Raw genomic sequence first — 72,089 nt, forward strand, 5'->3', positions numbered from 1 at the left:
GGGCTCTTATCATTACTGTATATCTAATTCAGAACTAGGCTATAGAGGGTAGATCAAAATAGCCACACAATGGGGCCAGAAACAGACGAAAAAAATTTCTACAAGCCTGAGGGAAGCCCGGGGGGTTGTAGGAAAAAACCCCAAATCATTGAAGCAATGTCTGTTTATTCAATAAATATTGCAAGACTTCATTGTGATTTTTTGGCAGCCATCTGAGGATTCCATGCCTCAGTTGCCATGCAGGCAACACAAAAATGATAACATAGTAAGGTGTGTATATTCCATCAAATCACAGCTTACTTATGGCAACCCCATAGGATTTTCAAGGCAAGAGACATTCAGAGCTGGTTTACCATTGCCTGCCTCCACGTAGGCTGAGAAGGTTCTAAGAGAACTGTGACTGGCCCTAGGTCACCCAGCAGGCTTCATGTGGAGGAGTGGGGAATTGAACCCAGTACATCCAGATTAGAGTCCACCCCTTTTAACCACTACACGCCTTTTGTCTATGTTTTCCGGATGCTGTTTTAGCCAGAATCTGGAAAACGCAGGCAAAACATGTGGGGAGCGTGAGGTAACCTCTGACAGTCGGGAAAGGCATGCATAATCAAAAGGAAGCCCCAAAGCAGTTAGCAGGGGTGACCGTGGGGAAACAGCCCTGCATAAATGGCCTTATGGGGGAAAGAGGGAGTTGGGAAATGAGTTTCCCCACCCCTATGAGATCTTATTAATTGCCTATTTGTATGTTGAAGAAGAAGAAGAAAAAGAAGAGGAGGAGCAAGAGGAGGAGGAGGAAGAGGAGGAAGAGGAGTTGGTTTTTATATGCCGACTTTCTCTACCACTTAAGGCAGAATCAAACTGGCTTACAATCGCCTTCCCTTCCCCTCCCCACAATAGACACCCTGGGAGGTGGGTGAGGCTGAGAGAGCATGACTTGCCCAAGGTCACCCAGCTGGCTTCGTGTGTAGGAATGGGGAAATAAATCTAGTTCGCCAGATTAGCCTCCCTGCTCATGTGGAGGAGTGGAGAATCAAACCTGGTTCTCCAGATCAGATTCCACTGCTCCAAACCACCACTCTTAACCACTACACTACGCTGGCTATTGTTATGGTTATTGTTATTCAAGCCACGTACGGTTGCCAGGTCCCTCTTTACCTCTGGTGGGAGGTTTTGGGGCAGAACCTGAGAAGGGTGGGGGTTTGGGACGGGAGGGACTTTAATGCCATACAGTCCAACTGCCAAAGCGGCCATTTTCTCCAGGTGAACTGATTTTTATCAGCTGGAGATCAGTTGTACTAGCAGGAGACCTCCAGCTAGTACTAGCAGGAGACCTCCAGCTAGTGCCAGGAGGTTGGCAACCCTAAAGCCACTCATTGTGGAATCTGTGCATGAAGTATTCAGATTTGACACGCTGTCAACCCCTTAAAGATCCAGAGTGCCTTGTGTGCTCAAACTCTTTTTATACAAGCCAGTCTCATCCCAGTTTCACTGTGCAGTTAATTAAGCAACATCATCAACATTTGATTAGAATTACTGACAGTATTCAACTGACTGTACTCAAGGATCAAGTAAGATGTAATCTTGCAGTCACCTTACTTGTATCCCTATGAATGGGGATTGCTATTACAATCATAGCTCACTTTATAATTTTAAAATTCCAAAGACGACAACTCTCATGCTTGAAATGTCCTCCAGCTTGAAATTTACTGTGAAAATCACATTTTGTTTCAATTAAATTCAGGATGTCAGCAGACTCTGCTTTCTGAACATGAGAAACAGCACACATCAATTTCCCGGACTAAATGCTTATTTTTTTGCTATGGAAGTAAGAGACTTTAAAAAAAAATCAATTTCATTACATTTCCTGATTGATTCATTGCAGCCATATGCTGAAGCTTGTTGATATTCTAAGGCACAGCCTCAATTCATTTAAAGTTTTTTTTTTTTCAAACTAGCAGACAGTTCAAAAGGCTTTCCAGAAAATCAGTAGGAACGCAAAGTTACAAATGATGAGCCTATTCCTGTGGAAAATGGCCTTCTGGCACTGATAGGTGATTATTATTTATGATATCTCTGTCTTTCTCTGAAGAACTCAGAAACAACTTCTATATTGTTCACTGTTGGTCTTCCTCTCTTCTGCCCCCCATGCTATTCTTTCGCTGCAGAAGGTGGTTCCATCAGCCACATTTGGAAAAGAAAAAAGAAATTTACAAAAATATTCACAGAATTAAACATAACATGTAGTACTGTCCTTATTGAACTGGCCGTTTGTTTGTTGATCTTGTCCTGTTTGGGGGCTTCCTAGAGGCACCTGGTTGGCCACTGTGTGAACAGTCTGCTGGACTTGATGGACCTTGGTCTGATCCAGCATCATGGCCTTTCTTATGTTCTTATCTGGCTGCTGTTACTATAGAAAAGCTGAAAAGCAAACTTGAGTCTTTGGACTTCTTGTCCCCATAAAATTCACCGTACCCTTTCAGAGCTTGCATTTAGATGCCAGGTAAAGACATTTCATCTTGTGCCAGATTTTTTTTACAGAATACTTGAGCTTTCGAGGGCCAGATTAGACATGATGTCGGGACTTCCGTCAATCCTCCTCCCCCCAATTTAACAATTAGGTGCACAGGGCCCTGATTAAAATGGGGAATACAGCAGGGGGGAGATTAGACCTTCCCGACACTGTTTTCCCAAACTGAAACAGCTCCTATTAGCCCCACTGGGAAAAACACTAACTTATGTTTACCTCAGTGGGACACGTATCAAGCAGCTCCATGAGATTATTTCAGGTAAAGAAAACATCAACAGACTGTGAAGGAAACAGTAATGCCATGGTGTGGCTGGAATGACCTAAGGTTGGCTGGGCTGGTAGTGATCTGTGAAGCAAGGGAGGTGTCCTTATCAGTGGACATTGTGATGGCCATGAACACAGATGGCTTTAAAGGGGATCAGACAGATTCATGGAGGCGAGGTTCATCAATGGCTACTAGCTATGGTGACTAAGCAAACCTCCACATTCAGAAGCAGTAAACCTCGGAATACCAATGCTTGGAGGCAATATCAGGGGAAGGCCTTGGCCTCCATTCCCTGCTTCAACTAGTGTTGCCAAGTCTGGGTTGAGAACTTCCTGGGGATTTGGGGGTAGATCTTGGTGAGGGACCTCAGTGGAGTATAATGCCACGAAGCCCACCCTCCAAAGCGGCCCACTTTCTCCATGGGAACTGAGCTCTGCCATCTGGAGATCAGTTGTAATCCCAGGAGATCGCCAGGCCCCACTTTCAGGTGGGCAACCCTAACATATGAAGCGGCCTTATACTGAGTTAGCTTCATGGGCACATCTAGGTCTATATTGTCTACTCTACCTGGCAGAGTTTCTCCAGGGTCTTTCATATCTCCTACAAGGAGGTAGTTATGAACTTCCTGCCTTATGCAGGGTGTTGGACTAGATGACCCTGGTGGTCCCTCCCAACTCTATGATTCTGTGAACCTGATTCTTTTAATGGGAAATGCCAGTGATTGAACCTTGGGCCTTCTGCGTGCAAAGCAGATACTCTACAACTGTGCCATGGCCCTTCCTTTTGTTGGTCAACCAGGGGAACTGGTTGGTTTAAACTTGGATCATATAATTTATAAAATCCAATATCAGTGGTATTTGACACCATCTAAACTGGGACTTGTCTGCAATCCAGTCTTAGATTTCGAAGGCTTTCACGGTCAGAGTTCATTGGTTCTTGTAGGTTATCCGGGCTGTGTGACCGTGGTCTTGGTATTTTCTCTCCTGACGTTTCGCCAGCAGCTGTGGCAGGCATCTTCAGAGGAGTAACACTGAAGGAGCAGTGTTACTCCTCTGAAGATGCCTGCCACAGCTGCTGGCAAAACGTCAGGAGAGAAAATACCAAGACCACGGTCACACAGCCCGGATAACCTACAAGAACCAGTCTTAGATATTTGCCAGAATTCAGGGGCTGACCTGCTCCATATCTTTTGGTAATGCCCTGTTTTAAAATAATTCTAGAAATTCTTGCTACAATGTTAGATACACCAGGGTATAATTTACCGTTTGAGCCTAAGGAATTTCTATTGTCATGTCTTATACGCAGAAGTATGTACTGAATGGAATTTAAAGTTGTACGGGAATCTAATATTGCTGTAATTGTCCTCCTCTCGTAAAATTTAAATTGAATTTTGCAATTGTTTGTGAAATAGGAGCCAGAAGAACTTTCTTTATGGAAACAGAGATATGTTTGGGATAGTGATGATGAAACTTTCCCTCCTTTACTCTTTTCTTTTCCGTTTCTTTGAGAATTGTTTACTAAATTGCTGCTTATTCATGTGTCAAATATTTGTTAGTATGAATACGATTATAGCGATGTGTCTGATGTTTTGATTTATACAATAAAATGTTTTTTAAAACACCACATCCTGTTATGTTCTTATTTTGTTCAATTTTTTTTAAAAGGAAAATCACATTGTCTTTTAATGAAACCCGTGTGTATTTTGTTTCAGTTTAAGTGTCTATTTCATAGGAGGGGGGATATATCGGAATCCATGCAGTCAGTGCTAGAGATACATCATATTCCTAAAGCCTTTAGTGAATTGGCTATGGAATGAATCACGGCAAGCAGTGGAATCAATTAGCGGGGGAGAAGGGGGGACCTTTCCACAATATATGAAGCACAGAAATGAAAAGGTCTTCAGTTTGTTATCATTTAATTACATTATGGCTTTGGCAGCACATTGCCAAATCAAAGACAGCCTGGTTTTATTTCTGTTTGATGCATTCCAGTCGCTGAGACCATCTTAGCTAATGTCTTTCAATGGCAACCTTGTGTGTCTATGACCACTTTATCCCAAGGCTGTTAACAGAATACCTGAGATATATATTTTTACCATGGCATAGTTCACATGCCTGCAAGCATTTTGGATTGATCTGCTATATCTTTCAGAAATAGTTGGGAAAGACTGTTATCTTTTTGTCCCCATAAGCAGACAGGGTGCACCTTACAGCTTTGACTTCTCAGCAAGAATTTGATGTTCAAAATAATGTCTGCTGCCAAATGTCATCCTTACAATCCCGTCTTTTTTTAGGAGGTCTCTGACATAATGATGGTATTTTGTATACATGTGCAGAATTAATTCCATGTAGAGCTTGAACACAACATATAAAATTGAACCACAAACTGCAGAGGTTTGTGTAATGAAAAGCCTGGCAACAGCTTGCAAAATGCAAATGTCCTTAGAACAGGCTGACTGAATTCTTTCAAGGTCTGAATTCTTTCAAGAGCTAACTATCTTACCCTGGTCTTGTCCTTGAAGGGAGAAGAACAGAGTCACCCTTCACTATCTGCCAAGAAAGGTGTATCTGAAATTACCCTTTCTGAGTCAGCTGCCAGCTGTCAGCTGCTCATATCTCAAGAGCAGAAAAGTCCTGCTATTCTATATAAAGCTATAAGTGCAGCAAGCTTCTTGCTTTGTATAATCTTTCTGAGGGCTAAATTGTATAATCTTTCTGAGGGCTATATTGTATAATCTTTCTGAGGGCTATATTGTTTAATCTTGCTGAAAGCTATGTTTCCTACTGACCAGATGATTACATGTTACAATGTAAGCAATAATTGTGTTTTATGATTTATATAGTTATATATTGTATTATAGATTTCTAAATAGTCTCATTTAATGCGTATTGTACTGACGATGAGAATGGTATGAAAATTGAGTATATGGCGTGATCATGGAGCTCAGAAATGATTTTTATACTTTAAGCAAAATAGACTGAAAGGAAAGGAAGCCCATATTTGGTCATGGGGAGAAGCTAATAACCTGAACAGCTGCAACTAAGACATTATTGCACTGCTCATGTTATCTGAAAGTGGGGATAAAGATATCCCTCCTGATGGTAATATTAACACTCTTAATGAGTCTGAAACAGTATAAATACAGCCACAGTAAGCCCAGAGAATCAGAACCTTCCAAAGGCTCTCAAGAAAAGGCTGACTGGTATGTATGGCTTAAATACATTACTCTAGACTTTATGAATTAGATACTTTGAACTGAATCAGAATAATTTGACTGTTATATTTTAGAAGTTGGATTTTGAAACTGAATAGTATGTAAGACTTGCTTGCTTTTACTTCATACATTGTAAATACATACATTGTACTTTGACAAGAGTTTTTATAGAAGTATTAAAGACTTGATAATCTGCATTTACACATATTTTACTAGAAGTATATCAATAAAAAGACTTGCTTTTAAAAAGTAGGTAAAGTTGTTGAGTCCTGCTTACTCGATGACTGGCTGAATAAGATAACTTCACTTCTCAGTAAGTGATACATTCTAAGAGCCTGTCATCTGAACAGCACGACCTGCTTCAGGAGGTGTATGAATGGTTTAAAAGACAGGATTGCACAGAAGCCACTGTTAAGTTGTAAGAGGAAAATTTGTGCCTCATTTGTTAGAATGTGCAGAATAATTTTCAGTCTGCTTCCACCTGGGGTGTGTGAAAATACACTCTTCTGTTGCGGAAGCGGCAGCAAGCTTTGTGGAAGCAGGCTGAACCAGTGTCTGCTCCAAGGAGGGCTGCCAACCTCCAGGTACCAGCAGATCTCCAGCCGATAGAGATCAGTTTCCCTGGAGAAAATGGCCCCTTTGGCAATTGGACTCTATTGCATTGAAGTCCTTCCCTTCCCCAAACCCCGTCCTCCTCAGGCTCCACCCTAAAATCTCCTGCTGGTGGCGAAGAGGGACCTAGCAATCCTAGCTCCAAGCAACAGCAGGAGAAAAAAAGTTGGCACCTTGTGTATCATGACATCACTTCCGGGGAAATCCCAGAACTGATGTTGGGTAGCTCTACCTGATATCACTCTGGGTATTTCCAGAAGTGACAACATAGTGCTTACCTCACCAAGCACCCCTGCCATGTCCCTGCCCACACAAGCTCCCGCCTATGTAATGACTTTACTTCCTGGTCACACCAGAAATGATGTCACTCCATCACTTGTGACATCACAATGTAGCCAGCGATCCCCCGCCCAAGGTAAGTCTCCTGCCGGTTCCCAGCCTGGGTCTAAGTGGAAAAGATGCTTCCCTAAGTAGAAAAGATGTTCTTGGAATGTACCACTTCAAACTGCAGGCATGGGATCGCATCTGAGCCTTCCTCCATCTTAAAAAGAATTCATGCACTTCTATCTGACAGTCTGTCTTTCTGTGTACATTGATTTCCCTGCCCCCATTTGATGGGGGGCTCTTCTAATATGCTTCTCCCTTCTTCCCACTTTCACCTCCTGTCAGAAGTGGTATAGTCCAAGAATATTTTTACTGTTTGTGTAATCCAGGTCTCTCTAATAGTAACATTTTCCTCCTGGGCAGAGAAGAGAGGAGAAATCCAGATTAGAAGAAGAAGAAAAGTTGGTTTTTATATGCCAACTTTCTCTACCACTTAAGGCAGAATCAAACCGGCTTACAATCACCTTCCCTTCCCCTCCCCACAACAGACACCCTGTGAGGTAGGTGGGGCTGAGAGAGAGTGACTTGCCCAAGGTCACCCTGCTGGTGTAGTGGTTAAGAGCGGTGGTTTGGAGCGGTGGACTCTGATCTGGAGAACCGAGTTTGATTCCCCACTCCTCCACTTGATCAATGGACACTAATCTGGTGAACTGGATTTGTTTCCTACACGAAGCCAGCTGGGTGACCTTGGGCTAGTCACAGCTCTCTTAGAGCTCTCTCAGCCCCACCTACCTCCCAGGGTGTGTGTTGTGGGGAGGGGAAGGGAAGGTGATTGTAAGCCGGTTTGAGTCTGCCTTAAGTGGTAGAGAAAGTCAGCATATACAAACCAACCCTTCTTCTTCATGTGGAGGCGTGGGGAATCAAACCCGGTTCACCAGATCAGAGTCCACCGCTCTTAACCACTACACCACGCTGGCTCTCCAGAGCCACTTCTTGAAACGGGAGCTGAGTGAGACAAGGAGGACATCTCATGAAGAAGCAAGATGCCTGCAGAGGTTGCTGGAGAGAGAGAGAGAGAACTTGTGTTTTGGAGAGTCAACCCCCTCTCCTCCCTCACTGAGGCCTCTAGTAGTCGAGGGGAGTTGGAGGAGTAAGCAGCAGCCAGCGTTTCTTCCATATGCACATATGGTGTGCTCAGACCTGCTTTAAAACTATACATTGAATTCCCTTTCCCCCCCTTCTGTAATTACATAAGGTGTTACCTACCATCAAGGGCCTTGTAAACGAATATACCAATATGAAGTAAACTTCCCACGTTCCCCTCCTGGAGTCTGAAGAAATCTCCATTGCTTTGATACAGAAGTATTTAAGACTGTTTTCCCTCAGACATCTTTTTTTAAGTGCCTATTTGTACAGTGTCAATAGATTACACCCATTCATCACTTACTCCTTTTGCATTTGCATAACACTTTTTTTTTAACCTGAACAGAAAGCGCTAGTGTGACTGCCTTTACTTTGCTGGAAAGTGTCAGTTAGAGCTAAAGCTATAATATGTAATCTTCGTAATGTCAAGTGGAAATCAGCCGTTGAACTGAGAATGTTAATAGCAAGCTTGACAGCCATTAGCACAATCCAAAGCAATACACAGCGCACATTCAAAAGAAACAAAGCTAAATAAAAAAGGTACACCTATACAATATTGAACATGCAATTCTCAGAAGTCAGACAATGGAAGCTCTCAATTGGAAACAGCAGGAAAACTGAAAAGGCTACTGATATATACTAATGTGTGTTAGTCTTCAGCATAATTTCAGTAAGGTGCAGCTAATGGTATACTAGTTAAGAAAGTGAGCATGGTATACCTTGTTGAAAAGTTTGTGGTTTGGGACACAAAAGAAAAAGACAGAGATGTGTTGCTGCCATCTTTCCCACAGAAGAGGAAGAGAAGGAAGAAGAGTTGGTTTTTAGATAGATAGTTTATTTGCGGCCCTTGGCCAGATAAAACAAGATACATGGGCAAATATGGTCTTACCGACAAAGGTTTACAGTCCGAGCCTTAAAAAAATAAAAAGAAAATAAATAGCATCCAAGTTACATCTGCCATTTGGACTAAGAGACTACTCTGTGGCAACGAATTTTCATTGCAGCCGTACAAAATTTTGCTACCTGAGAGGTGATTGAGGGATTATCTCCTTGTAGGAGCTTTTCTATCTTTTCTCTTTCCCTTCCAGGTCCCATTCTCAGTATGAGGGGCTCAATAAACTTAGAACGGGGTATAATGTAAAAGTTACAGTTCAGGAGAACATGTTCAGTGGTTTCTAAATCCCCGGATTTGCAGGGGCATAGTCTCTCTGCCCTGGGTATCTTCTTGAATTTCCCCTCTAACATAGCAGAGGGTAAGGCTGCGCACATAGCCAAGGTAAAAGCCCTCTTATATTTGTTTATCTCTAAGTAACGGAGATAGGCTGCCGGTGCAAGGATAAATTTGGAGTGGGGGGGGGAGCCATAAATAGGGGCACTCTTGCTAGATCTACTTGTCACTCGGTATCTTTAACCCTTTGGTTTATAGTTGACTTAGCTTGATCCCACCCTAACTGAAGTAGTGCTAGGGGGGTAAAACCCAGGTTATTTAGTTTGTCTTCAACGGCTATTATCCATTTTGACCTAAAGGTATCACAAAGAATCAGTGGAAGAAGACCCTTAGGGCTGAAATTAATTTTCAGCCAGAGATAAAGCGAGGACAAGACGACCCTTGCCTCCACCTTCATCATGCCAGTTTCTAAACAGATCATAGCATTTGATACACATCTTGGCAATTGCAGGGCAGCTCAAAGAAACTCGGATTGCACTAGTTCCATGGGAATAAGACATGAGGGTGGAGAGTCAAGTTGTGTTCCATATAACATTTGTGCTAGAGTTTTTGCCTGAACAAGTTTAAGGGCGGCTGGAATATAGTGTGCCCGGACTACTTATGCTGCAGTGACCCCAAAGCCAGCAGGGAGGCCCAGATGCCAGTCTCTTGGTGCTGCCATGGCAGCGGCGCCCAGGGACACCGGCTGGGCCATCTGCTGGCGTCCCACCGGTGCAAAGCCCTGCACCAGCATCCCGGGGGGGGGCGTTCCCGGGGCGGAGCTGCCAGTAGGCAGCTTCCTGACCCCTTTCAGCCTGGCACGCCAGCGGGGAGAACAGCGTTGCTGCACCTGCTTTTTTGCAGGCTTTTAAAAACCTTTCGGCGACTGGGAAATGGCTTTGGAGGCGCCGCAGTGGTGCCTCGGCCATGCTGTCCCCGGCAGCCGAAAGGTCAGGAAGGGGTTGTAAAGCTTGCATTTACCTCCGGTCTTATCCCTTCTTTTTAAGTTCATGGGACTTTGAGGGATACAGCAGCACAATTGCCATGCACGTTTACAATGTGGAAATATCAGGAGACCAGGGAAAAAAAAGAAGTAGTTGCAAATGTTTTATAGGGAAAAACACTTTAAACGTGTGCTGGTAAATGCAACCTCCCAATTACGTGATACAGACAACTTTTGTTACATTAATATCCCACCCTTTCTCCAAGGAACTCAAAATTGCTTGCATGAACTTCTACAAACGGACCCAGCCCAAACAAGATTGACTGTACATACACAATTTCATCATTCTTTTTGTCAATATTATTTAAAAGCTACACTCTCCCCCTTTTCAAAGGTCTAGTGAAGATTATAAGTAAAAAAAATCAACCTGGAGGAAGCTGTCCTCATGACTCAAGAGGTTTTTGATACACTTCAAAATACAGTTTATACATCCAGAGACTAAACACAGAGGACAGCTCCAAGATAAATTTCTTCTGCCATAAATCCCTCTCGAATGGAAACGTGACGGAGACAAATTGCTTTGCCCTGAGTGAATAAACACTGCATTTGAAAGCGTGACAAAACTATGGCGTTTTCTGGTCTCCGCTGAAACCATGTTTCTCTCCCCGATGCTCAGAGAGGCCATAAGACCTGCAAAATCTCACAGAGCATTATGTATGTGTTTTCCAGACACCTTTGCTATGGCACATGCCTCTATAGCAGTGATTCCCAACAAGGGGCACACGCCCCACAGGGGGGCAATTTGATTTTTAAGGGGGGCAATTTGAGAATGAGTTACTAACAGTGAATTTTTTGCATTTCTTATGGTTCTAGGGGCCTCATATACAGTATATAAATATATATTGTGACACACGTTTTTAAAATTAAAATCAGACTGTACACGGTGGTCAGCTGGTGACAATGTCACGGGGGGAGGTGCATCAGGATTTTAGAGATGCTTAGGTGGGCCATGGTCAAAAAAAGGTTGGGAACCACTGCTCTAGAAGAAGGACTGCTCTGAATATTCTGCCACTTACAATCTTTGGCGAAGAAGATATTAAACTCTCCCTAATATCCTCCTTTTTTGGATCATATTCATTCCTATTATTTCCCCTTTCTGTTGCAGCTGGCTTTGATGCCTATTCTTCATTCCAACAATGTCTCCCACCTGTGTGCTTTTGCAGTCATAAGGATCGTGCCGCGAATGGAATGATTTTACGATGGTATGTAGCCAAGAATTTATTTATTCTATTAGATTTATATCCCGCCCTTTCCTGACTAAAGTCAGGCTCAGGGCGGCTACCAACAGGAATAACGAGTCAATTTAAAATACACATTAAAAAACTTAAAACCGTACACATTCTAAAATTCAAAGAGGCGCCCTAGCAATAATCAAACAGGAAGGAATAATCAACCAGAAGGGACAGATGAGAAGGCGAGGGAAACAACCAAAGCCTGCTAATAAAATAAGGAAAAGTCTAAAATGTTGAGTAACAGCTGATTTACACCAGTTGTGTCTATGAGACTGCAGCTAGGGATTTTCCAGCTATAGCAGTGTGCCATTTTTATTTATTTACTTCATTTATACCCCGCCATTCTCCCCAATGGGGACCCAAGGCGGCTTAAATCGTTCTCCTCTCCCTCCATTTTATTCTCACAACCACCCTGTGAGTTAAGCCAAGTGTGACTGGCCCATGGCTACCCTGCAATCTTCTATGGCCAAGTGGGGACTCGAACGTGGGTTTCTCTAGTTTGACACTCTTACCACTACACCACACTAGCTTCATGTCACTGAGGTAGGGTTGCCAGGTATGTCTTCACCACCAGCGGGAGGTTTTTGGGGTGGAGCCTGAGGAGGGTGGGTTTGGGGAGGGACTTCAATGCCATAGAGTCCAATGGCCAAAGCGGCCATTTTCCCCAGGTGAACTGATCTCTATCAGCTGGAGATCAGCTGTAATAGCAGATCTCCAGCTAGTACCTGGAGGTTGGCAACCCTACATTGAGGGCAAATGAAAGAAACTGAGTGGGACAGTTCCCTTCTACTAAGCAGTCCAACAGAAGGACTCTAGTGGAAGAAGTGTTTCTCCAATGGAAGATTGCTTACATAGTGGAAGGGAACCAACCCCATGCTTCCTGAATAGGAGCTTCAACTACGTTGGAAGCAGTTACTAAAATTTCACTTAAAAAAAAAACTTTTCAAGACCACTAAAAACATTTACAAAAAGCATCCCCCCTCCCACTTTGATTCAGCACATTCTATATGAACAGATGAAGCTGCCTTATACTGAATCAGACCCTTGGTCCATCAAAGTCAGCATTGTCTATTCAGACCGGCAGCGGCTCTCCAGGGTCTTAGGCAAAGGTCCTTCACATCACCTACCTGCCTAGTCCCTTTAACTGGAGATGTCGGGGATTGAACCTGGGACCTTCTGCATGCCAAACAGATGCTCTACCGCTGAGCCACAGCCCCTCCCACAGAACTAGTTCAAGGAATGTTCACAGTTGAACACTCTGGCTCCTTGTTCGCAGCAAACCACTCCAATATTGTTCGGAAAGGTGGTAGGCAAACAGCAGGCTCTATTTCTGGCAAGCCTTTATGTCTTCGTCGCGTTTAATCACATCCTTGCTTTACAGAGGTCAGAGCCTGCCACTGCTTAACTTCAGTAACACAGTGTAGATCCTTGTGCTGTGGTGGCCACGGCTGCCAAAGCAACATTTTAAAAAATCTGCACAGCCAATCAAATCTCCAATACTCAAATCAGAATCCTTGCTGGGCAAAGGCCCTACCTGGGCCCACCCACTTCCTACAAACAGGTGGCGGGTGCCAGACAAGATGTCAGCAGGTGCCATGGTGCCCAAAGACAGCACAGTGGGGACCCCTGCATTATATTTTCTTTCTTTGTCTTTGATTTTCTTTGATTGTCTCTTCCAGTGACTCTTGTCTTCTCTTAATGTGACCAAAGTACGACAGCCTCAGCTTAGTCATTTTAGCTCTAGGGTCAGTCCAGGCTTGATTTGATCTATAACCCCGATTTTTTGGGCAGTCCACGGTATCCGTAACACTCTCCTCCAACACCACATTTCAAAGGAATCTACTTTCTTCCTCCAAGCATTGTCCAGCTTTCACACCCATACATAGTAATAGAGCTGCTATGATGAGACAATCCAAAATGAAAAAAAGACTAGTTAGTGTTACCTTAGGAGCCCCGTGGCGCAGAGTGGTAAGCTGCACAACTGCAGTCCAAGCTCTGCTCACAACCTGAGCTCGATCCCAACGGAAGTCGGTTTCAGGTAGCCGGCTCAAGGTTGACTCAGCCTTCCATCCTTCCTAGGTCGGTCAAATGAGGACCCAGCTTGCTGGGGGTAAAGGGAAGATGACTGGGGAAGGCACTGGCAAACCACCCCGTAAACAAAAGTCTGCCTAGGAAACGTCGGGATGCGACGTCACCCCATGGGTCAGGAATGACCCGGTGCTTGCACAGGAGACCTTTACCTTTAAGTGTTACCTTATTACAAGGGGGGGAATGAAACCCACTTATCAATAAATATCCAATTCTTGTGCCTCTCAGATGCTTCTTCGTGAAAATGGGTTTCATTCTTTGTCGGAAAAGGCATGTGCGGAGCTCCCTCTTATGTCTCGCCCGTCAATATCTTGTAACATAGAAATCAACCCTCCCTATTTTCCCCAAGATGGTATCTCAAGGCCACTTTGCACGCTGTTTTCATAGACGCAGAGCAGCTTGCCGTGTTCTGTGGGGACGTGTCATTTGTTACAGCTGTTAACTACCTTAGCCTAACTTGGAGATCCTCACCCTTTACAGGTGTCAACCAGCTTAGCGTAGCTTGTGAACAGTCTTCTGTATTTTTTTCTTGATTTGAATTTGACATTACATTTTGCCCTGGATGCCCTGCATTTAATCACTCAACAGTATTTCTTCATGCCCCTACATCAGAGGGGGGGGGGAAGCAGACAAAGACAAAGAAGACACCGAAGACGAGAAGACGCCGACGTCGAAGATGATGGTGAAGAAGACGAAGAATGTATATGCCGACTTTCTCTCCCACTTAAGGAAGAATCAAACCGGCTTACAATCACCTTCCCTTCCCCTCCCCACAACAGACACCCTGTGAAGTAGGCAGGGCTGAGAAAGCTCTAAAAGAGTTGTGACTAGCCCAAGGTCACCCAGCTGGCTTTATGTGTGGGGAAACTGACTTGGTTCACAAGATTAGCGTCCGCTGCTCATGTGGAAGAGTGCAGAATCAAACCCGGTTCTCCAGATTGGAGTCCACCACTCCAAACCACCTTTCTTAACCACTAAGAGAGTGGTTCTCAGAGGAGGGGGAAAGCAGCTTCAGGTCCCCATTGTGAAGAAAAGCAGACTGTAACTATCTAAATAAATAAACCCCAAAGCTCTGCAGGCCTTTATCTCCTTCTTATATACAACATATCACACTTGAAGGAGGGGAAATGATGCATTATGAGCTCCTGCTGTTGTCATGGGTAAGGGGAAATTACTCCAATTTCAGACCGTATACCTGGAACGATATGTCTTTCTGTTTCCAGAGGAACAAAAATTTTATGAGCAGAAAAAAAGGATATTGCCGGTATTATGGATAGTAAAAATTGCTGCAGGCACAGCCAGATTTCTAAAACCCCAGCATCCCTTACCTGTATATTACCTTGGTAACCATTTTAAGGATAGCAAAAATGGAATAGGGTTTGTGCCACTGTTATGAACAACCAGAAACTGCTACAAGACGGCGACTGGAAGAACAGAATGATGGGCTGTGAAACTGCAGACTGCAGGCACTTTATTTTGCTGCTCCTACACATTAAAATTATGTAATTAACAAATTACAGGGAAAATTAGCATTGTAACCTCCCTTGCCTGCTACCCAGCTTTATATATGGGAGGGGAGTTCTCAAAGATCCCTCTCTCTCTCAATCACACACAAAATCTGAAGTTGCACAGTCCTTTGTGCTAGATTCTCAGCATATAAATTTCTTACTTGTGTTAGGCGAAGGGAAAACCATAGAAATGTTTAGAAAATAATTTTTCAAATTTTGGTTTTTCGTTTAATCAAAACACCGCCGTTTAACAAGACCATGAAGTTATTGGCTCTGTACATATTTTGTGTTTTGTGCAGGTGGCACATTGGACTAATTGGTTTGGGGTAGCTGGATGGCAACGATATCATACCATGTGTGGAAGGCTACCTTCTTCTGAGGTAGAATGCCACCTGGCAGCAGAGAAGCCTTCCCTGGCGGTTTTTAAGAAGAGGCTAGATGGCCATCTGACAGCAATGCTGATTCTATGAACTTGGGCGGTTCATGAGAGGGAGGGCATCTTGGCCATCTTCTGGGCATGGAGGGGGGTCACAGGGGGTGGGGGTGGCGGAGGTAGTTGTAAATTTCCTGCATTGTGCAGGGGGTTGGACGTGCTGACCCTGGTGGTCCCTTCCAACTCTATGATTCTATGCTCCAGCTGCTTTATTCTTGGTCAGGAAGTTTCTGCCCAAAGCGAGATGGGAAAACCACAGAAAGACATGGTGGTTATTCCCAGGCATTTTCCTGAGCCAAAGTGCCTTAAAGAAGAAGGGTTGGTTTTTATATGCTGACTTTCTCTACCACTTAAGGGAGAATCAAACCCTTCCCTCCCCCTCCCAACAACAGGCACCCTGTGAGGTAGGTGGGGCTGAGAGAGCTCTAAGAGAGCTGTGACTAGCCCAAGGTCACCCAGCTGGTGCGTAGGAGTGGGGAAACCAACCCGGTTCACCAGATTAGCATCCACCGCACATGTGGAGGATTGGGGGAATCAAACCCGGTTCTCCAGATTAGAGTCCACTGCTCCAAACCACCGCTCCTAACCACTACACCACGCTGCCTCTCAAGATTATGAGAAAGCCCGTGGAGGATTAAACCACTGTTGCCACCCTGACAAGTATCAAAAACGAGAGCCCTGTCGGATCTGACCAGTGATCCACCTAGTCCAGAATCCGGTTTCACACAGTTGCCATCTAGTTGTCCTGGAGGGCCAAAAGGGCATACAGGCTGAGGCCTTCCCTGATGCTCCCTTTTAGCACTGGTATTCAGGTTTACTGCCTCTGCATATGGAGGTTCTATTTAGTCACCATGGCTAAGCCATTGAGGAACTTCAGGAGTCTATCTAGTCTTCTTCATAAGTCAAATCCTTAGCCCGTTTTAATGTTCTCCCTTCTGCTATTCTGTATGGGAGATATAAGAAAATTCCATACTCTGCCAGGGTGTGTAAATGTGCCCTGGGGGAGATTGAAAGTACTGACCATATGCTCTTGTATTGTCCATTTTATTGTGAAATTCGTGCGGTCCTTTTAGATCCCTTTCTCTCAAATCATGTAGATCAAGCTGATGATAGTAAGATCAAATTGTTGTTATCCTCCCAAGATTCTGAGACTATTGAATCTGAGGCTAACAACTTTGATGAAGTTGTTAAGAGGCGGAGGTTAAATGATGTTTAGACGGTTGGTTTTATTTGATCGACTGCTTCATGGTATGCCAATAAAGGTATTAAAATTTGAAATTTGAAAAGTCAAATCCCTAAAGTTCTTGGGAGCAAACCCTGAGCAATTTCCCTGACCCACCTCAGGCAAAAGCTGTTTTTCGTATCAAATTCCCTCTGCAAAGCCAAATTCCAAGGCTCTAGGACAAGGACTTCAAACTGAAAATCCAGCGACCCCACCATCTTCGCTTCTAAAGGGGGGGATGTGATGAGGTGAGTGGGGTAGAACTGATCAAATCTGATAAAAAAAAAGATCTGCATCCTCCATCTCTCTCACAGTCCCTGAACTTGGCAGATTTTAGCTAGTAAATCATGGCTACATGTGTGTTTGAGAAAGACAGACAGATGCTGCCATCTCCCCAATCCACCATGGCCCTAAAAACAAACACAAGATGCACACACTTCAGAGAGAAAGATGCTCATGACGACTGGGATGGCTCCTTCCCAACAGAAGAATACATCGATTTTTCCAAGCTGAACGTACTGGGACTGAAGTTGAACACATGAAGCTGCCTTATACTGAACCAGACCCTTGATCTATCGAAGTCAGTATTGTCTACTCAGACCAGCAGTGGTTCTCTAGGGTCTCAAGCACAGGTCATTCACATCACCGACTTGCCTAGTCCCTTTAACTGGAGATGCCAGGGATTGAACCTGGGACCATCAGTATGCCAAGCAGATGCTCTACCACCGAGCCACAGCCCCTCGCCAAGTTGCTTTTACAAGTGATATTTAGGGGCAAGCTGCCCCTCTAGCAGAGAAACCAATGAATTCCGTTGTCTACAAGGCACTCCTTTTAGCCAGCATGCTGTAGTGGTTAAGAGCAGTGGTTTGGAGCGGTGGAGTCTGATCTGGAGAACCGGGTTCGGTTCCCCCGCTCCTCCACATGAACTGTGGAGGCAAATCTGGTGAACTGGATTTGTTTCCCTACTCCTACACACAAAGCCAGCTGGGTGACCTAGGGCTAGTCACAGCTCTCCCAGCCTCACCTACCTCACAGGGTGTCTGTTTTGGGGAGGGGAGGGGAAGGGAAGGCGACTGTGAGCTGGTTTGAGTCTCCCTTAAGTGGTAAAGTCAGCATATAAAAACCAACTCTTCTTCTTAGCAGTGTCCCCTGACACATTTAACAGCACGGTAATACAGATAAAGAAACATCCCTCCCGCAACGTTACTCAACCGCAGGGTCAGGCCCGTCTCCAAAGTTGCCACCACTCTGCACGTTTCTTTTTTAAAAAGTATTTTTAAATTAAAGATTTGCAAACAAAACAAAACACGCACATAACACACTCAATCGTGCACATGCACACAGTACAATCATATTCCAGGGAGTTCATTTTGAGTTAATCATTTACATATCATGCTGGATATTTGTTTAATTAATCATCTGATGAACGATTTTATTATTACTGCAATAGCCAGATAAGCTGCAAAAGATTAATCATCTATCTAATTTTTTTTCATTATTTCCACTGCTCTTCAAGCAATGCAATACTTAATACAATTCATATTACCCTTCCTATGCTTTAAATAAAATAAAGGAAGCCACAGCCCTCAATTTGCAAGATCTGAGCAAGGCTGTCAAAGATTATGTTGTGACCCAAAACTGTCTATAGAGTCCAATGAAAGGCAATTGAGAGGAGGTTGGATCAACTGCAGCTCTGCATGTCAATAGGACATTTTGGAGGACACTGATTCATAGGGTCGCCATGAGTCGTCGGTGGCACTTAACACACACGCATGCTTTACTTCTGTGACAGTACCCCAGAGATCTCCCAGTAATAATTGGCTTCCAGACTGCCAGGGAAGGAATTTCTGCCTAGCTACAAGCCTGCTCTGTGCACTGGGTCACTGGGCTAAGAGTTATGGAGTGTCAGAGTGAACGATAAACAATTGATAGGAAATATTGTCGAAGGCTTTCACGGTCAGAGTTCATTGGTTCTTGTAGGTTATCCGGGCTGTGTGACCGTGGTCTTGGTATTTTCTTTCCTGACGTTTCGCCAGCAGCTGTGGCAGGCATCTTCAGAGGAGTCACACTGAAGGACAGTGTCTCTCAGTGTCAAGTGTGTAGGAAGAGTAATATATAGTCAGAAAGGGGTTGGGTTTGAGCTGAATCATTGTCCTGCAAAAAGTAACAAAGGTAATGTGCTAACCATTGTCCTGTAAGTATCAAGATAATGTGCTGATGAGGGTGTGGTATGTTAATATGGAAGCATTGTATCCTGAAGTGATCTGTTAATGTGTGAAATCCAAAGCTAATCTGCATGGCTATTGTTGACTGTAGCCTTTGTTAGTCTGGAGGTTTTTCAGGGCAGGAAGCCAAGCCTTATTCATTCTTAAACTCTCTTCTTTTCTGTTAAAGTTGTGCTGATGTTTATGAATTTCAATGGCTTCTCTGTGCAATCTGACAAAATAGTTGGTAGAATTGTCCAGTCTTTCAGTGTCTTGGAATAAGACCCTGTGTCCTGTTTGGGTCAGTCCATGTTCAGCCACTGCTGATTTCTCAGGTTGGCCAAGTCTGCAGTATCTTTCATGATCTTTTATCCTTGTTTGTATGCTGCGTTTTGTGGTCCCGATGTAAACTTGTCCACAGCTGCAAGGTATACGATATACTCCTGCAGAGGTGAGGGGGTCTCTTTTGTCTTTGGCTGATCGTAGCATCTGTTGTATTTTCTTGGTGGGTTTAAACACTGTTTGCAGGTTATAACCTGCTGGCGAAACGTCAGGAAAGAAAATACCAAGACCACGGTTACACAACCCGGATAACCTACAAGAACTAATGATAGGAAAAACTGGATGAAAGTGCAACTGTATGTACTGAATGTACTGTCTGCAATACAATCAGATAGGCATAACTTGTTGATGTGTCGTCATAACTTGAATCTGGATCAATCTCTCTTCCCCAGTATAATGGGGACTCGGAGATTTCTGCCCGTTAGGCAGCCGCTGCAAAGAAACTGTTTTTCTCGATAACGACCTTGGGTCTCCCTCTCCCCCGTTTGACTGCAACAATATTGCAGAAAACCCCGTTTGACCGCAACAATGTTACTGTCCTTTGGTTTATCAACATGCCCCCACTTTTCTTTACTCCCCCCCCCCCGTTCCTCTGCACGCTCCCTTCCCCGCAGGGCCCTGCTGCCAAGCCAAGGCGGAGTGGCGCAGTGCGCCCTGGCGCCTGGGCAGGGCGCTTGGGCCAGGCGCGGAGGGGCTCCCCCGGGCAAGAGCCAGAGAAGCTGCAAAAAAAAAACAAAAAACATCTATCTAAAAAAACCCAAAATTTCATTATTCCCACTGCTCTTCAAGCACTGGGGCGGCCGGAGCGGCGGCCACGTCAGCCTTGGCCCCGCCCGCCTCCGGTCCGCACCCGGATCCGCGGCGCGCCTCTTCCCTTCGCCGCCAGCCCAGCTGGCTCCGCGCGCGCCCCGCCTCCCTCTCCGCCTCCCTCTCCTCCTCTTCCACCAGCGAAGCCGGCTCGGGGGCCGCCGGCAGGAGGGACCCCCGCCGGGTAAGAGGCCCTCGCCGCCCCTGCACCGACCAGCTGCTTGGCGGCGCGCTCCTTTGCGCCTTCGCCTCCTCCTCGCCCCTGTTGTGCATGTATATCGCTGGGGAGTGAGCAAGGGAGGCTTCGGAGCTGGAGTCCAGCGCGAAGGATCCTAAGCCCGGCTCCCCCTAGATGCACGCACAACGCCCCTCGCAATGGAAAGGGGCTGCTTCTCACCCCCCCACCACCCCTTTCCGCTGTTCCTCCCCGGCCGCCTTGGCAACTTGCGCATGGGAGGTTTCGCCTTGGGCTTGCCGCTCTCTGTGCAAAACTCTTCGTGGAAGGTTTTGCATTGGATTTGTCACTCTCTAGATGCACGTTTTCCCCATCGGAATCCTCAAAACTCTGCATGGCGGCTTATTGTTGAGTTTTGAGAATATGGGTGGGGGGAAAGTGCATCTCAAGAGTGGCAAAACCTTCCATGAATAAATGGCCTGTGTGTGTGTTAAGTGCGCCGTTAAGTCGCTTCCGGCTCATGGCGACCCTATGAATGAAAGTCCTCCCAAAGGTCCTGTCTTTGACTGCCTGGCTCAGATCTTGCAAATTGAAGGCCGGGGCTTCCTTTATGGAGTCAGATTAAAGTCCTCGAAACTCCAAAAATCAGCCCCCGGGCAGAGTTGGAAGAATCCAGATGGGGCAAATGTGCCTCTAGAGAACCTCCCGGGCATCAAGTGGCCAGGGACCACTTTCTCCATCCTTCCGGGGCATCTTATGGCGTTTCGGGTCGTTTATGCACGGGAGGTTTGGCCTTGGATTTGCCGCTCTCTAGATGCACATTTCCCCCCATCCAAAGTCTCAAATCTCTGCAGGGGGGCTTATTGTTGAGTCTTGAGAATCTGGATGGAGGGAATGTCCATCCCGCAGTGGTTCCCAACCTTTTTTTGACCAGGGACCACTAGGACTTTTTTGTTTGGTGCAGGGACCCCAAGGTTCAAAATAAAAATTCAGAGAATTTGAAAATAAACTTTAATCATAACTGTTAAACACTAAACTTAGACTAATATTTGAATATATATTTTTATAATAGAGAACTTTTAATTGAAAATATTAATTTATTATGGGTTTATAACTTTGTTTCGCGGACCTTAATTTAGTTCTCGCGGACCCCTGTGGGTCCACTGACCCCCGGTTGGGAACCAGTGCGAGAGTGGCAAATCCAAGGCAAAACCTCCTGTGCATAAACAGCCTCAGGCAGCCTGACCTGGGCAGCTTCCTTCCTTCCTTCCTTCCTTCCTTCCTTCCTTCCTTCCTTCCTTCCTTCCTTCCTTCCTTCCTTCCTTCCTTCCTTCCTTCCTTCCTTCCTTCCTTCCTTCCTATCTGTTGCTCCCTTCTTTCGCTGCTGCTCTTGGCTCCCTTGTTTTCTCCCTCTCTCTGCTGCTCTGAAAGTCTCAGATCTCTCACTGGTAAAGACACTGGTTGAATGTCGGTTGTTTCAGAAGGGGGCTTAGGTGGCACCCCGGCTTCTGCATCTGAAACACTTTATAATTCTTCTACATCATTTTGGCATCTCTTCAGGCCGTTGGTGCGTGGGAGGTTTTGCCTTGGATCAGCTGCCCTGTAGATGCAAGTTTTTCCCATCCGAATTGTCAAAACTCAAAAATAAACCCCCCCCCCCATGCAGAGTTTTGAGAATTCAGAATGGGGGGAATGTGCATATAGAAAGCGGCAAATCCAAGGCAAAACCTCCCATGCATTAGCAAACATGATTCTATAGCCAAACCATCTCTGCATTCCCTCCTAAAGCCTTCTCCTCTGCACTATGGGCAGTTTAAAAACATTGCTCTGCTCTTCCGTCTCTTGTTATTTCTTCTCACTTCGATGTTCATTTATGGTACCTGCCTTGTCCCTTCATTCTTCTGCTTCTTTACCCTCGATTGCTTTATTTCCTCTCCCCCCCCCATCTTAAACAACGCCTTCCTGCAGCCCCATGTCATCCAGGTCTCTTGTAGGACCACTGCTTTTTATCCCAGATGTGTGCATTTTTATAGCTTTGGAAAACGTAAAACTAGTTAGTGGTTGTTTTATGTCCCCGGTGTGTTGCTGTGTACATAAAGGATGCTGTTGAGTGGTCAAGGGCCGTACTTTGGGGGCACTGTTTAGTAACGTGCGGGAGATGCTGTCCTAAAAGGATTAAGGTTCTGGAGCCACTAATGTGTAGATCATAAGAACAAACTACTGCCCTGTCAGCCGCATCGATGCAGGCAGATTTCCTCCAGGCTTAGGCGCAAATAGTTTAGCAATTAGGGATTTCCAACCTCCCATTGGGGCCTGGAAATTTCCTGGAATTACAGTTGATCTCTAGACTACAGAGACCAGTTCCCTAGCTTTGGAGGATGGACTCTATGGTATTATAATCCGTTGAGAGCCCTCCCTGGGCACCATGCCCAGATCTCCAGGAATTTCCCAACCCAGAGTTAGCAGCCCTGTTTGCAGCTGATACATATAGTAAGAAAGTGGTTCTATGCATATTATGATTAACTACCTTATTCACATGCTATTAGTTCCTAACTTAATTATCAGCATGCTTCCCTCCACTACCACCACCCTGGTTTGGCCTGTTCCACACCTGCCTGCCATGTATTCCTTCCCCATTTTCTAAGGTTCTCATCACCATTTACGTCTTCTAAAGCAAGGCATCTTGGAAGATGCAAGTGTGCACTGTGTTAATGTTTAACTCCTCTGCCAGTGCTTATGGTCATACCATTCTTTTCCTTGACACAGTGGACATAGTGACCCAAGACAAACTACATATATTCCTGTTGCCTGTACTCAAGCAAAAGTATGAAAAGTATCTGACTGAAGTGAACATTTTTTTAAAAGACAGACCTTCTTAAGACACAAACTAGCACGTTGCATGTTTATCTGGAAATAAGTCTCAGTGACTTCAATGGGAGTTTTTCCTAAGGAAACATACCTTAGAATCAGCTTCCTTCTTGCCTGAATTCATGTACACATTCTTTTCCCGTGGATGGCAAGGGCCTTTGTTTTCATACCTGGGCTTGGATATCTACCTGCAGTGTAGTAGATGTATCGTATCAACTGGTGGGGTGTTTGAATGGCTGGTAACCACGTCCCAAATGTATTTGCTGGCACAGCGACTTTAATCAACACTTTACACCAATGTTATTTTTTTTACCCAGGACATTTGATACAAAAAGGTGCACCATTCACAGCTGAATCGCAGCACAAAATTCTTCATCTGATAGCTACATCTAGGAATCGAAAGGCTGTTTCTTCTCTAGCAAGTGAAATGTCACTCGAGGAATCCTATATTCACTAGAATATGAAGGCAGGCATGATACACTACTCTCTTCTCATGGGCAGAAAGGGAAAACCCATTTGCTGAGGGAAGGAATAATTATTTACATTAAACTCATGTAGGGAAATGAAAGCTTAGTGAGTTCCATTTTTTATTGCCTTCTGCTTAACAGCTAATGTTCATTTTTGAGAACAAGTTTGCTGGGTTACATATAGACAACATGAAATCTGTTTTTCTTACAGGTGGTGTTTCTTTGAGAAATAGCTGAACAACGTTGGATTATGACCGTGAGAAATCCTACAGAGAGGCTCTTCAGATACAGATTCGCTTTACTGAAACGCTCATAATGGAGCATTTCTTAACCAAAGGAAAACACATCAGAGACTCTAAAAGAATCTTCTTCTTTTTACTTTTACTGTGTCTAATTGCCGCTGTTTGCCCCGATCAAGATTACTACAGTTTACTTGGAATAACTAAAGCTGCAACAAGCAGAGAAATAAGACAGGCTTTCAAGAAGTTGGCACTAAAGTTGCATCCTGATAAGAATCAGGTGAGTTGCCTTGCTGTTGCTGCAGATGAAAAAGACAGTGGGATATCAAAATATCGAGATAACATGGGGTTGGAGCCAACCAGCTTTTCCACCGGTGAAAAATGGAGGAAGGCGGTCCTCTATGACTACCAAAAAGGCTATGTTTGGGATCATGGCGGCTACATGGCCAAAGACGTGTGGTACGGAGGCTGTAGTAAGAAAGGTTACTCAGTAAGATTGAATTTAAAAAAAGCTGGAAAGGTACCAACTGGATATTAGGAAAAAGTTTTTTACAGTAAGAGTTGTTCGACAGTGGAATCAGCTACCTAGGGAGGTGGTGAGCTCCCCCTCACTGGCAGTCTTTAAGCAGAGGCTGGACAATCATTTGCCTGGGATTCTCTAGGCTGATCCTGCATTGAGCAGGGAGTTAGACTAGATGGCCTGTATGGCCCCTTCCAACTCTATAATTCTATGCTTCATTTCATATTCATAATTTCCATCTCTTCTGTCGCATTTTAAGAACATAAGAAAGGCCCTGCTGGATCAGACCAAGGCCCATCAAGTCCAGCAGTCTGTTCACACAGTGGCCAACCAGGTGCCTTTAGGAAGCCACAAACAAGATGACTTCAGCAGCACCATCCTGCCTGTGTTCCACCGCATCCAAAATAATAGGCATGCTCCTCTGATACTAGAGAGAATAGGCATGCAGCATGACCAGTATCCATTCTAACTAATAGCCATGAATACCCCTCTCCTCCATGAATATGTCCACTCCCCTCTTAAAGCCCTCCAAGCTGGCAGCCATCACCACATACTGGGGCAGGGAGTTCCACAATGTAACTATGCGTTGTGTGAAAAAATATTTCCTTTTATCTGTTTTGAATTTCTCGCTCTCCAGCTTTAGCAGATGACCCCGTGTTCTAGTATTATGGGAGAGGGAGAAAAACTTCTCCCTGTCCACTCTCTCCAAACCATGCATAATTTTATAGACCTCTATCATGTCTCCCCTTAGCCGCCTTCTTTCCAAGCTAAACAGCCCTAAGCGTCCTAACCGCTCCCCATAGGACAGTTGCTCTAGTCCCCTAATCATTTTGGTTGCTCTTTTCTGCACCTTCTCAAGCTCTGTAATATCCTTTTTTAGGTGTGGTGACCAGAACTGTACACAGTATTCCAAGTGTGGTCTCACTATAGATTTGTACAAGGGCAGTATGATATCTGCAGTTTTATTCTCTATTCCTCGTCTAATTATGGCCAGCATGGAATTTGCCTTTTTTACAGCAGCCGCACACTGGGTTGACATCTTCATTGAGCTATCCACTCATTTCTTATGAGGAAGCACTGTGGTAATCAATGTCTTCAGAGCATATAATTTTGGAGGCACAACGCGGAATGCAGCCCACCAGTTTTCTATTGCGGCCTGACGGGTGTTTGGGAAACCCAGGCAGGCAGAAGAAATAGGGGCTTTACTGGCAGTCTAATGGGACACTCAAAGTGCAGATTTGCCTGCATTCAGTTGGGTGCATCACAGTTTGCCCAGGGTTTCTCTGTTCTACAAAACTCTTACTTTAACCATGTGTTTCAGTACCAGCATCTGACTCTGAGCCACACGAATGGGGCTATATGACACATGATCAAACATTTATTTAAATTGTGGAACTCCCTGCCTCAGGATGTGGTTATGGCTGCCAACTTAGAAGGCTTTAAGAGGGGAGTGGATGTGTTCATGGAGGAGAGGGTTATTCAGGGCTAATAGTCAAAATAGAAACCAGTCGTGATGCATACCTATTCTCTCCAGGATCAGAGGAGCATGACAGTTATATTAGGTGCTCTGGAACACAGGCAGGACAATGCTGCTGCAGTCGTCTTGTTTGGGGCTTCCTAGAGGCACCTGGTTGGCCACTGTGTGAACAGACTGCTGGACTTGATGGATCTTGGTCTGATCTAGCATGGCCTTCCTTATGTTCTTCCTTATGTCCTTCATAGTCATGAAGTCAATAAGATAATATGCGTTAAGTCTGATGGCTCCTTTTAACATGGATCCAGTGATGAAGAAATAAATTATGCAAACAATTAATAGGAACTTAATAGGATGGTAACCTCTTAAAATGGTAGGCTGCAATATTTTTACATGTCGGTGAAGACTTACTCTTTTATAGAATGACCCAGCGGCACATGAAAACTTCTTGAAAATTAACCGAGCTTATGAAGTGTTAAAAGATGAAGACCTGCGGAAGAAGTACGATAAATATGGCGAGAAAGGTCTAGAAGACCACCAGCAAGGAGGGGGCTACGAAAGCTGGCACTATTATCGCTACGATTTCGGTAAGAGGAGTGCTTGTACCTTGTAAGTGGGAACAGGCTTGTTACATCCTGCTTTCCTTGTAGAGGACTAATGCGACCTTCAAGGAAACACAGCAGGCATAATTCGACAGAAGACTTAACGTGGCTTTGGCTCACTGGCTTCAGCAAGCTTTAGTGCTCTTAACGTTGGGTTGGATTGTGACCAATGAACAGCACAGTACTCAGTGTGTACTTGGCTTTCTTAATTACTTTAGTTCTTGAGAACTCTTTGTTCCCAATATGTTTAAATGACTTCTGTTGGCTTTCGGCATTGCAGTTCTTGTATCTTTTTTATAGTCATTTCTTTCATTGCCTTGAGAAACCATTTTCTAAATTTTTACTTCTTCCTATTTTGGTGCACAGATAGCCAGCTGGTAAGCACCTTGACTGCAAGGTTATTTTGTCTGGCCATCATCATCATCCCTTTATTGGCATAAAAACATAATATAGAAGGGTACAAAAGGAATGGAGATATTAAAAAGTGCCCTTTATAGAAGACAGTTACATCGAATAGCGCTGTTTGTTGATACTGCCATCTAATTAACTGTTTGGCAGGGTTTTAAAACAAACTTTAAAAACTGTGCCACCGTCTCCAATATATGGGGCGAACAATTGTTCAATAAATAGGAAACATTAAAAGAATCTGAGACATTCTGTCTATTAACCAACAGGGGGCTTAAACATTCGTTACGAGATTCTGTGTAGAAGCTACAATAAAATAAGACATGATAAAATAAGACTTTTGTCTGGCCAATAAGAATACATCTTTCTTTATTCCATTTATGCTCTTGGACCAACAGGTCATGAGCAAAACAAATTCATTGCATTCCATAATACATAAATAAGCAAACATACAAAAATATAATATTTAAACAGTACATTTAAAAGTACAATGATAGTTTGTAGTATCATTAAAAACCATAGATAAGAATTTTGCCACGTTGAGGGTTACATTTGGATCAGTATCAGCCAATAACTGCAACTATATCTTGCTTTAGGGCAGGTCCCCACCTCTGAATGTGTATTGTGATCCATTTGTCTCTAGCGAGATGATGCTTTTTACAGTCTACAAAAAAATGCCTAACAGTGTCCACAGTCACAACATCGCTTGGAAAAGGGGACCCCTGAAAATCTGCCTGCTAACTTCATCACTTTGCTTATCTGTTTGAACTTCTGACCTCTCTCATAATCCATTATGTGTAACTGCTAATTTATGATGGGATTCACACCTAACCTTTCTACCTTTACTCTTATCCTTACATTGAAAATTTACACTTGAAAGATTCATGGCAGCATTCACACCAACCCCTCTCTGCCTCTACTCTACAATGTCGTGGTACAGGCGAGGAGCGAGGGCTGTAAGCGTAGTCTGGGGAACAGTCCAAGGTCATTCACAGTGAAGGCAGAGTCCGAGATATCAATACAGGCAAGGGAAGTCCAAAGCGTTAGTCAGAGTCAGTCCAAGAAGTCAGGATACCAGGAATCCAATGGATAGCAGGGAAACAAGGCAGGTAAACAAGGCAGGTACTCAAGGAGGTTGGTGACAAGTTGCTTGCACAACAGCCAAGCCTAACTGATGGCTTAAATCCCTTCCCCTGCTGCTGTAGCAGCCAGCTGATGCTGATGAGGCTGAGTTCACAGGTGGTGCTTCAGCCCTGATCTTCCTCATCACTGCTACTGGGGAGGTTCCTCTGTAAAGCCTTCAGCCTAGCACTCTGCCGTCTCTGCTGCATTGCCAGACGGACCTGTTTTCTTCTCTGCTCCAGTGGCCCTGGCGAGGCCTCTGGAGACACTGCATGTTGCAAGGTGTCAGGTCCAACTGGAGTCCTTGAGTTGGCAGGCTGCAGACATGGTGAGTCATCTCCTGACTTTGGCTGATCCTCTATTCTGGCCTCTACCTCCTCTTCATCAGAGGAGGTCTCTGCAGGCTGACTCTCTGCAGGCTGACTCATGACATACAAACACATACCATGCTTCCCCATAAGAGCAATTCCCAGTATGATTTTCCTATGCATATCTGTTTGAAAAAGTAAGCTGTGAGGTACAAAAGCTCATGTTGAAATAAATTTGGTTAGTTTGTAAGGTTACAAGCCAAAGAGGTTGAGCTGAAAAATGCTAAAATTACAAATATATAAATTTTAATAAGGTGCACTTATAAATTTGTAAGGTGCCACTGGACTTTTGTTCAATAAGAATAGAACAGAATCCACCTTTTCTGATGAACTAAACTTTACGAATTCTACTGTTCGAACACCTTGAGAAACATAAACTATGGGACAAATTTCCACCTGTCTCACTTCATCTGGGGTGGTTTAGCACAGAAGAAGCTGAATCAAATGTTTAGCCATTGAGACCAAAAGAGGAGATGTTCTCTGATGCTCAATGCATCAGCCAATAATGTTGTGCTGATATTTTACTTCCCACTGAAAGGAACTAATGATTTTGGGGAAGGGGGAACGGCTATGAAATATTGCAGAGCTGAAGTCGGAACCTTAACTTAAATCTGAGTTTAATTCTTACACACTATGAATAAACTGCTCCCAACCCCCACATTTTCCTGTTTAAAGATATGAAGAAGTTACTAACAGATTTTTTTTTTCCTACTGGGACCTTTTTTTCTTCTATCAATGTAACCATTGGATATATACTTGAAACTAACAAGCTGTAAATATCCATGTGAAAAAACACTGACAAGCCCTGTTCCTTCAGGGACCCGGGAGGTCAGAAATGCCCCACAGTTGTCCCAAGTTGTCCACTCGGTGACGCCATTCTTACTCGGGGGAGTAAGAATGCATAGTAACCACTGCCACCAGCAACTCTTGAAGTATCTCCTCTTAGATGGAGTTTCACACCCAGCACCCTAAATGTGTGTTACCGTTTAGAGGTTGCATCTGTTTGCCTCACCTCCTGCTTCACTACTACACACTAGTGTGGAGACAATCTATTGAAACTTTACAATTTCAAGCTTTCTGTCTCGCTCAAGGGATGGCAACCTTACGTGCTACATCTCCCAGCTACCACACTTTAGACAGCAAGACCAAATAGGCATACAGAGATCAGGCTTTGAGCAGTCAAAATACAAGAAGGTTTTAGAAACAAAAATAAAAAGAGTACACATGGTCTGTTCAAGGATCAAGCTGAGCAAGGACACAAAGAAAAGGTGAAAACACAAAATCCTGCCAGCCTACACTTGGTACTTATTGAAAACGATGGTTAATTAGGAAAGGGTAATGGTTCTTGAAGCGGCAATAATCTAAAAATCCAGCATTACCTTCAATCTCAGAGTGGGAACTTCTCCCCATTGTTCCTTTCCACGTGGACAAGTTGGAATCCCTAGGTAAATGTTTAGTTCTTCATGGTTTGTGCCTCCCTGACCCAAGCCACAAGAGAAGAGAGCTTGTTTTCCATGTCCTGGGAATTTACAATCTCCCCTTGGGAGCCCATTCCCCTGGGGTCATTCTGATCTTCCTGCTTCAAAAGGAAGAGAAAACTGTCTAGCCAATTGGCTATCCATGACTCTGACACTCTAACCATTACACAACACTGGTTCTGAATAATAAGGATGTTTCATCTTAATCTCATGCCATGAAGTAGCAATCAATTATTTGACTAAAATGTTACCTATGGAGTTTGTTTGTTTGCTTGTTTTAATGCTAATTTGAGGCATTTTGTTTTATTAGGGATTTACGATGATGATCCTGAAATCATAACACTGGACAGAGGAGAATTTGGTAAGTGACGGCAGTTATGTGTCTGAAACTTTACTTCAGGGTTTTTCAAGTAGAGTATTGTGCTTTCCAAGCTTGGTAGAAACTGTAAAATGTCAGTCAGAGCTAAGTACACATTTGGTGTTTAGAGATACTATCAGGCTGCCTTTGAGTCAATTTGACCATACACATTTGTAGAGCAAAGCAGCCATTTCAACCTGAACCAAAAACTATTCGCCATACCACCATGAAGAAAAGAGTTCTCTGCCTCGTAGTTCTTTGAATCTGCAATGCTGAGTCTTTGCCTGGTCACAAAAAAATCATCCCCTGTTAAAAGGATTCATTCTCCAATCAAAGAACTGTTATTATGCTTCAGTCAGAGGGTTTTCTCCTGGTTGGAGAAAACGTTGGGTGATGTGAGTTTGGGACCAAAATTGTGATCCTAAAGCCGTCTTTTGATTCTCTCTAAAAGTCAGACTTCTTACGGTGCAATCGTAAGAACGCTTTCCTGGGAGTAGGCCTCACTGAATAGACTGAGCAGCAGTCTGAGTAGACCTGCTTAGGATTGCAATGTTAGTTTTGCTCCTAGGGAAGCAACTTACAGATACTAAGTGCTGGTATTCTGTCTGCACATTCCCTTTCATGTTTGACCAGAGTATGTACAACCTTTAATGTGTGTACTTAGTAAGATAACAGTATACCTGTGCATATAGCAAAGGTTCTCCCATTGCTGGCATTTAGACCATTGGGAAGCTATATGCTTTTTTAACCATTATGGCATTTTATATTCATCCTATGCCACATCCAATCTTGCATAAATAACAATGTTCAAACAGTAGCAAAGAAAAGTAGTCATGGAACAGCCGCTTTGCTGTTGAAGGATTTGAGGGTGGTTTTTTTCAGTTGTTTGATCTTTTACCCATGAACACAGACCTGAATCTGGTCTTGCCTCTCCATCAAACCACAAAACACATATGTCAAAATAGCAGCATAATTCTGCATCTCTTTCCTCTCCCTTTCTCCACTTATTTCAAATATGATATAAAATTGCTTTAAGATATGCACACATACGCATTCAAAAGATCTGAGCAAATTGGTATGAAAATATGTGGGAGTTTAGATGCAGAACCGGTCTCTGTTGCTGGGCAACAAGAAACGAAGAAGGCGGTTTCGTTCCCTGTACACTCCTTAGGATAGTTTCTGCATCTATGAAATTATAGCTGTAAGGACCAAGGTACCTCATGCTTCCAAACTCTTCATTTTTCTGCAAAACTAGCCTTGTTAGTCTATTTATCGAATGAATTGGGAATCTCTTTTATAATGGCTTTTCATTGAAATATTGGATGCTGTTGCCATGTTTGAGATGCTGACTTCACTAACAGTACTTCGCCAGCATTGATAGTAGGGTTGCCAACTCCAGGTTGAGAAATTCCTGGAGATTTCGGGATGGTGCCCAGGGAGAGCAGGGTTTCAGGAGGAGAGGGACCTCAGAGGTGTATACTTTTGTACAGTCCACCCTCCAAAACAGCCATTTTCCCCGGGGGCAACTGATCTCTGTAGTCTGGAGACCAGCTGTAGTTCGGGGAGAGCTTTTTTATCTAGATCTTTAGTATCCACGAAACTCAGTAAACCAGCATCTGGGTCTAGCAGGTTGGCATGCAGTGTTGGTGGATTGGAAGAAGAGACAACGAGCCACGGAGACTGGATGAGTGAACCCATACTGGGGGGGGAGGGGCATTTGGGATACAAGGGGGCAGGGTTAGAGGGAGAAGAGGTGAGCCAGCAGCAGAGATAGTAAGCCATTGGAAGAGTGAAACTGCCCCGGAGGCGATTGGGACATGATGGGGAGACAGGCAGAAATGTAGCTGGGAAGAAGTCTCAAAACTCCTCCATTCTTTCCTTGAATTAAGGGACACCTGAGAAAGTCAAAGTCACAAGCCTTTTTCAAGGAGCAGGCCCAGTATCTGTCAGAATACTACAGGGACAAGAAACCTCTCTGTGCTGCCATTTATTTATGTAATTCACCACAAGATATGCTGATGGTCAACTAACTGTAGCTGGCTTTAAAAAATACTGGACAAAATTATTTTATCCAGAGTGGTAAGCTGCAGTACTGCAGTCAAAAGCTCTGCTCACAATCTGAGTTCGATCCCGAGGGAAGTCGGTTTCAGGTAGCCAGCTCAAGGTTGACTCAGCCTTTCATCCTTCCGAGGTCGGTCAAATGAGTACCCAGCTTGCTGGGGATAAAGGGAGGATGACTGGGGAAGGCACTGGCAAACCACCCCGCAAAAACAAAGTCTGCCTAGTAAATGTCGGGATGTGACGTCACCCCATGGGTCAGGAATGACCCCGTGCTTGCACAGGGGACCTTTACCTTTTTACCTCTATTTTATCCATAACATAACTTTGATCCTTCCTTTTCAATAGATGCCGCTGTTAATTCTGGAGAACTGTGGTTTATAAATTTCTATTCCCCTCGATGTTCACATTGCCACGATTTGGCACCAACGGTAGGTATAGCTCAATGCCATTGGAACATGTGATAGTTTCCTTTGGCATAGTAGAGAGTCCTATGGGAACTTTTTTTGAGTGGGAATGACTATCATAGGATGCCCTTCTTAAGAGACTTCTGAGAACAAAAGGGTATCCCATGCTGTAAATAGGCCTAACTAATTACCTTGGAAAATCTGCCACCTTGCCCTCTTCAATGAAATCTGCAAGAAGCTGAACCAGAGATCCAACCTGCATCCTCTTGAGAACTTGACGGCAGATAATATGGCCCTTCCCCCAGGGCATTGACAAATTTATAATTTTATAAATACAACATGAGATTTTTATCAGCTAGCTGTTCCTCTTCAACTCACAGTAAGAATGTTAATGTTTCTTTCCCTCCCCCTTTTTTTGGCAAGACACTTTGAGTTGGATTCATTGAAAGTTTCCACTAATGCTGGGGCGGGGGACATTTTCACTGTTTACCACCTCCTGCAGCAGACCTCCAACTCCCCCTCATGTTGTTGCGGGAGGATCCACTACACACACACCCCGAAGCAGCATTTTGAGGGGGGCATTTTGGGCTGCAGTGGGAGGGGGGAGTAGGGAAGACCTACAGAAATCCATTCCATCAGCAAAGATTTTGTGCAGGATCCAACTTTCTGAACGTTTTTGTTTTTGCATGCTGTAGGGAAACAGAATTGCATAATTCATAGAATCATAGAGTTGGAAGGGACCACCAGGGTCATCTAGTCCAACCCCTGCACAATGCAGGAAACCCCCAGTGACTCCTACTCTATGCCCAGGAGATGGCCAAAAATAGTCCAGGATCCCTGGCCAATTTGACCTGAAGGAAAATTGCTTCCTGACCCCATAGTAGCGATTGACATTTACCTGGGCATGTAAGAAAGGACCACGAGAGCCAAACACTGATGCAACCCTTCCTGCCCTCCCTCTCATGATCTGCCTAAGTTCACAGAATCAGCAATCACAGATGGCCATCTAGCCTCTGCTTAAAAATCTCCAAAGGAGAGCCCACCACCTTCAGAAGAAGCCTGTTCCACTGAGGGACCGCTCTAACTGTCAGAAAGTTCTTCTTAATGTTTAGCTGGAAACTCTTTTGGTTTAATATCAACCCGTTGGTTCTGGTCCGACCTTCTGGGGCAACAGAAAACAACTCCGCACCATCCTCCATATGACAGTCCTTCAAGTATTTGAAGATGGTTATCATATCACCTTTCAGCCCTCCTATTCTATACAAGATGTTCCAAAAAACAAAATCTTCCATTTCTCATTCTTTTTTCTTTCTTTTCTTTTTTTCTAGTGGAGAGAATTTGCTAAAGAAATGGACGGATTAATACGCATTGGAGCTGTGAACTGCGGCGATAACAGAATGCTTTGCCGACAGAAAGGGATCAATAGCTATCCAAGCCTGTATGTTTTTAAAACTGGAATGGTAAGTAAGCAAATGGTAGTCCTAGTCTAGCATCCCTTTGTATGGAAATCCTACCTGTATAGCCTTCTTATTCATTATTATTCATTTGGGGGACTGTGTTCTTCCTTCACGGATGCACAGTTGTACAGGAGGCTGCCCCGGGCAAAGTGACATAATTAGTAGCTGTTTTGTAGAGAACGTTAGTAATAAGATTGTTATGCAGAAATTGCTCTACAAATAGTATCATTTCTGAATCTTTTAAATTCCATTTAAATTCCTGATTTTCCCGTTGGAGAACAATGCTACATGGTTACGTTTGTAGCCGCTTAGGGACAGATTCCAGGATTTCTTGAAGTTTATTATGAAAGCTGTTTGTACTTAAAACTAACATTGTATATCATCTGAACAGACAGATCTGTGCACAGATAATAGAAATCAGTTTGCTAAGAATTGACTGGCACATTGTTCTACAATTGACATCTTCTTTCCTCCGTGTAGAATCCAGCAAAATACTTCGGGGACAGGTCGAAGGAAAGCTTGATGAGCTTTGCCATGCAGTTTGTTACGAGCACAGTGACAGAGTTATGGGCAGGTAAACTTCCTCAATTAAAGTCAAGTTATCATTCATCGGCAGTCTGGAATGAAATAGTGAGAGAGGTATAAACAACTCTGTTCTCCTCTGATCGTCATCGAAATTAAATTGTGGAACTCCCTGCCCCAGGATGTGGTGATGGCTGCCAGCTTGGAAGGCTTCAAGAGGGGAGTGGACATGTTCATGGAGGAGAGGGCTATTCATGGCTACTAGTAAAAATGGATTCTAGTCATGATACGTACCTATTCTCTCCAGGATTAGAGGAGCATGCCTGTTATATGAGGTGCTGTGGAACACAGGCAGGATGGTGCTGCTGCAATCATCTTGTTTGTGGGCTTCCTAGAGGCACCTGGTTGGCCCTTGTGTGAACAGACTGCTGGACTTGATGGGCCTTGGTCTGATCCAGCATGGCTTTTCTTATGTTCTTAAATTGAAGATAAAATTGTGCTACTGTGATGTCAAAGTGCCGGAAGAAGCAGTTTATTCAAAGCTAAGTTTCTAAATAAAAGAGGATTGTAAGTGTAGACTGTACATATGTTTGTTTTTTCCCAGGAAATTTTGTTAATGCCGTAGAAACTGCATTTGCTTCTGGTGTTGGCTGGCTAATCTCCTTTTGCAGTGATCGTGGAGGTAAATATATGTTTTTTGTTGCTTCTGACCAGTGAATGTTACAGACAGAATTTAGTTCCTCCCACATCTGAGTATCAAACCTGAGGCACTCACAGTGGAAGATAAGATGGGAAGGATATCAATGTATCATCATTGTTAGGAGCAGCGTAAAGATAAGAGCTGTCTTGATTTTTTTCCCCTTAATACATTAAAATCTATAAAATGAACTGATGCCAGGATGAGATCAGCATGCCACGTTACATATACATATATTCTCATCGGATCCTTGTTTGCTTTTGGATAAGAATTTTTCAGGTATCTAAAATTAGGATTAATCTCCAGCATGCTAAAAAGAGATACGATGGCCCAGGGGGAAAAATTAAGAAAAAAATAAGGGGGGGAAATCCTCACTGACCTTTTCAGTCATGTCCAACAGAAAATGCTTTTTCGCACAAACTTTACTTGCTCAGAATGTGTAATATGAAGATTTTTATATAAAAGAATCTACAGGATTAGAGAGTAATTCCTACATATATTACAGACATACATGGTATATTTTCAAGTGAGCGTAATTGCAATTTTGCTTGCTGAAATGAAGAAATTTATACTTCTAAATTTTGTAAGTTTTCATTTAATACAAGTTTATATGCTAGCTAAGTTATAAATGATAGGAAATAAAGCACGCCATATATTTGAATTCCCCCCTTCAGAAAGTTTACCTTTTTAAACCTATTTGTCTTCAGTTATATTTGTACCAAACTGAATCTATTTGTCATATGACTTGTGAGAAAGGCAGATTATAAATGAAGCTAATCATCATATCTTATATTGAAGAAATACCCCAAACATTTATATTATGATAATGTTCGCACACAGAGAGCAATATTAATAAAACACTAAAAAGGGATTGTTTCTCAGTTATTTATTACTGTCTTTCTCTAGATTGTTTAACCTCTCGAACACGCCTTAAACTGGCCGGCATGTTGGTAAGCAGGATTTTTAATGAATTCTCAAATTGTGGGCACGAATTTGCCAAAGCAAACCACATCTAATTCCCATTTACAACCTTAAACAGAGGTTTAATGTGTGGAAATGGGCTGGTGAAGCTTTTAATGGCCTGAAGAGGAGAAGACTGAGAGGGGACATGATAACCATCTTCAAATACTTGAAGGGCTGTCATATAGAGGATGGTGCCGAGTTGTTTTCTGTTGCCCCAGAAGGTTGGACCAGAACCAACATGTTGAAATTAAATCAAAACAGTTTCCGTCTTGACTTTAGGAAGAATTTTCTAACAGTTAGAGCAGTTTCTCAGTGGAACAGGCTTCCTCGGGAGGTGGTAAGCTCTCCTTCCCTGGAGGTTTTTAAGAAGAGGTTAGATGGCTATTTGTCAGCAATGCTGATTCTGTGACCTTAGGCAGATGATGAGAGGGAGGGCATCTTGGGCATCTTCTGGTCACTGGGTGTGTGTGTGGGGGGGAGAGGTAGTTGTGAATGTCCTGCATTGTGCAGGGGGTTGGACTAGATGACCCTGGTGGTCCCTTCCAACTCTATGATTCTATGGCATGGAGGTAAATAACGTCACTTTACATGTAACATCCTGTAATGCCTCTATACAAGAGAAAAGACACATTTTCTCCAGGCTGTTAGCAATCCTAGTAGAGGGAGAGCTAAACTGACTATTCTCTTAGAGTTCAATAGAACTTGTAAGTGCTTTTATATTTGATCAGAGGAGACCTGTCTCTTTTAAATATTTGTGTGGGGAAAATTGTGTAAAGCCTTGTGGTGCAGAGTGGTAAGCTGCAGTACTGCAGTCAAACGCTCTAGTCACAACCTGAGTTCGATCCCATTGGAAGTCATATTCCAGTAACCGGCTCAAGGTTTACTCAGCCTTCCACCCTTCTGAGGTTAGTAAAATGTGTACCTGGCTTGCTGGGGGTAGTGTAGACGGCTGGGGAAGGCAATGGCAAACCACCCTGCAAACATAGTCTGCCGAGTAAATGTTGGGATGTGACATCACCCCTTGGGTCAGTAATGACTCGGTGCTTGCACAGGGGACTACCTTTACCTTTAAAGTGCCGTCAAATCGTAGTTGACTCATGGTGGTTTTCAAGGCAAGAGACTAACAGAGGTGGTTTGCCATTGCCTTCCTCTGCACAACAACCTTGGCATTTCTTGGTGGTCTCCTGTCCAAATACTTACCAGGGCCGATGCTGGTTAGCTTCCGAGATCTTATGAGATCAGGCTAGCCAGGGCCATCCAGGTCAGGACAGGAAAAGATTACCTCATGGGAAATGTAAAGCATAAATGGTAGAACTGTTTGGTGGTTTGTTGATGCCCTCAGGCCACCAAGATGGGTGTGAGATGTAAAAAGTAGGCTTGCCAACTCTGAGTTGGGAAAGTCCTGGAGATTTAGGGGTTGGAGCCTAGGGAGGGCAGGGTTTGCAGGAGAGGAGGGACTTTAATAGGGTATAATGCCATAGAGTCCACCCTCCAAATCAGCCATTTTCCCCAGGGGAACTGATCTCTGAAGTCTGGAGGTGACTTGTATTTCTGGGAGATCTCCAGCCTCTACCTGGAGGTTGGCAACACTAGTAAAAATTGTCCTGTCTCCATCTAGCTTATATGTTTTCACTTCTTTTGTTGCTGTCTTTACAGGAAGGCCTGGTTAATGTAGGCTGGATGGACTGTGCCACCCAGGGTGAGCTTTGTGATAATTTGGATATCTCATCTAGCACTACAGCATACTTTCCACCTGGAGCCACCTTTAATAAAGAGAGAGGAAGTGTTTTGGTATGCGTTGTTTTACAATTGGTTTGCATAAATGTGCACTTATGTGATGGTGGTGGTGAAGGAAGATGTGGAATATTAAAATAATTCTTCTCTCCTAATAGATTTTGCTTTCGCTGAGTTAAATTTTCAGTTTTTATGGAGTGAATGTACCAGGCGTTGTTCTGTATTATCAACTAAAATGCTGATAAAATTTCTTATAGGGTATGAGCTTTTGTGAGCCACAGCTCACTTCTCCAGAAATCTGTCCCCATAAGTATCTGAAGAAGTGAGCTGCCAGAAATTTTTTTAGTCTTTAAGGTGCTACTGGACTCTTGCTCTTTTCTGCTGCTACTCACAGACTAACACGGCTCCCCATCGTGATCTATATAAAATGCTGATGTTTAGCAGCCCTTGGGGATACCTCTAATCACATAGGCTTACTATAGACCGGGAAAGAGCAGACTTTATGCTTATGAGAGCTACTTAACTTTTTTTCACAGTCACAAAATGGTACCTCAGTTTGCGGGTGGAGCAACCCCCAAAATGGCAGCTTGTGCAAAAATGGAAGTGTTTCATAGTAGGTCTGCTGTCCTTAAGTTGGGAAAACCTTTCCTCTGCTGTCTTCCAAAACAAACCACCGCCACCACCCCAAACTGTAAATTGCCCAGTAGGGGAAAAATATACCGTTTATGATTTGATGTAGGGGGAGTCAGTCAATAGCATCCTCCTTTCCTCCTTTACATTGTATTTATACTGGATGTAACAGTGCTCTTTGTGTGATTTTGTACTTTTTGTGTTTTTTGTTTGTTTGATTGGTTGGTTGGTTGTGTCTATGTATTAGGATTTTTTTGTTTACTTTTTGTTTAATTATAAAAAAAGCAATAAAAAGGTAGCATCCTCCTTTCCTGTCCCCAGAAAGCGTGTGTGTGGAGAGAGAGAGATGGGAAAGGGTGCTGGTGTTGAGAACCACTGGACTAGGTAGCCAGAAGTCTCCAACTTACAGGCACATTTGGAATTCTGACACGGCATGGTGAGCGCAGCCACAAAATGGCTGCCGCAAAATGGCCGCCACAGGAGGCGGAGCCAGCCACAAAATGGGTGCTGCAGCTTACCCTCAGTCGCACAGTGAAGATCTTTGTGGTGTGGTGGCAGCTGCTGCCAAAGCAAGGTTTTTGAAAATCAGCACACCCCATTAAAACTTCAGGGGCCAATCAGAAGAATTGCTGGGCAGAAGCCCCCCCTGCCCTTCCCACTTTTAAAAACACATGGCGGGCGACAGGAAAGGTGTTGGCGGGCACCCTGGCACCCACAGATGTTGGAGACCCCTGCTTTAGTGCCTAATCCAGATGGCGGTGGTTTTTTAAAAGCGAATATCAATAAATGTACTGTATAAAACTCAAAACGGCATATTCCCCCCACCCACCCCCCAGTTCCTGAATTCTTTGGACGCACGGGAGATACATCAGGAAGTCATGCAGCACCTTCCAGGCTTTGAAATGATCCCTGCAGCTGCGTTAAAGGTAAAGGTGGCGAATGTGAATTCTGATCTTGATTCCAAAGGGGGGACACTTTCAGTTGGAATACTTTCAAACCACTAAATTGTTTGGGGAGTTTCTGGGGCTTTTTTTTGTTTTGGTGGGGTTTTTTTCTGCTTAATGAGGCATTCCATCAACAAGTGTGGGGTGTGTTATAGTTGTGGATTTGATTGAAATTTTGTAGTAGGGATGTGGGGGTCCTGAACCCAGGTCTCCCTAGACCTGGTCCGTACTTTAGTCGTTCCACTCCACTGATTCTCAGTGCATACAGTATGCCATATTCTTGGGACTCTTCTCCATGTGAGGCCTTCCTGCCTAGCCTATTCTCTTGGAACCTTCCAGAAAATGGCAAGCGCATGCTATCCCACAAAGATGATGGGGAAGGGCTCCTCGTTGTTGTTTGATTTCTGGGTAGAAGATAGCTGTATCACACCCCTGAGCATTGAGGTGCACTGCTAATTTTCTTATGGATGTGAATAAATTCCTGGATTTTCATGTCTTGTTAATTCTTCCCTTTTGGCAGGACCGCGTCGCCCATCATCGATGGCTGATATTCTTCCTGTTTGGCGAGAGCGGCAAGTCGAATGACCATGACTTTAAAAAGCTGACCTTTCTACTTAAAGCAGAAAACATTCAGGTAAGAATGGGAAAGTGTAGACAGTCAAGGCTTTGGGGCTATTGCTTGGCTTGTTTTTGTGTTTTTTAATCTACCTTGTAAGGACATTGTTAAGCGCAGTGATGATTTGGACGGAGAACAACATCAACGGAGCCCACCGGAGGCTTTGACGGCATCGCGCTTTTTTTGTAACGTGATTTATTGGACGGCTCGTGATTGTCCAACTTTGCCCCTATTTGTTTACGCTCTCGCTTCTGCCGGCAGCTCTGTAGCCTGTCCTATCCGGAACGAGCTTTGAAAAGGAGGGACAGCGTTATTGGATAATAACACACAGTGTATATAGTTTTGCAAATAATACACCAATTTGTTAAGTAATCATAATTGATTATTCATTATTTACTTGGGCTAATGTATTTGGTATATGGTTAATGTTGCATAGAAAAAAATTGTACCATAATATGCAATTAAGAAGAAGAAGAAGAAGAGTTGGTTTTTATATGCCAACTTTCTCTACCTCTTAAGGGAGGATCAAACCGGCTTACAATCACCTCCCCCTCCCCACAGCAGACACCCTGTGAGGTAGGTGGGGCTGAGAGAGCTCTAACAGAGCTGTAACTTGCCCAGTCACCCAGCTGGCTTCATATGTAGGAGCAGGGAAACAAATCCAATTCACCAGATTAGCGTCCGCCGCTCATGTGGAGGAGTAGGGAATCAAAACTGGTTCTCCAGATCAGAGTTCACCACTCCAAACCACCGCTCTTAACTGCTACACCACGCTGGCTTAAGAAGAAAAAAGCAAACACAGCAACAAGTATCAAAGAGAAAAGGCAAAGGAGTGAAAAAAGATAAGTCATCCAGTGAGGAAGATTTTGAAGAAAAAACTTTAGAAACAAAAACAATGTCAAATGCGGCTCTGAAACCATTGGCTTGATTAAATGACCACCCAGTTGGCGGGAATGTGTGTTTGTGTGTAAAGTGCCGTCAAGTCGCAGCCGACTTATGGCGACCCCTTTTGGGGTTTTCATGGCAAGAGACTAACAGAGGTGGTTTGCCAGTGCCTTCCTCTGCACAGCAACCCTGGTATTCCTTGGTGGTCTCCCATCCAAATACTAACCAGGGCTGACCCTGCTTAGCTTCTGAGATCTGACGAGATCAGGCTAGCCTGGGCCATCCAGGTCAGGGCAGGCGGGAATAGAGAGCAGAATAAGAGACGATTTGCAGACTTTTAAGCTGGAGACAAGAACTACTCTCTTGGAAAAGGAGGGACAGCCTTGATGGAGGAAACCCTTGACTTAGCCATCTTCTCCCATGTTGCTTCCCACAATTATTGAACCTTCCCATTGGGAGGGGCGGGGGCGCATGATGCGTAGGGGTATGCACGGAGCATCCTGGGGCTGCATCCTGGAGCAGATTACAAATTACCAGCCTAAATAGCCTGATCTCATTAGAGTCATAGAGTTGGAAGGCGCCATACAGGCTAGCCTAGAGCATCCCTGGCAAGTGCTTGTCCAGCCACTGCTTAAAGATTGCCAGTGAGGGGGAGCTCACCACCTCCCTAGGAAGCCAATTCCACTGTCAAACAACTCTTACTGTCAACAATTTTTTTCCTAATATCCAGCCGGTACCTCTCCGCCCACAATTTGACTCCGTTATCCTGTCTTCTGCTGCCAACAGGAACAGCTCCCTGCCCTCCTCTAAGTGACAGCCCTTCAGATACTTAAAGAGGACAATCATGTCCCCACTCAACCTCCTCTTCTCCCGACTAAACAATCCCAATTCCCTCAGCCTTTCCGCGTAGGTTTTGGTCTCCAGGCCCCTGATCATCCTCCTCGCTTTCCTGTCCACATCCTTTTTAAAGTGAGGCCTCCAGAACTGCACACAATACTCCAGGTGTGGCCTGACCAATATAGTGTACAGCGGAACTATGACTAACTCATTAGAATTTGCATTTACTAGCTCCTTTGACCAAAGGTCTTGAGCTTAACCATAACAATAAATCATTAGAATTTGGAAGCTAAGCAGGGTCTGCCACGGTTAGTCCTTGGATGGGAGACCACCAAGGAAGACGGGTTGTTATGCAGAGGAAGGCAAAGACAAAAAACCACCCCTGCTCCTCTCTTGCCTTGAAAACCCCATGGTCGTGAGGTCACCATGGGCTGGTGGCGACTTGACAGCGCAAATTGTTATTATTCTTTAGCTAGTATTATGATTCCTGTAAATATATTTGAATGTATCCCCCAAGGAGCCTCCCTCCAGTTTAAGAGCCCCGGAGGCTGGAGGAAAGGGTCAAACTTTGCTCAGTGGAGTGGGGGGCGGGATAAGGGTCAGGTTGTACTGCCAGCACAATCCTAAGCAGAGGTCAAGTTTAGGATTGGACTATAGCTTGCATATATTCGTGGCAATTTTATGGATAGTTATACTAGGATCACATGACATTGATAGATGTTTCTTTTGTAGGTTGGCAGCTTCGACTGCCTGACGGCACCCAACATCTGCAACGATCTGTACGTTTATCAGCCGTGCGTAGCTGTCTTTAAAGGAAGGGGAATGAACGACTATGAAATTCATCACGGTAAGATAAACTTCTGCATATTTTCCAACCTTTGTGATGCTTGGTGTTATGTTCCTTCCTGATGGGGCAGATTACAGATTACACAGGAAGGTGCTAGTATCAATGCTTTGCTTTGTTTTTTCCTTTTGAAGGGAAACAGCTTCAATAGTTGTGATTTTGAGAAGGGCATGAGGGAGGGGAAAACGTTTAATCCAGGGGTCCCCAACCTATTGAAACCTGGGCACCATAGGAATCCTGACAAAAGGTCATGTGTGCAGCCACAAAATGGCTGCCTCAGAAGGCGGAGCCAACCACAAAAAGTCAGGACGTTATGCATAACCAGTGACGGACTGGGTCTAAAAATATTGGTTGCCAGGAGACAAAGGGGGCCCGCCCACAACTAGAAGGCTTATCATTTAATTTTTATAAGAAATAAATAACATTTTCAAAAAACGCATAAGTGGAAAAAAGGTACAATTAAAACTTTTGCAAAATAAATGTATATTTTTAGTAATTACAGTGTGCATATATATGTTACTGGCAGTATACAGTATATACTAAATGTAAATACAGATTGTTATAATTGAATTTTTAATTTTTAATTTTTTTAAAATAAATAGTTTTAAATAAATCTATTATATTTTCAAACTACTAAAAGGTCATTAACATTTTTAATCTATTGTCTAATGTTTAAGGGGGCCCACTTGCCATCGGGCAAGCGGATACCCTGGCCAGTCCGCCACTGTGCATAATTCTAATAGCAACTCTTCAACATTTCAGGCAGAAGCTCTGCTTAACAGGATGCCTTTTCAAATGAACATATTTAAAAACATATTTCCTTGCATGCACAGTAGCACAGTGAAAATCCTTGAAGGCAGCCGTTGCTGAAGCAACTTTTAAAAACTCTGCATGGCCAGTCAGATTTCCGATGGTCCTGCTGGGCAAAAGCCCCATCTGGCCTCACCCACTTTCTAAAGTTGGCAGGCGACAGGAAAGGTGTCCGTGGGCACCCCTGGTTTAATCTGTTAACCTATTTCCCTGCAGGCTTCCCCCCCCCCCAATAAAAACCACAGAAACCCAAGCTTCTCCCCCCCCCCCGGATATAAAGTGCACTCATCTATATCCTTTCTCCCGCATGGGAAAGAATATCAAGGGAGAAGGCATTTTAAGTTGGGAAAATTCAACCACCTGTTGAAAGGTTACAAAGAAAACTTTGCTAATGAGGAAACCTACAAGAACCAATGAACTCTGACCATGAAAGCCTTCGACAAAACTTCAGCAAATTTATTTATTTTTTCTTTGAAGGGAAGAAGATTCTGTACGATATTTTGGCCTTTGCCAAGGAGAGTGTAAACTCTCACGTCATCACTCTCGGGCCTCAGAATTTCCCCGGCAAACAGAAGGAGCCGTGGCTCGTTGACTTCTTCGCACCTGTAACTACTGCACCACTATTTCCAGTTCTTTCCAGTTAAAATGTATTGCTGCATATGTTATTGATGTATTCCCAAAGCAGTTGCCCTCTTTAAGTATTGGAAGGGCTGTCACTGAGAGGAGGGCAGGGAGCTGTTCCTGTTGGCAGCAGAGGATAGGACTCGCAATAATGGGTTTAAATTGCGGCCGGAAAGGTGCCGGCTGGATATGGGGGGTGGGGGGGATTTACAGTAAGACTTGATCGAAAGTGGAATCAGCTACCTAGGGAGATGTTGAGCTTCCCCCCACTGGCAGTCTTTAAGCAGAGGCTGGACAAACACTTGTCAGGGATGGACTAGATGGTCCTGGTGGTCCCTTCCAGCTCTATGATTCCTCCACATGAAGCCTGCTGGGTGACCTTGGGCCAGTCACAGTTCTCTCAGAACTCTCTGAGCCCACGTGAAGGCAGGCAGTGGCAAACTACGTCCGAATATCTCTTGCCTTGAAAACCCTCCGGGGTTGCCATAAGTCAGTTATGACTTGACGGCACGCATGCACACAAACATGAACATGCACGGTTAGTGTGATTATCTGAATGTGGGCCGCTCTGCTCCATACATCAAGCCAGGATCTGAAGTTGGTTTCTTAACCACAGATAGTCTTAAGTATGGTCTTTGTGTGATGCATGTACGCAGACACCATGGCTTAATCCTGGTTTAATATTAGCTTGTTCCCCAGCATCATCCTCCCAAACTACCCAGAAGGCAATGAAACCAGCGTTTGTCAAGTCAAACCAGAATTTGAATGATCGCCTTTAGTTTTGTGATATTTGCATCTTGTTTTGGACTCAAATCTCTGAGCTGAATCTCAGTTTTACAAAAGAAACCGTCGTTTCATGTGATGCTGGGGTCCCCAGACTTTTTGAGCCTGCAGGCACCTATGGAATTCTGACACAACGTGGTGGGCGCAGCCACAAAATGGCTGCTGCAAGAGGCGGAGCCAGCCACAAAATGGCTGCCACAGCTTACCTTCAGTCACACAGTGAAGATTCTTGTACTGTGGTGGCAGCTGCTGCCAAAACAGTTTTAAAAATCTGCATATCCAAATGAGTCTCCACTGGCCAATGCTGGGCAAAAGCCCTACCTGCCCACTTTCTAAAAACACTTAGCAGTTGCCAGGAAAGGTGTCGGGTGCCATGATACTCATGGGCACCACACTGGGGACCCCTGGCATTATGGCTGTTCATTTAAAATGGTGTATGGTTTGTTGTAATTAGCCAGCTGTTTTATCATTTGTTTTTTAGTGGTGTCCTCCGTGTCGAGCTTTACTCCCTGAATTGAGGAAAGCATCAAAGCAGCTGTATGGTCAGATGAAATTTGGGACATTGGACTGTACAGTCCACGAAGGGATTTGCAACATGGTAAACTGCAATTATAATTTGTGGTCTTTGTTCCACTTTAATTCCTCTGAAACATGGGGCACTTTCACACATACTGCATAATGCACTTTTGATCCACTTTCAATGCACTTTAAAGATAGTTTGCATGTGGGTTTTGCCGTTTCACACCGTAAAATCCAGCTGCAAAGTGCATTGAAAGTGGATTGAAAGTGCATTATTTGGCATGTGTGAAAGCACCCCATGGTCTTGGCCAATGACGGTGCAGTCAAAATGATGGTTTTTAACCTGTACAGACCTCTGCTTGTAAAACCCAAACAATTATACACACACACCCAAACTTAGTTATGTTTAAGTGATTCTCTCCCACCTCTTATATACAGAACGTCTCTAACATTGTGCAAACGTAAATCATTGTGAGCTGGGAGATTCTGTGAATTACAAAATACCTTGGAAGTGGGGACAGAATTGAAGAGGCTGAAGGAGGGGGACTACAGCAGGCATATATAGAAGGATATATGGTCTTAAGAAAAGGCAGGATTTTCAGATTCTGACTTGGCTCCAACCAGCTTCTCTATAGGCACAAAGGGGGGGGAAGGGAGGTTGTTCCCGTTGACCACCAAAAAAGGGTATCCTGGAGATCATGTGACCTGCTTGGACAAAAACCATGGGGGATAGAAGCTGTAGTAAGAAAGGGTATTAAATAGCGTGAAAAAGCTGGCTGGATCCAGCCTTCTGTTGACAACTCTGAAGGTCTCTCCCATTTTTTGGTAAGAACCCCGAAAACAAAACATTTGCAGGATACTAAACCTAGTAAACTTTACGTACACTTTTTTAACTGTCTGTTTTTGCCCTGCCTATCCAAAAAGCTTAAGAGAGTACCAGTAATAGATTTCTGCATCACAAGCAAAAGAGCTTCTTCAGCTCTTTAAAACTACTCAGCACCCTTCTCTATGTTTCACTGAAACATTTGCCAGCATTCTCCAATAGCCTACATTTCCCCCCGTTATTGAGAATAAACCGGGCCCTGTGGCGCAGAGTGTTAAGCTGCAGTACTGCAGTCAAAAGCTCTGCTCATGACCTGAGTTCGATCCCGACGGAAGTCGATTTCAGGTAGCCGGCTAGAGGTTGACTCAGCCCTCCATCCTTCCAAGGTCAGTGAAATGAGTACCCAGCTTGCTGGGGATAAAGGGAAGATGACTGGGGAAGGCAATGGCAAACCACCCCATAAACATAATCTGCCTAGGAAATGTCGGGATGTGACAGCAACCCGTGGGTCAGTATTGACCCGGTGCTAGCACAGGGGACTACCTTTACCTTTTTACCAATATCTCTCTAGAGATTAAGGACTATGCCATGCAAAGATTGCACAGAGGACCTTTACCTTTTATTTAACTTGCAGTATCAAAAATAACAACACGTGTAGCTAAACAGACATAATTGAAGAGTATATTTTTTTGACATAAATGCCTACCAAACATATATTGCAAGTACTAGCATACACAATACTATCCCATTGTATGTCGATACGTTAATCATCAGAAGTCTATATGCATGTCAGCAACATCTGAGAATCCAATAAATCAAGGCAATCAGAGTCCAATATTGTTTGAGATGAACACCATTCTTGAACAGGAAATTTATAAGCAGGAGACGGGATATCCGGTTTGATATTCAGCTGTTTCATCCAAGTAGATTTCCTCAGTCCTATGTGATTGTTGCTGTTCCTAGTAGTCAGTTATCACAAATGTGGTTCTGCATTGTGTAGAATTCAGAAACTCAGTTGTTTTGTGAGAGGAACAGATATGTCTGTTTAGCTACACATGCGGTAATTTTGGCACTTTATTGTATTCAGGTTAGGTTTTTGTTTTGTATTTATTTAACTTGCGGCACACACGTTTTCAAAATAGAAAGTGGTGATTTCGAAGTGCTCGAAAGGAAGCATTAGGAAACTATTGAAACTCAAAAGAAGTCTTCATTAGGTGTTTCTCTTAAGAACTTTTTGTTTTTTTCTTTGTGATTTCATAGCACAACATTAGAGCTTACCCAACCACGGTGGTATTCAACCAGTCGGACACCCACGAATATGAAGGGCATCACTCCGCTGAGCAGATTTTGGAGTTTATCGAGGTGACTGTACAAGATAGACAATGCGACATTGGTTTTATTTATTTACCAAAACATTTATGTCCCGCTTTTCCTCGTGGCTCCAAGAGGGTGACGGTTCCAGTTTTTAAAACATACAAAGTACAATAAGACTCCAAATAATTGCCCTCCCCCTCCAAAAATGGCTGCAGTCCACACACTGTTAAAAGCCCTGGCAAATAGAATAGCCTTGCATTACCTCCTAGACTAGGGATGTCGAACTCATTTGTTACGAGGGCCGGATATGACATAAATGTCACTCGGTCAGGCTAAGCCTCACCTCGCCAGCCCTCATCATGAGCGGGGGGGGGGGTGGCTACCTTGGCTGGCAAGCCCACAGTGGGCTCGCCAGCCCTGATTGAGAGTGGGGGGGTGGCTGCCTTGGCTGGCCAGATAAGAGATCTCAAGGGGCCAGATGTTTGACACCCCTGTCGTAGACACTTCTAAAGACGCCTCCCCCCCATCTTTTCAGAAAGCCTTTTCCATAGAGTAGAAGCTTTGATGGAAAAGGCACAGGATTTCGTTGATGGGGAACAGCTAGCAGGTGGCAACCTGGGATCACAGCTGGTCCAGGAGGACATAAAGGGAGAGACAGTCCTTTAGATATGTGGGTCCCAGAATTGAAGGGCATTAAATGTCATAACCAGCCCATTGAATTGAACTCTGAAACAAACCGGCTGCTGATGTAGCTCTTTTAAAATAGGCGGCATGTATTCCCACTGCCCTGACAATAATTTGGCTGCTGCGTTCTAAACAGCTGCAGTTTCCGGGCTGTCTTTGAGGACAGTTTTGTCTGCCGACTAATGTAAAATAGGAGTTGGTTCCAAATTAAGTGAAACAATGTCACCTGATTTTCTTGAATAAAAAAAGGATGACACCTTAAGCTTTGCTTATGAAATGGATGCAGTGTGTTTAGGGTTTGGTGTGTTGTTAGTTTTCCGTCTCAACCTTATTAAGCGCTCTTAAGTTTTTTCACTTACTATGAGGTTTTAGCTTTGCCTAACTTGACTCCTCCTTTTGGCAGTGAGTAAGTTTACAAACTTGAAAGGAGATTTAATTTAACCTTCTCCATTCTCAGGATCTCATGAACCCGTCAGTCGTTTCTCTAACACTGGAGACCTTCAGCGAGTTAGTGAAGAAAAGGAAGAGTACCGACATCTGGATGGTTGATTTCTATGCTCCGTGGTGTGGTCCTTGCCAAGCGTTAATGCCGGAATGGAAGAAGATGGCCCGAGTAAAAATCAGTGATAGTCATTAACTTCTTTTCAGTCCTCAGTGTCAATAATACAATGCAGAACTTAGGGACGAGTGGAACTTTGTTTCTGTGGAAACATTTCTACCTTCCGTTTCATAGTGTGGGATACCCTCAAAAACACTCCACAGGGGTCTTGGGTATGCATGGAGTTTTCAAACGTGTGTGGTTTTTTGTCCTCTCCCCCACAGAAGCTTTGGGTGTGTACAAGCTTCTCTTGTCCATTTTGTGGAGTGATTTAGAGCTCTAGAACTAGTTCTAGAAAGTTCAGCACAAATTGCGCATTGTCTGCTTGCCAAAAACTTCAAAGATCCAAAGAAACAGTGGGTTGGATCCAGCAATCATTCAACAGAAGGCAGAGATGAGTACATCTTTCCTACATTTCTTTTCCTACAGTAGTTCCACAACGAGTAAGTCCCGTGCCACCAGGAATTAACTTTCCTGGCGTCAGAAAGGACTTCTGGGAACTCCGGAAAGATCTGTGATTCTCACACTCACCGATTGCTGGATCCAGCCCATTGATATTGGCGTTAGGATAGCAGGACTTTTATCACTTTCCTTTTTACAACTCAAGCTGCGTTGTTGCGCCTCTGTTTCAGCTGCTGAATGGAATGATCTCCGTCGGCAGCGTGGACTGTCAAAAGTACTTCTCTCTCTGTCAGCAAGAAAGCATCCAAGGCTATCCTGAAATAAGACTTTTCCCACAAAAATCAGCTTCATCTCATCAGCACTAGTGAGTAAAAGTAACACTTAGGGTTGTATTCTTGGCTTGTAAATATATTGGGTTAAAACTGTCAGAGATCTGGTAAGCCATCTGAAGGCAATAATAGTTTGGTAGTGGTGGAAAGTGCCATCAAGTCAAAGCCGACTTATGGGGACACTAGGGTTTTCAAGGCAAAAGACATTCAGAGGTGGTTTGCCATTGCCTACCATGTAGCAACACTGGACTTCCTTGGTGGTTTCCCATCCATGTACTAACCAGGGTTGACCCTGCTTAGCCTCCTAGATCTCGTGAGATCAGGCAGCCTAGGCTATCCAGGTCAGGACATTACTGCTGGCAAAAGTATTTTTTTAATGTTTAAAACACTCCCATTCTCTCCACTTAAAAAGCTCCTAAAGTTACCCCCAGCATAATTATTACAATGACTTATGTTAAACTTTGCTTTTGTGCTTTTCTTATAGCAACTACAATGGCTGGCACAGAGATGCCCATTCTCTGAAAAGATGGGCACTCGGGTGAGTAACTGTATCTTAGAACAAGTTACTGGGTTGAATCCAGTGACTCGTCTGAAGGGAGACTTAGCAGAACATTGGATCCAACCCACTTCTTATATTTTTGCGCCATTGAATTGCTTAGAACAAGTTATTCTAATCAAGCATATTTGTTTGTTTTTTAAATCTGCATGTAGCAGAAATTCTGGGCAATCATAGTGGCATCCTTTCTGGGCAATCCTTTGGTGGCATACATACCATTCACATCATCGGATGTGTGTTAAATATGCATTTGTCTCTGTCTCATGTTGTGTTCAGATGTACTAGAGAGAGATTTCCATTTACTGAAATGGGCTAAATTGTATTTGAAACTTTTTTTGTTTGTTTTTTGTGGGGGCTTAGATGAATTGCTTTCCGGTCCTGATTAATTTTAGTAGAAGGTTGATGTTTTGAAATCCAGACAAAATGTCACGAAAGTTCCACATACTGTCTCTTAATCCTTGATATTTGGAGGGGGGGAAGAAACACAGTTCAAAGCTGACATTCTAAATTATTATAACCTTGAAACTCATATTGTTTTAGAAATATTTTGAGTTGCTTCAAAAGAATGAGAAGATTGTGTTTAATTGTTATTTATGGCCACTTGAATGGGGGGGTGGGGTCAACTGAATTCTTACTCTTTGCTTTCCCTTTAGATTTTTGCCTCGGGCATCTCTGGATCTGTCGCCTGAGAGTTTCACTGAGAAAGTCCTGAATGGGAAGGATCACTGGGTCATTGATTTTTATGCTCCTTGGTGTGGCCCTTGCCAGAATTTTGCTCCAGAATTTGAGACTTTAGCTAGGGTAAGTGTATCTTCCAGTGATAGCAAATTGTTTATTTAATATAACAGACGTCAACCTTGCATCCAAATCCAAAACATAATCCCACAGTAACAAAAGTTACCACCTTGCCCATCCATTCCCTGTCAAGTTCACTCTTGAGAGCCAGTGTGGTGTAGTGGTTAAGCGCGGTGGCTAGGAGCCGTGGACTGTAATCTGGAGAACCGGGTTAGTTTCCCCACTCCTCCACATGAAGCCAGCTAGGTGACCTTGGGCTAGTCACAGCTCTTTAATCCCCACCCACCTCACAGGGTGTCTGTTGTGGGGAGGGGAAGGGAAGGTGATTGTAAGCCGGTTTGATTCTTCCTTAAGTGGTAAGAGAAAGTCAGCATATAAAAACCAACTCTTCTTCTTCTTAATGTCCCTGCCTGTCTCTCTTTCTTTCTTAAAGACGGTCAAAGGAAAAGTGAAAGCTGGGAAAGTTGACTGCCAAGCATATGGTCAGACTTGTCAATCTGCTGGCATCCAAGCATATCCAACGGTTAGGTTTTATCCCTATCAAGGAACAAAGGTGAGGGCGCCGGGGAATTGTCAACTAGTAGACAGGGTGCTGCTAAGAGTTCTTTGTTTGCTGTCTACTTCGATTGCCTTCCATAAATATTGGTGTGCAAGTTCATGCCAATGCACCCATTTCCAAGGTGCATTTAACTGCACAATGCATAGTTAAATTGTGGAACTCCCTGTCCTGGGATGTGGTGATGGCTGCCAACTTGGAAGGCTTTAAATGGGGAATGGACATGTTCATGGAGGAGAGGGCTATCCATGGCTACTAGTCATAATGCATACCAGTCATGATGCACACCTATTCTCTCCAGGATCAGAGGAGCGTGCCTATTATATTAGGTGCTGTGGAACACAGGCAGGATGGTGCTGCTGCAGTCGTCTTGTTTGTGGGCTTCCTGGAGGCACCGGGTTGGCCACTGTCTGAACAGACTGCTGGACTTGACGGACCTTGGTCTGATCCAGCATGACTTTTCTTATGTTCTTAAGAGAGAGTACTTTTCTGAAATGTCAGAGTGCTGCCATGCAAACCTCTCCTAGGTGCTACAGCAGGGGTCCCCGACATGGTGTCCACTGCTACCTTTCCTGGTGCCTGCCAAGTGCTTTTAGAATAGGGCTAGGTGTGGCTTTTTCCCAGCAGAGCTTCCAATTGGCAGTACAGATTAAAAGGCATCCCATTAAACAGAGCATTTGCCTGAAATGTTGAAGAGTTACTATTAGACTTGTTTATAACCTTGATCCCTGACCTTTTGCAGTTGGCTCCACCTCCTGCGGGATCCATTTTTGTGATTTTGCACACCGCCCTTTGTCGGGATTCCAAAGGTGCCCACAGGCTCAAAAAGGTTGAGGACCCCTGAGCTACAGACTACCCATGTTCTTGTGTTGTAGATCAGGCATTGGAGGAAGCTCCCTTTGCCTACCAGTGTGGTGTAGTGGTTAAGAGTGGTGGTTTGGAGTGGTGGACTCTAATCTGGAGAACCGGGTTTGATTCCTCACTCCTCCACATAAGGAACTGGATTTGTTTCCCCACTCCTATGCACGAAGCCAGCTGAGTGACTTTGGGCTAGTCACAACTCTCTCAGCCCTGCCTACTTCACGGGGTGTCTGTTGTGGGGAGGGGAAGGGAAGGTGATTGTAAGGCAGTTCAGGACTATCTGGCTGTTTTCTTATTTGGGCATTTCCCTTTGTACATCCAAAGGGCTGTAACCTATGTCGGCTTTATTCATCTTATTAGCATGGGAACAGCTTTTCACACAAACACAATAGTCCTGAACTGCCTTACAATCACCTTATATTAAATCATACCCTCGGTCCATCAGTATTGTCTACTCAGACTGGCAGCGGCTTTCCAGGGTCTCAGGTAGAGGTCTTTCACATCACCTAGTCCCTTTAACTGGAGATGCCGGGGACTGAACCTGAGACCTTCTGCATGTCAGGCAGATGCTCTACCACTGAGCCACAGCCATTCCCTTCTCTGTTGCACTCAAGAAGGCTCTTGAGCATCTGGGCTGTGGCTCAGTGGCAGAGGATCTGCTTTGCATGCAGAAAATCTCAGGTTCAATCCCCAGCATTCCAGTTGTTGAAAAGGTGAAGTAATAGGTGACGTGGAAGACTTCTGTCTGAGAGTTGCTACCAGTCAGCGTAGACAACACTGACTTTGATAAACCCAAGGATCTGACCAGCACAAGACAAGTTTCATTTATCAGCATGGGTTGCTGTTTGTGCCTGCACTTTGTAGTACTAAATATCTGCATATCATTTTAAGCAAAGCACATGAATAGAGCTAACTTCACGTGCTGAGAGAGTCTTTTTTAGCTGTATGACCAGGTACAAGACTTTATAAGAAACCATCTGATTGGCAATACTTTTCCATTTCTCTTTGCCACATAAATGTGTGTTGAAGCCAGAAATTGATAATACTTCCTCGTGCTTTTCTTTCTTTTCATTTTTTAAGAAAAATCCTTTTGGAGAACACATAGACAGCCAAGATGTGAAGGTTATAGCTGATCTATTGCTGAACAAAGTTGAAGATATTAAAAGTAAGAGAAGAAAGGCCTCCAGAAACAAGGTAGGCTATTTTTTGCGAGAGATATTAACTTGGATGATCTTAACACGTTTGTCCTGTGCTACAGGTATATATAGAATTAAACATCCAAAATAGCAAATTTGCTTACTGTGGTATCCTTCCTTTTGTGTTTGAATCCACTGAAAAACTTGATTATTTGAGATACCCTAAAAACCTGGTGTTGTGATGAGGTCGTGTTTTCAATCGAACCCCTGAACTATAGCAGTTAAGCAAAAATATCAGATTCTGTCAAGCAGTCTGCAAGGTCATTCATATTATGATGGACAGAGGAATTACTACTGTAGCAGTCCCAGAATCTAAGAAGGAAAGAGACATTATCCTAGTGAAAGAGACATTGTTTTGAGGGTTTTTTAAAAAACTACTTTCTCCAAAAATGTAAAGAAACCTTTGAGACAATACAAATTCCTCTATTAGGTGTAAGCATAACAGGGTAGTGTCTTTTGGGGAAAATACATTTAATGTTCTCCCTCTCCCACTGTTAGAACGTGCAAAAAGAATGTGATTCAGTAATTTTCTATCAAGATCTCATTTCAAATGCTGTTTCCTACATCAATCGTTAATTCTTTTCTGTAAACTCCTCCCCCCCCCATGATCTTTCCAACCCTCAGGATGAACTCTGAGTGACAGAGCAAATTCGACGCCTACTGAAGTTGCGGCAACAAGAATATATTAGATCATGTTCCTGGCAGGAGAAGAAGAGAGGACACCCCAGAGGGATTCATTCCTGGATGCTCAGTTTCTCTCTACAAATGCTACCAAACTTGTTCTCAGACATCCAAAGTGTTCATTCCTAATGGAGAGACAGGTTGACTCCATACAGCTATTTCATCTGAAATGGCAGTGACTACTTCATTCTGTTCATACGGGGGATCTAGACAGCAGGGTAGCCATTCCCTTTCACTCCACCATTTTTCACATTGTTTTTCCCCCCATCTTTTTTTTTTTAAATCTGATTTGTGACTTTCGTTTGTCATTTAATACACTCTTGCTGCAATAGTCAAAGAGCTGTTGAGGCACCCCTGAACTACTGTCCGTTTAAATTCTTTTCTGGGGGAAAAAACCAACAGCTTCCTGTTCTCCTTGTTGGTGCCCCAGTGTTCCTAAAATTGATTATTTGCCCGGGCAGAGGACAGAAGGGGCCCTCAATTATTCCTTCCCCACACCCTTACATCAAATAGGATTTTAAAATAAACAATGCTCATAATTGTACAAATACGATGTTTCGGTCGTGAAAAATAAGACTTCAGTTCTCTTGGCGGATGAGCATGCTTAATTTTTTTTCACGACAGTTATCATTATAATTGTTCAGTTATGGTCATTGTAAAAATTAAATGAACTATCGCAATTGCAGCATGGGACAAAAGGAGTCATAAAAGAAAAATTGCCCTGCCCAGATCAGCCATCTGTTTGGGAATGTTTGGGCATCTAATACTGAGCGGTGGAAGTGGTTGAAAAGGAGAGAGATGGGAGAAATCCCGTATTTGCTGCATGGAGCTGACTACCATGTCAACTTTAATATGATCTTGCCCTTGGGGGGTGGGCATTGCCAGATTTTTAAGGGTGAATAGAGCACTGTTTTAAGTGGCAAGTGGAGTCCTTAGTGCAATTTTCCTTGTAGCTCACTGCAGAAAAGCAATCTTTCAATACCAAATGTGGACCTGCCCATCGACTTTGGCAGACTTTGTGATGATAACACTACCGGCATTACCACAGAAGCTTTTTGGTTTGAAGACTTGGCCCATCGCAATGATACTGGAGGATGCCAGCCTTTTTAATCTCTTTCTCTGCAAAGGTCTTTTCTGTGCTATGAAGTAATGCTCTTTCCACCTACGGAAAGCCCGGTGGATGGACTTATGTGGCAGTTTGGAAAAACTAGCCTCCTTTTTTTATATAATGTGGGGGGGGAGCACAGTCTGATCAATATTTTTTACCTCAGTACTGTTTTTTTTTTTTAAAGCAAATGTTGTTGTTGTTTTGTGTGGGATTCACTGGGTAATGTGTTAGTTTGAAGGAGCCCCGGTGCCTTAACCATTCGGCTCACCTGCCCTGTAGAAAGCCACTTCTGCTGTTCTGAAGTCCCTTGTAAGGATCTTCAGTGCCTGAGCTGTTCAGAGCACAGCAGCCAAAGGAAAAACCTTGCCCGTGTTGGCTCTCAGCCCACAGTGTGCGGGTTGTGCGCATCGACTTCTGGTACCTGACTGCAAACCTATTTTTTAAAAAATGAACCCCAAATTTGCAATGACATGCAAAAACAATACCAGCAGGTGGCAGCACACCTTTACTACAGGTTGAACAAGAGGCAACATGCTTGAAACAACATAGAAAGTTACTTTATTCTATTGTCGAAGGCTTTCACAGTCAGAGTTCATTGGTTCTTGTAGGTTATCCGGGCTGTGTAACCGTGGTCTTGGAATTTTCTTTCCTGACGTTTCGCCAGCAACTGTGGCAGGCATCTTCAGAGTAGTAACACTGAAGGACAGTGTCTCTCAGTGTCAAGGGTGTAGGAAGAGTAATATATAGTCAGAAAGGGGTTGGGTTTGAGCTGAGTATTGTCCTGCAAAAGTATTGTCCTGTAAGTATCAAGATAATGTGCTAATGAGGGTATGGTATGTTAATATGGAACCATTGTATCCTGAAGTGATCTGTTAATGTGTGATCACTTCAGGATACAATGGTTCCATATTAACATACCATACCCTCATTAGCACATTATCTTGATACTTACAGGACAATACTTTTGCAGGACAATACTCAGCTCAAACCCAACCCCTTTCTGACTATATATTACTCTTCCTACACCCTTGACACTGGGAGACACTGTCCTTCAGTGTTACTACTCTGAAGATGCCTGCCACAGTTGCTGGCGAAACGTCAGGAAAGAAAATTCCAAGACCACGGTTACACAGCCCGGATAACCTACAAGAACCAATTACTTTATTCTGTTGTTCTAAAGGCCTGTGATTACGCTGTATTGTATGTGTCTTTTTGAAACTTGTGGGTGGGGGTGGATGAGAACGTTCTTTACAATTATTTTTAAGGGGCAAGGCTTTCCCATGGGCTGTAAGAACAGGCCTAACACTCCTATTCGGGATGCATCTAGTTGAAGCAAGACGCCGATATTTTGCCTCAAAGAAGAAATAGACATGAAATAGATAGGGATCTCCCTCACACACACCCGCTCCGAGTTGCATCTTCATGGTTTTCGGTCATCTTAAAAGTACAGAACTGTCAGTTTGTATTACAGTAAACCGGATCTCCTTTATGGTGGTGGCCTGCGTCACTTGTTTGAGGCATTTGTTTAATCTGTATGTTTGCCACTTTTTAAAAAATGGCATTGTGATGTGTAAATCCAGCTACTGCAGAATTTCAAGTGCCTTCTGAATTTCTAAACATTAATATTGATCACTTTTGCAACAGCTTGTATTTACTGCAAGTGACTTGAGAAATTCTCGTCGTCCATCTCAGTGTGTTCCAACCAAGTGTTTTGTTTTCTTTCCTGTGTGAAAGCAACACTTGTCCAAGTTTTAGCACATTCTTGCAGGTCCGTATCTGTTCTGGGCTGTTCGAGATCAGATCCTTCAAAGGACTGAGAAACTTTTGCATACCCTGGGTGGAATCCAGCCCGACGTTTCTGTTTGGGCCACAGCTCTTGCACGAGCAAGATACCAACAAAAATATCATGGTAGCTGCTCGTTCAAAGTCAAACTTTGCTTGTGCAAGATATTGTTCAACTAATTTCTGAGCCCTGTGATTCCTAGAGAGGAAAACACCGGGCATTGCACGCAATCTTGTACAAACGGACTGCGCTAAATCAGTTTAAGTTTCCCCTCGCACATCGCTAGATCCAAGCCTCTTAATATGGGACACGGATTATTTTGACGAGCGGGCACACGGAGTTTGGCTGTGGTGATCACTAGCCATTTTCCCTCGAAAGGGGAGACCGTATCTTGTGTTTTTCTTTGTTAGCTACAGAACCACTTGACAAATGTGATTAGACTGTTGGACCCTCTATGAAAGGGCATTTTGCGGGAGTGATCGATGTGTATGTTACGTCTTACGGCAGCCTGCTTCCTGTTTTCACAACATGGTAATAAATGGTTCTGGCCAGTTAATCTTTTAACTCTCATGCTTCTGTTTCTGGTGTTCAAAACCTTGAAATTTTAGTTCTGCCTTTCTAGCAAAGGGACAACTTGCAGCAAAAGAAAAATGTCGGCTGACGTCTAAATTAATCTTCAGTGTTTCGATTACATTCACAAGGAACATAGCTAAGCCCGAAATCACTGGTCATGTGTGCTATACTTTGGTGGGCAAAAAGGAGAATGGTGTTTTGTCTTTAAAATACCCCATTGCATAAGCTCTAGCAGAAAGGAGTAGCAGGCCGTTGTTTGGTATTTGATGGAATAATTTCATTTCTTCTCAGAAAACTGACTCATCTGGTTCCTGTAAGATGGAGGTTATTCAAGAGTGGATGGCTTGCCAAACATGAAATGCCATAAGAACATAAGAAAAGCCCTGCTGGATCACACCAAGGCCCGTCAAGTCCAGCAGTCTGTTCACACAGTGGCCAACCAGGTGCCTCTAGGAAGCCACAAACAGGATGACTGCAGCAGCATTACCCTGCCTGTGCTCCACAGCACCTAATATAATAGGCATGCTCCTCTGATCCTGGAGATAATAGGCATGCATCATGACTAGTATCCATTTTAACTAGTAGCCATGAATACCCCTTTCCCCCATGAACATGTCCACTCCCCTCTTAAAGCCTTCCAAGTTGACAGCCATCACCACATTTTGGGGCAGGGAGTTCCACAATTTAACTATGTGTTGTGTGAAGAGCCCAAGCATAGGGAGGGCATGGGCTAGGGTTGCCAACCTCCAGGTGGTAGCTGGAGATCTCCCGCTATTACAACTGATCTCCAGCTGATAGAGATCAGTTCACCTGGAGAAAATGGCCGCCTTGGCAATTGGATTCTATGGCACGGAAGTCCCTCCCCAAACCATGCCTTCCTCAGGCTCCACCCCAAAACCCTCCTGCTGATGGCCAAGAGGGACCTGGCAACCCTATCATGGGCACACAGTACCAGGGCCCAGTTGTCTGGGGCAGGCAGGCTGCAAGCCCATACCTGCCAGATTGCTAATGGTGTCATTTCAGAGATAAAATGCATTTTCCTGCATTACGGGTCAGGATCATGGGTAGGGTTACCAATCTCCAGGTAGTAGCTGGAGATCTGCTATTACAACTGATATCCCGCCGATAGAAATCAGTTCACCTGGAGAAAATGGCTGCTTTGACAATCGTACTCTACGGCATTGAAGTCCCTCCTCTCCTCAAACCCCGCCCTCCTCAGGCTCCGCCCCCAAATCCTAATGTGGCAAAGAGGGACCTGGCAACCCTAATAATGGGGTGGGAGGAGCTTATTGCACGTTGGTAGGGGGCCCAAGGAAATGTCTGGGGTCTGTCTCCCAAGCAGAGACCTTGTTGGCCATGACGTCTGGGCAGCCTTAAAGAACTGCTCCAGAGACCCTGCGGTATCCTTCAGCAACGTTGTCAACAGCCAGGGCTCTGAACTGACAACTGGTTTAATCACTGCCGAGCAATTTCCAGCAATCACTAAAGGCTGCAAAATTATTTCCGCATCTGTTGTTTTGATCAGATGTGGAATGTCTCTTTTGTTGGGGGGGGGGGACGACTTTTTGTTTCTTTAAAAGAAAATATATACACAGCTGAGAAGAAAACCTACTTGATGTTATCCCAATAATCTGTAAAACAGCAGTATATTTGTATTCTCATTCCAGCGAAAGAAATCCTAAATTCCTGGTGACCTACGCTTTGGCATGTACTGAAAGCACAGTGAGAAACAAAAGGGCTTCAAATTTTACGCCTGAGCTTGACTCACTTTGCCTTTCGATACGCCCTGTTCAGTCTAAGGGTGGGAAAGAGATTCTGAATTTGACCATAAAGGGCCAGAAGACCATCTTGAAACATTACAGTTAAGCTGATACTGTAGCAGTCTCTGACATGATCGTGGTATCTTATGAACATGTGCAGAATTAATTCCATATAGAGCTTAAACACACATACACATACAGAGGTTTGTGTAATGTATACTGAAAGTCTGTGTCATGCTGACAGGCAACTCTGTGTCATGCTGAGAGGCAACTCAAGGTTAGCTCTAATCAGTTAAGCTAACTACTAAAGTTACTCTGGCTTGCCCTTGAAGGGGCAGCGTAAAAGTCATCTTAATCTACTAAGAGTGCATTAATAGTTGGCAGTGTGCTTAAAAAGTAGTTCTCTCAACATAAGAATAATATGCTTCCTTGCTCTACTGTAAATGCAGCAGAGAATGCAGCAGAATGCAAACCTGCTAAATTAATGTAAACAACACTTTGTAAAGTGACAATGTCAGCTATAATTGTGTTTCATGAGTTATATAGTTAAACGTTGTGCTACAGGTTTCTAAGTAGTCTCATTTAATGCGTATAGTCCTAACGAAGAGGATGGTATAGAAATTAAATATGTAACTTGATCATGTAACTCAGAAATAAGGATTTATACTTTAGGCACAGAGGACTGAAAGGGAAGGATGTCCATATTTGGACAATAAGATATCAGAAGACAGGAAAAGAAACCACCAAAGCTCCTGGTTTTGGATACGAAAGGGAAATAAAATTATCCTTTCGAGGGCTAAGGAAGAGAAGTTCCTGAAGGAAAAGGAACATTCTTCACTCTTAATGGGTCTAGAAATAGTATAAATACCAGCCACCGTCCAGCTTGCATTTTAGAGTCCTATGGCTGGCAGACTGCAGCTGTCTGGCATAGCACCTCCATCTCAAAAGGCTTGAGATGTAAAACATTGAAACTCTGATCCTTGCGTGGACAGAAGTTCTCAGATATCTTGAAATATCAAGATCTGGATATTTCAACATATCTTACTTACAGTCTTCTTGTGAGACTGCTCTATTCCTAGAAGAGGATAGAGACCCTTAGAATTCCTATTCTTTGAATAGGAATCTAAGTGCAGTGATCTTTCCATGTATTGGAACACTGAGAGTCCATCAGATTTATGGATTCTTACAAACTAAGCCTATTTGGCTTACCAATGCTAAGAAGCATCCTGAATACAGGGCTAATAGCTAGACCTCTGGGATTGTGTCAGAACGTCCTCTACTTAACAGAGGGACTTCTGAACCTCCTCAGAGCAAGAGACCAGAGAAGTTCCTGAAGGGAAGGGAGATTCTCTGTACTCTGTGAGATATGCACAATGCACAATGCACAATACACAGATTGGCACAGTCAAAGAGACTGTAAACAGCTTTAGGCTAACACATAGTATTTATATATTCAGCATTGCTGTCTAAAACTAGAAAGAGCATGCATAGCATGTACATACACAATGCCTGATCTTAATGATGATCAGTTAAGAATATTAATAGAAGTCTTTAAAGGACTCCAGGTGACACAGATGACACAGCAAGGTATAGTGTGTCTTCTGTACAGAAATGTTATGATGTTTTGAATGATTTAAGTTAGGATGTTTCTAACCAAATCTTTCTCCAAAGAATTAACCATATTTTGACAGGATTTCTGTAACCTTATATTCTGAATGAAGGTGCATTGCACTAAGGATACTTTATGAGTATATTCTGACTAAAATACTCCTTTATGGAGGCATAGAGAATGTGAATGATTACTTGCTACATAAACATGTTTAAGACTAATGATGTCTATCCTTATATGATATTTTAAGGCTTTGCAACCAAAAAGCATATATTGTATAATGTAAATAAATGTGTTTTTAATATATACTTCTACTCTTGTCCATTATTATAAATTTATTGGCGTGTTCAAAAGATGTCCTAGAAGCAATAACAAGTTTCTAGGAACCGTTGATTCCGGTCTAGTGGTGTCTTGCTGAATAAGATAACTCCATTTCTCAGTAAATGGTACATTCTAAGAGTGTAGGCACTTAACGGCCCGAACCGCGACAGTTGGCGACCGCGGCAGGACAGAGCGAAGGGTTTGAATCCAGACGTGGGTTCGAATTCAGAGTGTTTTGCAAGCACACAATTTAAACCATTGGTATTTATTCCTGCAGGATCCTAAAGCATGGCTTAGGAGATTTTGGCTCTATATATTTGCAAAGCTTGTAGAAGTGACTACAATGACAATACCACAGTCAGAAATTGACTGACTTCATAAGGTGAAGGTAAAGGTAACATTACTTTGCAATCTACTGCCCTTTGTATACTGTACATTGAGCCAGGGCACAACTAAACCAATGGGCATTTCTCTAAGTACTTATAGAGAAATGAAGGCTACTATACTGTACTGGCCTTTTCAATAACAGCCTACAAGTGGCTGAGCAAGTAAGCAACTCTATGTGATAACTGTATGATATGCAGTCAGATATATTAAGATACATTAAGATGTATTGATGATTGTACTAAAGTACTTAAGGTTTTAAATGTATTGATATGTTGAATTGAAGTACTAAGGTACACATACAATGCTATATGCCAGATTAGAAAATATCTGGAATTTCTGAAACATGTACTTATATAAGAGAATGTAAGACATGATGAATACAAATGAATATTAATGAAATGGAATGTATGTTTCTTTACTTGGTTCTTAACCCACGAGTGTTCAGGTGGTTGAAGGGATGTCTGCTACTCACTTTTCTGTTCCTCATTATGCTATTATGAGATTATTGTACTAAGGACAAACAGTTGTCTGCTGGATAGACAAACTGAAACCTGGGCAATTATGATCATAAATACAGGAGCGTTTGTCACACCCTAAGTAGTGGGTAAGTGGAGCGAAAAAAGGACAGAATGACATGTAGTATGATTGAACTCCTATTTGTTCCCCAATGTGTAATTACTAAGTAAATATCATGCATTATAAATATGATTGAAAGAAAATATACAATGATTCATTGTAAAAATATTTCGTTTTTATCTCCAAATAGAGTAAAAGGAATCTTGGTGTCTAGGAATTTGGATAAGGTTCAGCTGATGTTACTCAGACCAATGATAATGTTCAGAAACATGAAGATATTTTATATAAGTATATGTTATACTTTTCAGAAAGTACAAGTGTTCTAGATCTTACTTTCCAGCAGATGTGAAAGAAGAATTTGGTGAAATGCCATCACCAGACTGAGGTCATCTGAGAATAATGGACCATATATGTTTGAAGAAAATAATTGAACAATGATCTGAAGAGAATATTTTGAAGAGTTGTGAAAACCACATAGTGGAACATAATATGGTGGAGCACAGCCCAAAGGGATCATTGTTAAAGAAGTAAGTAAAACTGTATTTACTCCACAGCTATAAACAACAGACAGATGTCTAAGGCCTACTGTATCTGAACTGTATTGGAATCCATCTGCTACATAAGATGTGCAGCTGAAGAAGAGAATATACAGAGACTAACCTGATGAGTCTCTGATTGAATTGGCAGAAAAAGTCACCCCCCAGAATAAGTGACTAACTCTGATCTGGAACCTACCCCTGCTTGGTGACTCGACAATGGTTATCCATACTAACCATCAGAAGCAGGTATTGATGTCTGAAAAATGATGTGATATATGTTATTCGTGAAAACAACTGTTTATCCATCCAACCCATTTATATACTCAGAAGCAAGTATACCACTAAGCTTGTGAGCAATTGATGTTTTGGGATACCACCCAGTAGGTGTACATCGGATTGCAGCAAGCCAAAACCTTTGCATAGAGGACCTTTTGAGATAAGGACTCTCGTGATAGACCTTTATGAGTTTGAGGCAAACTCCTCAGAGACTGTCTAAAATGCAAACTTATATGGGCTGGAGGAACTGATGATACCATAAATGTGATGAATCAATATTCATGTCAGAAGAAATATGGAAGAAACAACCATATCAACCATATTTGTCATTCAACAAAGGATTGAAGACAGCCTTGATAAAGGTACAGTGAACTTTTTTATATACTTTGCATCTAAGAAGAAAATGCAAGACTAGCATAAATGCTTTATGATAAAGAAGCAAGAAATACTTATGCTTCAGTATATTACAATATATTCCAATGCCATTGGAAAAAGAATTAAAGATCAGTGAGTCTGTATTATGGAAGCTCCATATACAAGAGAAGCTGGAAGCTTTAACCTCATTCTATCCTAAGGAGAGGGACTTCAGTTTAAGAAGTCCAAGATATGTAGCTACGTAAACGGGACATTGAGACTCTTTTTTGTGTTATTCCTCTTGGAGAAAACTTCGTGAATGGCCCACAAAAGAGTTCATTGTGGATGATTATCCAAGACTAAACAGCACAACAAGAAGAATTGTATTATGATGACCAGAATGAGAAATAATATTTTTTACAAAATGATACAGAAAGAAAGAAACTGTAATTTTATTCTTCCTGAAGATAAACTTAAAGTGGAAGATCATAGAAAACCACAACAAAGTTGTAGGTTTATACTCCAAAGAAGCTTTGGTGATAAGAAGAAATAGTCAAACAAGACTGTATAGATTTCTATATACTGATGTTCATATGCTGGCTAACATAGCTGAGAAAAGCTCAAAGTTCAGCAAAATATGACTACAAGCAAGTAAAGTGCTTCAAAGAAGATATGTATCCAGAGATGGAAATAATATGGTCTAGAGTTTTGAAAGCTGAATACAAAAAGATTACGCCAAGGGTGTAAACAAGAATATTTCCTAGAGTATTTCATGGCACCAGGTAATTGGAGGTAAAAATGATATGTTTCCCACAGGGAATGTATGGCATAATTGACTATATGCCTAATTCAATGTAATAAATATACAATGTAATGTAAGGTATTGCCTATACTTGTATATTAAGAATGTGAAAGCTTCTCACACTTACATTTTACAAACATAAATTGTTCACCCATAATGAGTGCTGCCCACTAAGGGAGACACAAGTTTCTGGTCTCTGCAGTGAGCAGGTCTTAAGATTTATGGGTGTGTGAGTATATTATAAATATACTATTCATGTTTGTTACAATTCAGAATGTATTAGTATTATACAGAATTGAACTATAACTGTAAGGATGTCATGTTTACTTGTGTCATAGGATACAAGATTACATAATGACACAACTGACACACAGTGACAGTGACATGAAAGGGTTTGTGTTAAATGATTTTAATGATCTCTTAGAATTAGCTAATTCTGTATTAAAACTCATGTTGAAAGATATGGGCCCACATAGCAGTCCAACATTCTGCTCCAATTTAATTGTGGGTTCTCACAATGAGATGACCAGAAAACATAGTTTCTGGCACTTTGGATGTCAATCTGAAGAACCCAAAACGTGGTCTTTGACATTTTTTGTAGAATATTGCAATGTTAACCTTGCAAATCCAATTTGTTTGAGACAAACGTTTGGCCATGCTTTTAAACCAAAAGCCAAAAAGACCAATTCTGGAATGGGTTTAATACAACCCTACAAAATCATACATAACTTGAGGGCTCATCTCAATCTACATGAGATTAACCTTTTTTAACAACGAACGAACGTTCTATCATTTACAGTACATTTTAAAACGACCACTTTTTTCCTGTGCCGAGGCTTGACTTTAGAAAAAATGAAGAGAGCTGTGTCTGGGCTCAGAGCCAACAGCTTCAGATAAGATATGAGTAAACTCCCTACTCTCTCTCGTTCACTGAATAAGCTTTTATGAAACTGAGGTTTCCAATGCAATTATAACCATTGCTAAAAGGAATGCATATATGCCACAATTTGTATGTTTTAAGCATGGAATGCTTGAACTATATATTGTCAAGGATTTTCATGGTCAAAGTTCTTGAAAATTATATGGGCTATATGACCCTGGTCTTGGTGTTTTCAGAGAAGTAACACTAAAGGACTGTATGATTGCAGTTGCAATTATGAGCTTAGTTAAGCTTTAACACTGGTTTGAAAAGTAAAGCTACTGTTAAATGCTTTGGAATTGTGATTAACAGATTGTTTTTAAATACTTTCCTCCACTGAGGTAGGAAGAACTATGGATTTACAGATGCAAATGTTTGAAGACAACTGATTAAAGAAGACATTATATTATGGCATGAAGACTTATGTAAAGGCATCTCCTTCATTGTACTTCATTGTTATTTTATAATATTTTGTAATAGCCTACATGTAATGGCTCTGCTGTATAACAGTTTGATTTGTATTGTTATATGATAGTGATACTGTTTCTCACTGCTACTTAATTTTGGTGATTGATTATATGGTATTCCATAAGCATGGGGGGGATTCATGAGGCATGCTATGCTCATGGATTCCCATATCATATTCTTAAATGTATAAAATGAGGTAGAATACTGCTGTATTCAATACTTGGTTTCAGTACTTCTCTGAAATGTGCAGAGAAGCTTTATACAAAATTAAGTTCTTTTACTGTCTTGGACCCTTTAACTAAGGGTCTCTCTCTCCCTTAAGCCTCGGAGTGAGAACAGATAAGAAGATTTGCTTATGGACTATTTCCTAATGAACAAATGGATAAAAATGGAGGATTCAAAAAAAAAATTGGGTGACAGTTCCAAGAAAATTGAAAGACTCTAAGTTGTGTTTTTGTATTTCTGTGACATGTTGAATATTTTGCGGGAATGAATGCTGCAAATGTTCATAGGAGAGGGTGTAGCAGTCTCTGACATGATCGTGGTATCTTATGAACATGTGCAGAATTAATTCCATATAGAGCTTAAACACACATACACATACAGAGGTTTGTGTAATGTATACTGAAAGTCTGTGTCATGCTGACAGGCAACTCTGTGTCATGCTGAGAGGCAACTCAAGGTTAGCTCTAATCAGTTAAGCTAACTACTAAAGTTACTCTGGCTTGCCCTTGAAGGGGCAGCGTAAAAGTCATCTTAATCTACTAAGAGTGCATTAATAGTTGGCAGTGTGCTTAAAAAGTAGTTCTCTCAACATAAGAATAATATGCTTCCTTGCTCTACTGTAAATGCAGCAGAGAATGCAGCAGAATGCAAACCTGCTAAATTAATGTAAACAACACTTTGTAAAGTGACAATGTCAGCTATAATTGTGTTTCATGAGTTATATAGTTAAACGTTGTGCTACAGGTTTCTAAGTAGTCTCATTTAATGCGTATAGTCCTAACGAAGAGGATGGTATAGAAATTAAATATGTAACTTGATCATGTAACTCAGAAATAAGGATTTATACTTTAGGCACAGAGGACTGAAAGGGAAGGATGTCCATATTTGGACAATAAGATATCAGAAGACAGGAAAAGAAACCACCAAAGCTCCTGGTTTTGGATACGAAAGGGAAATAAAATTATCCTTTCGAGGGCTAAGGAAGAGAAGTTCCTGAAGGAAAAGGAACATTCTTCACTCTTAATGGGTCTAGAAATAGTATAAATACCAGCCACCGTCCAGCTTGCATTTTAGAGTCCTATGGCTGGCAGACTGCAGCTGTCTGGCATAGCACCTCCATCTCAAAAGGCTTGAGATGTAAAACATTGAAACTCTGATCCTTGCGTGGACAGAAGTTCTCAGATATCTTGAAATATCAAGATCTGGATATTTCAACATATCTTACTTACAGTCTTCTTGTGAGACTGCTCTATTCCTAGAAGAGGATAGAGACCCTTAGAATTCCTATTCTTTGAATAGGAATCTAAGTGCAGTGATCTTTCCATGTATTGGAACACTGAGAGTCCATCAGATTTATGGATTCTTACAAACTAAGCCTATTTGGCTTACCAATGCTAAGAAGCATCCTGAATACAGGGCTAATAGCTAGACCTCTGGGATTGTGTCAGAACGTCCTCTACTTAACAGAGGGACTTCTGAACCTCCTCAGAGCAAGAGACCAGAGAAGTTCCTGAAGGGAAGGGAGATTCTCTGTACTCTGTGAGAAATGCACAATGCACAATGCACAATACACAGATTGGCACAGTCAAAGAGACTGTAAACAGCTTTAGGCTAACACATAGTATTTATATATTCAGCATTGCTGTCTAAAACTAGAAAGAGCATGCATAGCATGTACATACACAATGCCTGATCTTAATGATGATCAGTTAAGAATATTAATAGAAGTCTTTAAAGGACTCCAGGTGACACAGATGACACAGCAAGGTATAGTGTGTCTTCTGTACAGAAATGTTATGATGTTTTGAATGATTTAAGTTAGGATGTTTCTAACCAAATCTTTCTCCAAAGAATTAACCATATTTTGACAGGATTTCTGTAACCTTATATTCTGAATGAAGGTGCATTGCACTAAGGATACTTTATGAGTATATTCTGACTAAAATACTCCTTTATGGAGGCATAGAGAATGTGAATGATTACTTGCTACATAAACATGTTTAAGACTAATGATGTCTATCCTTATATGATATTTTAAGGCTTTGCAACCAAAAAGCATATATTGTATAATGTAAATAAATGTGTTTTTTATATATACTTCTACTCTTGTCCATTATTATAAATTTATTGGCGTGTTCAAAAGATGTCCTAGAAGCAATAACAAGTTTCTAGGAACCGTTGATTCCGGTCTAGTGGTGTCTTGCTGAATAAGATAACTCCATTTCTCAGTAAATGGTACATTCTAAGAGTGTAGGCACTTAACGGCCCGAACCGCGACAATACCTCTTGGAATCCAACTCACAGAAGAGAATGAATTATGTGAAGCATCCCAAACCACTGCTAATGGCTTAAAATTCGAATACAAAACTGATAGATACTTTGCAATGAATTGTCTGTTACAACTTCCACGTTTACAATCCCCCTTTAAACTGGACTTGTAACAGGTTGCAACCAAGTAAGTTAGACATGACATTACAAAAGAGTGGCATCAAACCTTCCAGGGGGGCCTCACCTGTCTGGTACTTCCGGTGTATTATCTGAATGTGGGGCATGATGTAGAACAGGGGTCCCCAACATAGGGCCATGCCCAGTGAGTTTCGGGCCCTGTGGGATTTTTAAAAGTTCCATAGGTCCTGTAAAACCAGGCATATGGTTGAGGACAGCAGTGGTATTCCACCAATGGTCCATCTACCTGGCCCATCCCCTCCCCATTCCTCCCCCCTGTTTTCTCCACCTGGATCTTTCATGTCGTGCTGTTGTATTATTGTACTGTTTGTTGTTATTATAACAATGTAATTATTTTTCTTCTAGAGTTTGGGTTGCCAACTTCCAGGTACTAGCTGGAGATCTCCTGCTATTACAACTGCAGGGGAAATCAGCCACTAAAAAAGAAACATTTTACTCCTGTGTTTGTTGTCCCTCAAAACTTATATAGTTGTTTATAGAGTTGCCAACCTCTAGGCACTAGCTGGAGATCTCCTGCTATTACTACTTATCTCCAGTCGATAGAGATCAGCTCACCTGGAAAAAATGGCTGCTTTGGCAATTGGACTCTATGGCATTGAAGTCCCTCCCCTCCCCAAACCCCGCCCTCCTCAGGCTCTGCCCCAAAAACCTCCCACTGGTGGTGAAGAGGGACCTGGCAACCCTAGTTATTTGGCTGACAATTATAATTTTTTGTCTCATCTTAACCAAGTTAGCATCCAAATACAGATGGGGTAACTAGGGGTTGCTAGCAACCTGGAAGGGGGAAAATGCCCTGTCTCTTGAATAGAGGCTTAATATGTGGCAACAGGAGGTAAAGCTTTTCATGACTTGGAGGTAGATAACAGTACCTGGTAAATAACATCCCATTGTATGTGTGTGTTAAGTGCCAAGTCGCTTCCAATTTATGGTGACCCTATTAAGCCTCTTTTAAAGGGATAGGATTTCCCCCAAAAACTATTTGCAACCCTAGGCCTGCCACAGGTATTTTTGAAATGGAAGCACACCCCCTCCACTGAGCTGCTGTTTTAGAAGTGATATTTGGAGAGGAGCTTATCCCATTCCTCACAGATGTTAATTTGTTCCACTATCTTATTTCATCCTTTATTAGGTATTTACTCTGTTTTGCTGTTGTTGGCTCAGAATGTCTCACACACTCACAAGGGAAGATGTCTGGGGAAGGCACTGGCAAACCACCCCGTAAACGAAGTCTGCCTAGAAAACGTCGGGATGTGACGTCACCCCATGGGTCAGGAATGACCCGGTGCTTGTGCAGGGGACCTTTACCTTTTTTTTTTATCAGAGGTTTAGTTCTGCGAATCTGAGAAAGTGAGCTCTGACTTGTAAAAGCTGATTCTGAAATAAATGTCACTGGCCTTTAAACTGCTACTGGAGTCCTGTATAATTTTGCAACCAGGTGGGAGGTCCCTGTATACATACATGGCCAAACAGATAAGCTGCATGACTACTGAAGAAATAGCATGGAATAAGCCTATGTGGGTTTGGAACTTTTAGAAGTGGCTAAACATTTTTTACCATAAGCCACAGAGTAAGTACCACTCTTTTTAATACTCTAGTATAGTACCTCCTGATAGACACAATACCCGTTGTCTTCGAAACATTCATAGCTGTTTGTAGTCAGTCATCTTGTAGTCAGGTTGTTGTGAATTTTCTGCATTGTGCAGGGGGTTGGACTTGATGACCCTGGTGGTCCCTTCTAACTCTATGATTCTATGATTCTATTCTATGATTCCATCTCTTTAAAATATATAAAGGGGAAAAGATTACATGTTTATTTTTGCCAAGTGGCTTACAATACATGTGCGTATGGGGTACAGATTTTATACTCAGGCATATGTTATCCCAGTCTGAAAACAAATATTATTTTAAACAGGCCATTTTCCTCGAGAGGAAATGAGTGTGAAGGCACACCGATTTGCTCTAGGCTATCAGTAAAAAGTCTGTCTGGATAAAGCTTCAAACAGAGTCCTTTCAGATCCAACACGTTAGGTATGGGGCTCCCAACAACACGTCTAAAAATGTGCTTTCAGACATATGTTTAAAAAGAGACAAGACTGTGCCACTAATAAATGAGATCTTCAAACCCTGCCTCTGGAATAACTTCACTTGACACCGCATAGAACCCAAGGCATGATGGCAGCTTGTGAATATCAGAAGCATTTGTCCTTAAGGAAACAATGTCACGAAGCAATGTGCTGTATGTGCTTCTGTATATGGGCTATGCTCATGCAGGGGTGTGAAAATGCACCCTTGCCACAGTAGCAGCAGCAGGAGGTGTGGAAATGGGCAGAAAAGGTGTCAGCGCTCCCCACCCCTATTCATGGGTCGCTTGCTGCTGACACCACTACACCACTTTTGTTTCCACATTCTCCTTTTTTTCAAGTTGCAGCTTTAGGGTTGCCATATCCGGGTTGGAAAATACCTGGAGATTTTTGGGGCAGAGCCTGAGGAGTGCGGGGTTTGGGGAGGGGAGGGACTTCAACGCCATAGAGCCCAGTTGCCAAAGCGGTCATTTTCTCCAGGTGAGATCGGCCTGGAGATCAGTTGTAATAGCAGGAGATCTCCAGCTAGTAACTTCCAGCTAGTACCTGGAAGTTGGCAACCTTACCTGTGGTGACCACCTAGGGTTTTCAAGGCAAGGGATGTCCAGAGGTGGTTTGCCATTGCCTGCCTCCGCGTCCCAACCCTGAACTTCCTTGGTGGTCACCCATCCAAGGACTAACCAGGGGCGACCCTGTTTAGCAGCTGAGATCTGATGAGATTGGGCTAGGCTGGCCAGGTCAGGGCTCTCTTCTATAGCATCTGCACAAAAGCCAAGACGCAACGCTAATTTCACTGGGAATGTCTACAGCTTGGAAACCCTCCCTTTCCCCTCACTACCCTTTCCCCTACCAAGTCATACAGTAACACGTGCAGGAAAATGTGGCTTCAATTGTTCATGGTACAACTTCGGTGAGCACCCTGAGGCATCAGTTTGGGAAGATGAAAGGGTAACCCTCAGACCAGAATCCTGGGGCCTCTGTGCCTTGCAGTGACCTGGGACAGGAACTCCTTCAGAGGTACCACTATCCTTTACCTATAGACCTCGCAGCTCGGGGGTTGGATGTGACACACCTCCCTCGAACACTAAAGAAGGCTTGCCAAGGAGGAGCATGAGCCGTACCTAGGGTTGCCAGGTCCCCCTTCACCACTGGTGGGAGGTTTTTGGGGCAGAGCCTGAGGAGGATGGAGTTTGGGGAGGGACTTCAGTGTGGTGTAGTGTTTAAGAGCCGTGTTTTGGAGCTGTGGATTCTGATCTGGAGAACCGGGTTTGATTCCCCACTCCTCCACATGAGCAGCGGAGGCTAATCTGGTGAACTGGGTTGGTTTCCCCACTCCTACACATGAAACCAGCTGGGGGACCTTGGGCTAGTCAGAGCTCTCTTAGAGCTCTCTCAGTTCCACCTACCTCACAGGGTGTCTGTTGTGGGGAGGGGAAGGTGATTGTAAGCCGGGTTGATTCTTCCTCAAGTGGTAGAGAAAGTCGGCATATAAAAACCAACTCTTCTTCTCCTCCTC

At 43.1% G+C, this 72,089-nt stretch overlaps 1 protein-coding gene across 1 annotated transcript; it reads left to right on the forward strand.

Annotated features, from left to right (window-relative positions):
* Window positions 1–23,953: 23,953 nt before the first annotated feature.
* Window positions 23,954–54,306, forward strand: DNAJC10 (DnaJ heat shock protein family (Hsp40) member C10). The gene is made up of 22 exons (XM_056861133.1): window positions 23,954–24,157; window positions 26,293–26,458; window positions 30,157–30,207; window positions 32,611–32,693; window positions 33,998–34,129; window positions 34,607–34,700; window positions 35,253–35,330; window positions 36,252–36,295; window positions 37,965–38,099; window positions 39,509–39,598; window positions 40,137–40,250; window positions 42,687–42,801; window positions 44,086–44,213; window positions 45,494–45,610; window positions 47,615–47,716; window positions 48,810–48,965; window positions 49,583–49,716; window positions 50,166–50,219; window positions 50,891–51,038; window positions 51,466–51,585; window positions 53,530–53,643; window positions 54,270–54,306. Exons 1-22 carry the CDS (start codon window positions 23,954–23,956, stop codon window positions 54,279–54,281), a joined length of 2,391 nt encoding a protein of 796 aa, XP_056717111.1. The 3' UTR covers window positions 54,282–54,306.
* The last annotated feature ends 17,783 nt before the right edge of the window (window positions 54,307–72,089 follow it).

The sequence above is a fragment of the Euleptes europaea genome, chromosome 15 (genome assembly GCF_029931775.1).
Source record: "Euleptes europaea isolate rEulEur1 chromosome 15, rEulEur1.hap1, whole genome shotgun sequence".
Taxonomy (NCBI): Eukaryota; Metazoa; Chordata; class Lepidosauria; order Squamata; family Sphaerodactylidae; genus Euleptes; species Euleptes europaea.

Coding starts and splice junctions, on each gene's coding strand:
- DNAJC10 (XM_056861133.1), top strand. CDS start 23,954: ATGGAGCATTTCTTAACCAAAGGAAAACACATCAGAGACTCTAAAAGA. Junction 34,130..34,606: donor ATGTTTTTAAAACTGGAATG/GTAAGTAAGCAA, acceptor TCCTCCGTGTAG/AATCCAGCAAAATACTTCGG. Junction 34,701..35,252: donor AGTGACAGAGTTATGGGCAG/GTAAACTTCCTC, acceptor GTTTTTTCCCAG/GAAATTTTGTTAATGCCGTA.